Consider the following 72,089-nt stretch of genomic DNA (forward strand, 5'->3'; position numbering starts at 1 on the left):
AGCTCCAGGTTCAGCAAGAGATGCCGTCTCAAGGAAAAGAGGTGGAAAAGTGACAGGACACCAGACATCCTGGGACCTCTGCTCATGTGTGCATGGGGTATCCACATCTGCACATATATGTGCATACACTATACACACACAATGCATACTACCAACACACTCAAGAAAACTGTGAGGGAGCACGTATCTTTTTTTTTTTTTTTTTTTTTTTTTACAAATGAGGAATCAGGCAGGGAGACAACCAAAGCATATGAAAATTTGGAGTTTTCTGGGAGAGCGGGTCGATGAGAAGCAGTTTCCATAGGACACATAAATTTGGTATCCACTGGGCTAGCTTCCTATTGATAGAAAAGAAAATGATCTTATGGTTTTAGTCCATGGATTGTGACCTTCTTGCACTCTAATTAATGATAGGCACAGATATCCTCATGAATGTTTTAGACCGCAGTAACACTGGTGCTTCACTTCTAGTTTTTGAGTCACTGAAATTACACTACCTGACATTATGCTATGAGTAGCCTCTTCTCAGCTTACATGATGTCCTGTCTGCACAGACCCACCATGCAGTCTGACATGAGGTCTTGTCTCCACAAAGCCACAATGCATTCAAACATGAGATCCTATCTCCACAGACCCACCGTGCAGTCTAACATGAGATCCTCCACAGACCCACGGTGCACTCTTACATGAGGTCCTGTCTCCACAGACCCACCGTGCAGTCTGACATGAGGCCCCTTCTCCATAGACTCACCATTTTTACATTAGATCTTTGCAGTCCTGCCATGGAGTTTTACATTAGGTCTTGTCCACATAGTCCTACCCTGCACCTAGAAGTATCTCAGTTGAAAATATACCTCATTTGTCTAACCTCCCAATGAGTAAGCAACACGGTGTATGGCTGGTCAAAGTAACGGTTGGTTTTCAAAGCACTTTACCAATGTGTCTTTTTGCTCATGGTGTCCACAGGAGATGTCACTGCACCCCCATGGGATGATAAGGAAGGTGTGATGGGAAGACTGTGTAGCTGGCAGACAGAGGGTTTCCTAGTGTGTCCTTGTGTTAGTGAGCAACCATCTTGGTTTGAGGCCAGAAGCCTGTGGCCCAGCTGTGGTGGCTAATGCCATCCTGTCCCTGCACCTTCCCTGTGACATCCAGAATCTAACACTTTCCTCAGTACCCTTGGACATGGCCACGTAGAGGTTGGTGTTCCCCAAGAGAGACACCCAGGGTTACATGGTATCACACCTGCGTGGGTGATTCGTGCTACTAGTGAGCAGCACAAGCTAGATAGGTCTGTCACTCTCCCCAATGCTTGAGCCTTGTCTGTCCCTCAGATGAGCTCCTGCCCTCTCCTCTGGAGCTGGGCTGGGTGTCTGAGATGGGCTGGGCTTGTTGGGAGAAGTCTGTCACCCTCCTCTGTTGTAGAGGACTAGGACTTCTCCATCCTGCTGGCTGCGTTAGAAAGTAGGCGTGGGGCTGGGTCAGTCAGTGGCTCGGGCTTGTCTGGCTGTGTAGGTGGAGGCAGGTGCCCATCTGGCATAGTGTGGCTGGTCTGTGTGCTCGTGGTCCTGAACCATGGGTGGGCCAGCCTGAGGACTGTGGGAGAGGGTATAGGAAGCTGTGTCCCCATGTGGTCAATGAGTAGCCAGAACCTAAATCTGAGGACTATTGTGAGGCCAGTAGTCCTCTCCCCATTCACTGTCTTATTTAGATGCTGTTTATCACTCACTTTTCTTTAGACAAGCTAACAGACTGACCCTTTTTTTTCAGAACTCTACACGTGTGCACAACCTTGTACGCATTATGCTTTGCATGATCTGGGGAGTCAAACATGGGTCCTTAGGTTTCGTGGGCAAGTGCCTTAAACACTAACCATCTCTCCAGCCCATCATTCATTTTGTTTTTTTAAAAACAGTTTGAATAACACTTAGCTGAGATACTCTCCCTTCCCTACTCTGTGTGGTAACAGTTACCATTAGGGACGTTGGAGGAGGGAGGAGAAGGAGGCCACAGCCTTGGCAGAATGTCTACACACAGCACTACTTTGTTCATGCACACTCTGAAAGAGTTGGTTTTCCCATCCATTCTCCTCCTCCCTCCTTATCTCCATCTCTCCCCAGGGCTTTCCCCATGCTAAGGCAGGTGATCTACCACTGTGCTATATTTCCAGCCCTCTGTTATTTACGGATAGGGTCTCACTAAGTTGCTTGGGCTGGCCTTGAACTTACTGTGAAGCTTATTGAGACCTTGAACTTGTGATCCTCCTGCCTCGGTCTCCCAAGTAGCTGGGACAGGCCTGTGCCTCCAGACCAGGCTTTGGCTAAGGATTCCTGCATCCACTTGATAATTGGAGCTCATGTTTTGTGGTTAGACTGTCTGACCGGTGAGCCCCATTGATTCTCTTTGCTTACATGCCATACCCAACTTTCTTATATACCTTGTGGGGATTGAGCTCAGCTCCTTACCCTTGCATAGCAAAATCTCTTATATGCAGAGCCATCTCTCCAGCCAGTTCTAATCGTTTCTCAAATGTCCACTCAGTGCAAGAGTCATGTGAGCATTTCCATTCTCCATAACCAAAACTTTTATCACCTAGCCTAAAACCCTGTACCCACTGCATAGTGACTGTGTAGGAATTCTCTTTGACAATAAATTACAGTTAAGCAGAAGACTGAGTCAATGAAACTAAGAACTGTAAACCTTAAGTACAATGCAGTTTCAGACAGGACCCAACAGTCAACCTGTCTCTGCCTCTTGCCAGGCCACCTGACTCATGACCAGCTTAAGCTACTTGTGTTTAGGGATTGTCTCCTTAGTGACATTTTGACATGCTCCGCTCTGGTGGGAGGACGTGTCACAGTGTTTCAAGCCCTCCCCCCCATCTCTCTCTGCAGGGTCAGTGGACCTGGGTGTCTGTCTGCACAAGTCCTTCAGCAATCTGGACCTGTCCCTGAGGGTGGTGGACATGTTCTGGTGCTGTGAACTTCAAGTAGCAGGAGTGGATGCCAAACCCTCCTGGGCTCATGTTCTAGATCAGCAGCTGGTGAGCATGCATCACAGTGCTCGAGCTGTGGGAAATGTGGTGAGATGTCTGGTAGAGTGACACATGCTTGTATTCTGGAGGTGGAGGCAGAAGGATTATGAGTTCCAGGCTAGCCTGGGCTACATAGTGTGGCTCTCAAGAAAAGGTGCCAGGTGTGGTGGTGCACACCTGTAGGCCCAGTACTCAGGAGGCTGAGGTAGGAGGACTACTGTGAGTTTGATGCAAGCTTGAGGCTACAGAGTGAATTTCAGGTCAGCCTGGGCTACAGGGAGACCCTACTTCAAAAAACAAATAAATAAGTAAATGTAGTGAGGCATTCAATGCCTGTGCTTGTACTAAACACTCAGACTCTCTTCTTATCACTACTCTCTGAGTGATTCCATGTGACAGTTATTTCCAAAGTCTTACATTGCCTGTGTGTTCTAAATCATCTAGGATCCTAAGTGCACAGGAAGAAGCGTGCAGGTCATATGTGCATGTCTGAGACTTGAAAACATGGACAGACATTGGAGGGTCTCCCAGAATGAGTCCTACACAGAACACTGTGAGTGATACTAGGGCGGGCTTGTGCTCAGAGCTCACTTAGGATACAGAAGTACACACCTTCAGTCCGCTTTTCTGAGACTCAGGCTGCTGCAAGCTGCCTGCAGTTCCCTGAGTTGAAGTTTCTTCTTCACTCTCCCTGATGGCCTATTTTCCCATGGAAATCATCCACACCAGTGTCATTCTGAGACTTCATGTCCCTGGCCAGGGTGGGAATGGGAAGACAATGGAAGACGAGGTTCAGGAAGCTCTTCCCTGTTGCTGGTCAGGGACCACCCTGTGGAGGAGAAGTTCATGGTGTGAGACCTTCCTGTGAGCCAAGTGCAGGCCGTCAGGACTGAACCTCCCACTGATCCTGAAAAGCCACCCAAATGTGCAGAATCAAACTGAGGGGGTTCCTGGGACCTTGGGCCTCAGGTGTGAAGAGTGGAAGAAAAAAACCAGGATTGTTTTTTGACACAAAATGGCCACCGCCCCGTCTGGCTCCTTTCTCCCTGGCATTCTTTCCAGACTTGTTAGTATTCAAACGCTCCGTCCCAGAGCAGGCTCTGGAAGCAGCCACTTCCCAATGGGCTTCACCTGTGGGGGACGGAGCACGGCTCAGCTTTCTCTGCAGTTTACATGAGCTTGTGAGACATGAGAGAGTGGTCTGGTGTTCGTGGATGCTGAGGAGTTGGTGGCTCAGCTGCGGGTGATGGATCTATCCTCAAGACAGGGCTTGGTGTGCACTGAGCCTGCTTTCCACAGCAGGGGCATGATGCTGGGACTCTAGGATGTAGGAGAAAGGCACAGGGAAGAAGCACAGGCCTCTGAGGCAGCCTCCCGCGCTGTCAGCAGCATTCACACCCGGCCTGCCCTCTGGGATTTAGAGCTCACACCACTGTCAGGATAGATAGGACCCTGGGCTGTCCTTTAGGGAGCATGAGTGGGGTCAAGGGAGCCTCTGCAGTGCACACATTTTTCCTTATAAATGTTCACACCCTCATGCTTAGTAAGTTGCTCTGTCAAGCTTGACAGGAAGCATTTTTTAAAATATATTTTATTTATTTATTTGAGAGAGAAAGTGGGAGAGAGAGAGAGAGAGAGAGAGAGAGAGAGAGAGAGAGAGAGAATGGGTGCACTAGGACCTCCAGCTGCTGCAAACGAACTCCAGATGCATGCATCACCTTGTGCATCTGGCTTTCGTGGGTCCTGGGGAATCTAACTGGGGTCCTTTGGCTTTGCAAGAAAGCACCTTAACCACTAAGCCACCTCTCCAGCCCTGGAGGCATTTTTGACTGTCCTTCAGTTCTCTTGAGAACATTTCAAGTGTGTCCTTAGTAAATGTGAGAGCAGCTGCAGATTGTGTAGACAGGGACTGGGTTCCAAGAAAACTTTATTTACAGACAGGATTTGACAACAAGCTGCCGTTTGGTAAACCTGATACTGAGAGATGCCATCGCCTATCCCCTTTCCCTGTGAACAGTGGGACTTTGCCTGGAGGAGAGGGGAGACACGGGGAGTCTAGATGAGCTTCAGGGCATGGGCAGTGAAAGCAGACCACTCCCTCCAGTATCCCGTGATGGTCAGGGCTTGGACTTCTGAGGGACACTTCTGGTGGACAGCCTGGAGTTGAAGTCAGCTAAGCTGACGACCAAGTGTGGAGTGGAGCAGGCCAGTGCTAAGGTTCTGTTTTGAGGGTTTCCCCCCCGACACCCTCGTTAGGGATTTTCAGTTTTCTGACCCTGATGGCAAGATAAGCTAGCTTTGCATGAACCTCTGGGAGTCAGAGGAGCTGAGGTGGGATGAGAGCTGGGGGAGGACAGTGCTCTCATTGGTAATGGACAGGGGGTTTTGTGGCTTGAGGTAAGGGCTCCCGAGTGTGTCCACGCATACTGAAGACGGTCCTGGCTCCCCTGTACCCACTCTCCTACCACACCAAGCCTGCTGCTTCTCCTCCACCCCCTGGCGGTCAGAAGCAGGAAGGACTTGCAGTGTGAGCTGCCCGGGGAACAGATCTGGAAACCTCCATCCTGTGGGCACCCCCTGGAGAATGATCTGGAAAGGGCTCCATTTTGGCTTCTTTGAGGCTCTGAGGTGCTCCTCTCTCCTATGGTGAGCACATTACTGTTACTTCCTGTGACTTGGCCAACTTCTCTTCCTGGGTTTTTGTCTCCTGTGTCTCATATTCTGCTTACACCTGGAATCAGACCTGCTGCCCGGTGAGCTCAGCAGATGCCATGTATGCACTGGGCTCCACAGAACACCAGCTGGGCCATCGGTTGCAAGTGCACATTTCTCTGTACATGAAGGAAGCACTTGCCTCTGAGCAGTGTCCACTCTATGATGATCTGCTGGGTCAGAGCTGTTGAGGCTGGGTGCCTCACCGTGTGTTGATTAGAACATGGTGTGCTTCGTTATTTGGAATTTAATTTAAAAATTATAAGCTTCCCACGAAGAATGCTTCTTGGGTAGTGACTTCATTTTCACCATAACCTTCAGGAACCATAGTGACCCTATAGCTTGAGCTTCAGCATTTCTACTGTGGAGGGGTAAAGAGGGCACCTCTTCCCAGTAGATCTCAGCCTGGTCTAGAAACAATACACAAAGAGTGACAAGAGGGTGCATTGAGGACAGGTGTGTCCCAGTTGACTGGCTTGGGCCACAGATCTCCAGCCCTCCCTCGCTCAAGATACCCAGGGCCCACCGCAGTGTCATTTTAGGACCGTGCAGATGGATGGCTCCTTAGCCCTTCTCTAAAGTCCCCAGCTCCTCTTCCAGTGACTGTGTGCCTGCAACAGTGGCTGCCTACTCTCAACCGCCCCCTGCTGGCCATGGACTGCTTGCTGTTGAGCATCTTAATGCAGGTTCAAGGTTGCTCTGCTGTGTTCCAGGCTGATGTCTTCACAGACCAGAAAAGGAAGAGGAAAGGACATGAAGTTCAAGGAGACCAGTAACCACACAGCTCTACATGGAAGGCCTGTCCTCTGTGGATGGGGCGAGAATGTGGTGGAACCCTAACACCAACTGGCATCACTTGCCACTTCTATTTTACAGATCAAAAACCAGGGTTTATGGAAACTGCTTGGAAGCACACAGTGGGGCGGGGCGGGGTGCTGGGCATGGATCTCTTGGTCATGGTGTGGGGCTGCCTCCTGCTCCTGGCTCAGCAACCCTGCCTAAAATCCCAGGCACTCATGTGGGCTTAGAGCTTTCTAACTGTTCCAGAACCAAATTCTTGTCCTTTCCTAACTGTCTCACTGAGTCCTCCAAGGGACAGTACAGTATAAGCTGGGGACTGACCATGCTCAGTGGTCGTCTCATGCAACAGCTGGTCCATCTCTGGGTTGTGGATAATGTAGGCTACATAGACATCAGGAGTGCCCTTGCTCTGGCCCTGATCAGCGAGAGCATCACTCCCGGGGCAGTTCAGCACGTTTGCAATGGAAACCCTTGATTACTGAAAAGGCCTCCTGTTAAGAGTTACAATCAAAGCACAAGTTCTGGGTTGAGCCAACTTTGATACAGGAGACAGGCCCGAGGACAGCAGTCATGTTAGATTATACTATTTAACATAAAATTCCCGAGCTGAGAGAGGAAGTGCCTCCCTCATGTGGGCAGAGCTAAGACACTACAGTGGTACAAGTCCTCGGGCTGCCGGCCCAGATGTCTGTTCTACCTCTCACCCACTTTGAAGCCCCTTACTGAAGCCAATCCTGCCAAGCTAGGCACTGCTCCCGGGCCCGGTACTGTCAGTTTCAGACGAGGCCAGGCCTGCAGGGACATGCTGCTTTTGGTCACCTCTATTTGTGCCAGGGATGAGATGTCTTTGTTGACAAAGCCAAAAACTGTCTTGCCTGGCACCAGGAGAGGCAGACTCTGTCCTGTGGTCTCTGAAAGACATACGGCATGGTGGTAACAGCAAAACTCTGTCCAGTTGTGCAGAGCCAGTATCCAAGAGGACCCAGACCTGCCCCTGCCATCCCAACCTATTCTTTTTTTTTTTTTTTTTGCTTTTTTAAAAAATTTTTTATTTATTTATTTGAGAGCGACAGACACAGAGAGAAAGACAGGTAGAGGGAGAGAGAGAGAATGGGCGCGCCAGGGCTTCCAGCCTCTGCAAACGAACTCCAGACGCGTGCGCCCCCTTGTGCATCTGGCTAACGTGGGACCTGGGGAACCGAGCCTCGAACCGAGGTCCTTGGGCTTCACAGGCAAGCGCTTAACCGCTAAGCCATCTCTCCAGCCCCCAGCCTATTCTTGTCACAGGACTGGGTACTGGTGACAGTTAAAAGAGTGGACATGACCTGGGAGAGTGGTGCTAGCCTCCATGCCCTCTGTGGCCAGACTGCCCTACTTAATGACGGGATGGCCGTGGCCTGCCTCATGGTGGGGTCCTGGGCAGAGTGGGCAGGGCTGGCCACCACTTCCCTGATGCGCTGCTGCATTGGCCTGGCATCTGGCCTGTCTATCTCAAGGCCTGCTGGGACACCACTCAGTCAGGAACAGAGCCATTACATGATCCACTGTCTCCACCAAGGGGCCTGAGGCGCTGATGACACCAGGAGACCCCAGGGTCCCACCCTGCCTGCAGCGCCCTCAACCCTGTCACCTGCCGCGATGACAAGGTCCAGCTGGAGCACAGAGAGCTGAGAGGCCGTCACTTCATCCCAGTCCAGCTCGGCCATAGTCACTTGTGTGCTGCCCGCTTCAGTGGCAGCCTCTGGCTCTGTCAGGAGCCTGTTGAGGAGCATGTTGCTATGGAGCTGCTTGAGCCCAGGCTGTGGTAGTCACTGAAGATGTATGCTCTGGAAGCGGGGGGGCGGGCACATCTTACAAATGGCCAGACCCATGAGACCAGCTCCACTGCCCAGCTCAAGAGCAGTCCTGGATGGGAGCAAGGGGGGCCAAGGCCCACAACTGCACCAGGTCCACCCTGCCTGAGTGCCCCAAGATCACATGTTTGTGAGAGTGGTTGGGTTCTCAATGGCCCAGTCTGTGAGGTAGAGGACATTGTCCCACGTGAGCAAGCCTGTGGTGCCACAGGACGCGATGGCTGTGCTCTCAGAGAGTGTGGCTGAGGCTCCCGAAGGCTGTACAGGAAACCGGGCAGGAAGGCGAAGCCGGCCATCAGAGGATGGTGGACGGTCGAGCAGACCAGCATGTCCATGCTGTGGAGCACTGCTCACAATGGAAGGTAACCCGGGTATACTTGGCAACGTGACGATCTCAAGGACCCTGTGCTGAGGAAAAGCAGCCCACCTCAGGTCTGACGCTGTGGTTTCTTCACTGAACGGCCTCCAGAGAGCCCAGTTCCAGAGTTGGATAGTGGGGGAAGGGCACTGCACCTCTCACAGGCTCAGCAAATAGCTCCGCTGGCACTGGGAGGACTTCTCGGCCGTCAAGATCTCTTCCAGTGCCTCACAGTGCGTCCAGAGGCCCTGTGTGCACAGCGTCATGTTGAGGGTGGATAGACAAGATTCAGTCAAGATGGCCATGCTGACCACCATAAGTATCCCAAGATTCTGCCTGTTGCTTCTGCTGATGTGTGAACAAGGTGGATGGCCTTCACCTCGCTCATGGATGCAGGGCATGGAACCCAGGACCATACATGTGCTATGTAAGTGGACTAGTGTTGAGCACCACCCCCCCAGCCCGAGTTTTCACTAGATTTAGGGGAGACTGAATCTACAGTGGGAGAGTAGCTAACATATGAAAAACTTAATGAGAATCAAACAAAATTTAAAATGTGCACGCTGGGGATCAGAGAGGCATGGAACCAAGTTTGGAGGTAGGCAAAGTCCAGGGTAGCAGAGTCCACAGGAGCCACCACTCTTAGGTGGCAGGTGTGCTTATGTGAGCTTACTCCCCTTCCCTGAGCAATCTGCTGTGATGGCTTGAACCAGATTTCCCTCAAAATCTCTTGTGTTCTAAATGCTTGGTTCCCAGTTGGTGGCAATTTGGGAGGAGGAGCCTTGCTGGAAGAGGTGTGTTCTTGGGGGTAGGATTTGGGGTGCTGTAACTGGCTTCCACTTGCCAGAACTCGGCTCACTCTCTTGTTGTTTTCTACTGTGGCAGAGGTGATGTCCAGCCTTTGCTCATGTCATGTCTTCCCTGCTATCATGGATCTTCCCCTTGAGTCTGTAAGCCAAAATAAACAACATCCCTCCCACCGGCTGTTTCTGAGTGGGTGTTCTGTCTCAGCAACAAAAAAGTAACTGTGGTGGTTTGATTCAGGTGTTCCCCATAAACTTAGGTATTCTGAAAGCTAGTTTCCCAGCTGATGGAGATTGAGGAATTAACGCCTCCTGGCAATACTGTATTGTTGGGGGTGGGCTTATGGGTATTATAGCCATTTTCCCTTGCCAGTGTTTGGCACACTCTCCTGTTGATGTGGTCCATCTGTTATTGGCCAGGAGGTTGATGTCCAACCTCTGCTAATGCCATTGTTTTCCCTGACATCACAGAGCTTTCCCTTGAGTCTGTAAGCCAAAATAAACCTTTTTTCCCCCCACAAGCTGCTCTTGGCTGGGTAATTTCTGCCAGCAATGTGAACCTGACTGCAGTATGTTACTGTACAACAGTGCTCCCTAGAGCAGGGTGTGGGTTTCAAGCCACCTTTTCGAGGTACTTCATGAGGCCGCACAGGGCCAGTTTGGCAGCTAACCCAAGTCCCTGTGCTGCTGGGTAATCAAAGAGACTCCATGTTGATAAGACCTGGGAATGGCATAGAAGCAAAGATAATGCATACTAAGCCTGCTGAGGTGTGCCCCTTGTATTCGGGGGGCAGGGTGGTGAAGCTGGCCTACTGCTTGAGGGGAATCCCCTAAACACTGTGTGGAGAGGCTCCCAGGAGTTTTGGGCTCATCTGCTGAAGGCATACTGCACCCTGTCACGAAACTCAAACAGCAGGCCAATGGGGAGAACGACAGGTAAAGTAGCATGGAAGGTACTAGCAGGGAAAAGCTCAGGCTTCCAGCAGGGGACTTAGGATAGGCCAGCTATGGAGCACCAAGAGGAGAACGGGGCCTGGTGGAGCCACAGGGCTGGCAGGATGAGAATGGAAGAATGTCCCTCAGTGAGATGCGGGGACTGTTGGCGTGAAGGAGAGAACCTGTATGACAGGAGAAAGCCCAGAGGGGATTCAGCCATGGCTGAGAGCCCTGCCCTCCCACAGACGGCCAAACCCTGACATCTTACCACCCAGGGAGATTTGGACAGCCCCTGATAGGAAGACCTCTAGAGAGCTGATCAGGTTTCTCATGTGGTTTGGCTCTGGCAGACCTGGCCTGCCATTCACCTTTTTGATGAGCTCTGAGAGAAAGCATTATGAGTAATTCAATGAAGGACGGTGCTTCTCACACACAGGGTGCTGCACTGTCTACAACAAACCACAGTTGGCCTTGTGAATATCCTTGGAAATTCACATGACTGGAGCAAGGACCAATGTTTCAGAAGAGCTGTGTAGAGGCAGTGGGTTACAGCTGAGGAAAACCTGGGCAACTACGACACTAAGGATTCTATTGTGGAGATGGTCTCACTATGTAGCCCAGGTTGGCAACACATGTGTAATCTTGCTGTCTCACCTTCCTGAGCTCTGTAATGATAGATATGTGTAACAATTCCTGATTTAACATTGAATCTTCAGATGCAAGTTCTCTTCTAAGAAGACTTCAACCAAGCAGCACCGCTCTGTAGTGGTTCTAGGGTCCAGCCTAAACCTGAGCACATGAACCAGCTCCTCTTCTAGTGTCCACCCTAAACCTGAGCTCATGAACCAATTCTTCCTTCTATTGTTGACCATGAACCTGAACACATGAACCAGATCCTCCTTCTAATGTGCACCCTGAACCTGAGCTCATGAAACAGCTCCTCCTTCTAGTGTCCACCCTGAATCTCAGCACATGAACCAGATCCTCATTCAAGTGTCCACCCTGAACCAGAGTACATGAACCAATGCCGCCTTCTAGTGTCCACGATGAAACTGAAATCAGGAACCAGCTCCACCTTCTAGTGTTCAACCTGAACCTGAGCACAAGGACCAGTTCCTCCTTCTAGTGTCCACCCTAAACCTGAACTCATGAACAAATTCTTCCTTCTAGTGTCCACCCTAGATCTGAGCTCATGAACCAGCTCCTCCCTCTAGTGTCCAACCTGAACCTGAGCACATGGTCCAGTTCCTATTTCTAGTGTCCACCCTGAACCTGAACACATGAACCAGCTCCTCCTTCTAATGTGCACCCTGAACCTGAGCACATGAAACAGGATCTCCTTCTAGTGTCCACCCTGAACCTCAGCACATGAACCAATTCCTCCTTCTAGTGTCCACCCTGAACATCAGCACATGAACCAGCTCCTTCTTGTGTGCACCGTGACTCTGAGCTCATGAACTAGCTCCTCTTTCTAGTGTCCAACTTGAACCCGGGCACATGGAACAGTTCTTCTCTCTAGTGTCCACACAGAACCTGAGCACATGAATCAGCTCCTCCTTCTAGTGTCCACCCTGCACCTGAGCTCATGAACCAGTTCATACTTCTAGTGTCCACTTGAAATTCAGCACATGAACCAGCTCCTCCTTCTAGTGTCCACTCTGAACCTGAGCTCATGAACCAGCTCCTCCTTCTAGTGTCCACCCTGCACCTGAGCTCATGAACCAGCTCCTCCTTCTAGTGTCCACCCTGAACCTGAGCACATGACCAATTCTTCCTTCTTGTGTCCACTCTAAATCTGAGTTCATGAACCAATTCCCCCTTCTAGTGTCCACCCTGAATTTGAGCACAAGGACCAGTTCCTCCTTCTAGTGTCCACTCTGAATTAGAGCACATGAACCAGTTCCTCCTTCTAGTGTCCACTCTGAACCTGAGCACATGAACCAGCTCCTCCTTGAAGTGTCCAGTCTGAACCTGAGCTCATGAACCAGCTCCTCCTTCTAGTGTCCACCCTGAACCTGAGCTCATGAACCAGCTCCTCCTTCTAGTGTCCACTCTGAACCTGAGCACATGAACCAGCTCCTTCTTCTAGTGTCCACTCTGAACCTGAGCACATGAACCAGTTCCTCCTCCTAGTGTCCACCCTGAACCTGAGCTCACGAATCAGCTCCTCCTTGTAGTGTCCAGTTTGAACCTGAGCTCATGAACCAGCTCCTCCTTCTAGTGTCCAGTATGAACCTGAGCTCATGAACCAGCTCCTCCTTGTAGTGTCCGGTCTGAACCTGAGCTCATGAACCAGCTCCTCCTTCTAGTGTCCACCCTGAACCTGAGCTCATGAACCAGCTCCTCCTTCTAGTGTCCACCCTGAACCTGAGCTCACGAACCAGCTCCTCCTTGTAGTGTCCACCCTAAACCTGAGTGCAAGGACCTGCAACCCTTCCACCATCCCACCAATGCTGGCAATGGGAACAAACCAGTGAGTTGTGAGGAAAGAGTCCCCATGGAGCCAGAACCCAAGTCAGGACCTTGGCCCACCACATATCCCCCACCAACACCCAGGCAGAGGAGGCTGGGGGATGGGTGGGAGCCAAGTCACGAAGCATCAGGGTGGAGGTGCAGGACTCTGGGTGATGCTGCAGTGTGAGCCTCCTGAAGTCAAATGCAGAAGTGACTCCGGGCAGCAGGAGCATCCCTGAGATGGCCCCAGCATGACGCTATGGAGGGGAGTAGCAGAGGTCTGGAGCCAGAGCCAGCAGCAGAGCAAGAGGCAGGGAAATGGACCTGGGGAGAAGCAACTTGCTAGCTAGCTAGGGAGGACCACAGGACCCCCATGCAACCCTTGGGGCTTCCTGGTTAGGGCTCATTGACAAGTCAGCAGATTAGGTTAAGGAGGCTCTTGCCTTTCTGCTTTGCCACCCACATGGATCCTCTAGGTGAATGTGAGTGAGCTGCAAGACAAGTTCTTCCTTCCCTTTCCCTCCAGACCCATTACTTCACTACTTCCTTTTCTCCTTGGACAAGGTCTCACTCATAGTCTCTGCTGGCCTCAAACTCTCACTCTGGCTCAGCACAGAATTCCTCACTGGGTTACTTGAATGAGCTCAGTGACTGGGGAAAAGTCTCCTGCTTTCCACCCATTTGTATGCTGACCCTCTCCTGGTGTGATTCTTTCTCGGGAGGGAACTTCTTTGGCCTTTCAGAGAGCTTATGACCACTGAGAAAGGTCAAGGTGCAGGATGTGGTGTGATCTACCCTTAATCCACAGCCAGGGTCACAGCGGGATTGGACGGCTAGGCCAGGCCAAGTGGTGGTCCTGCCTCTACTCCTCAGGCACATGCACTGCCCAGGCCAAAGCCCACCTCCGTCTAGGACAACAGTGGTCAAGACAGCCTCCTTAATTTGACATTAAATGGCAAGAAGGGTCTGAAAATGGTTCCCAAATGCTAGAAGCCATTCTTGCACCTGTTACCTCTGTGGTTTAGCACATCCCCTTGCTTCCCACCTGGCTCATGCAGACTTCTGCCTATTCAAGGAAACCAAGCAGCCACAGCTGTGTGAGCTGGGGACACCCACAGGGTGCTGACTTGAATGCAGTGGTTCTGTTCTCTGGGCTTGGATGTTTGAGAAGGACACAGGCCACCTGTGGTTCAGCCGGCGGGGGTGGGGGGGGGTATTGTCCTGCCTGTCAGGAGGCTATCGGGGACCATCTCAGAGAGGTTGGGGCTCTCTCACCTTCTGCAAACTATCCAGCAGCAGCTCAGAATCTGAAGACTCCTGTAAGTTCTCTTCTAAGCCCTGTTCCAAGGAGAGAGATGTCTCAGTTAACGGGAACATTACACATGCAGAGGAACATACCCACAAAGAGCTTGAGTGACCTCTGCCCAGCAACCAGGAGCCCGCTTTGCCGTGGCTCCCAGACCTGGGTCACAGTGGCTTCAGAACTGAAATGGACCAGGTACAGCAGCTACCAGGCCTGGCTCTGCCACCTCTGTCGCAGCAGACTCAAGTCCAGCAGTGAGCTCTGGCTCCAGTGCAGAGGCAGGAATGTGACCCATTGCAAAACACTTCATTCTGCCCCCACCTCAGTGTCTTTCTGACCTCAATCTCCTACCAGCCTCCCCGTCCTGCTCCCTGGCTTCCTCCTGGCAGCTTGGTTTCTAGCACAGGCCTTTAAACTTCCTCTTCCCCAGGGTTGTCCTGCCTGTGGGCCACTGCTCAGGTCACAGTGAACAAAAAGCAGCAAAGCAGAGAGCCGCTGTGAAGGACAAGGACCCCCAAGTTCCTAGGCCTGCAGCTGCAGCTACTGAGGACTGAGGAGGTCTGATACCTAAACCTGCCAGGAAGCTATGATGCCACCAGCTGTGGGCATCTGCTGAGGACCACCTAGACATCCTGACCCACACAAGAGCCAAGGGCCCCATATGCCAGAGGCTTGCAGCAGTGGAGGGCACCAGTCGTCTGCTGTTCAGCTTCCCTGCAGCCTCCACACCAAGGGAAAGCAAAGTTGTCAGAGACCATCACTAGACTTTGCCTCCCCAAACTCTCTCTCTACCTGGGAAGGGCAAAAGAACTCCAGCCAGCCAGAGATGGCTTAGCGGTTAAGCGCTTTCCTGTGAAGTCTTAGGACCCGGGATCAAGGCTGGATTCCCCAGGACCCACGTTAGCCAGATGCACAAGGGGGCACATGCGTCTGGAGTTCATTTGCAGTGGCTGGAGGCCCTAGCATGCCCATTCTCTCTCTCTCTCTCTATCACTCTCAAATAAATAAATAAAAATAAACAAAAAATTTAAAAAATAATAACTTCAGCCAGCTGTTTGGCAACACAAGGTTGGTATCATTTATATCCTCCATCTTACTAATCTAAAAAACGATGGCGTGGAGATGCAATCACTGTCCAAGGTCACTCAGTGGTTTGAGGCCCAATTCCAAGCAGGACGCCTGGTCTCCCAGGCAGAGCTCTCAACTACAGCACTCTGCTCCTGCTGGTCACCCTGAGTGACAGGAATAGATGCCAGTGCAGGGACACATTGCGGACACACCTAAGCCAGCACTTAGCAGGGCATGCGAGCAGTCACACTTGATATTTGGACCAGTCTTAGATCTTGAGCCAAACCTAACAGCAACCAATTGAGAGCTAGGCATGTAGTTAACGTTGGGTTAAATACACATATTTCCCCCACTGGAAGTGTCCTGAGGGCTAAACCCTAAAACTAACTGCCCCTCAGCACCATGGGCCAGCCCCTCAAGGCTCTGGGTCCTGACTGGGTGGTCCCTGTGAGCCCAGCGTGAATTATGGAGGCATGCTCCACTAGCGGGTGGGCAGAAGGGCCCGAGTGCCCAACCGCAGGTCCCTCCCGCTTGGCTCTCTTCCTCACCCGCCATAAGCCCGAGTGTCCAGCAACAGAGATGGCTCTATCCGTCTTTCTGGGGGTGCTGGGACATTGAACCCAGGAAGCCATCGCCCGAGTCTGAGGGCTGCTACTGGGATGGGGACACGACAGGGGGTGTGACCTGGTCACACTTTCGGGAGTTCCTGCCATCCAGGGAGTTGACCTCTCAACGGGAGACCGGCTGGGTGACCACCAGGAAAACGTCAGAGAAACGGCTGGGCACGGTCCGCGACCTCGCAGGTCCGGGCCCCTCCTGCTAAGGACGAGGACCCCCAAGTCTCTAGGCCTGCAGCTGCAGCTACCCAGGACTGAGGAGGTCTGATACCTAAGCCTGCCAGGAAGCTATGATGCCACCATCTGTGGGCATCTGTTGAGGACCACCTAGACGCCCTGGCCCACACCAGGCTGCACCCATGGCCCATCGCTGAGCTGCCCCAACCCAGACCCCGCCAGGCCGGACACCCAACCTGCCAAGGTAATGAGCCGCCCCACCCTGACCCCAACGCCTGCCGCGCACCCATTTGCCAGGGGAATAACCCGCCAAGACCCTGATCCCCGCTGGGTAGCCACCTGCCAGGGGAATGAGCCGCTCCAACCACGACTCCGAACCCCGCTGGGCACCCAACTGCCAGGGGCATGAGTGCAGCAGGCACTGTCAGTTAACGGCATGGAAGGTGGCAGAGGAGGAGCGTGGACGCGGCTGGAAAAGCGCGGGAAGCAGCCAGCCCAGGAGGCCATCCAGATCAGTAACCACAGACAAGTGCCACCACGCCGTGTTTTTCTTTCTGTGATTGTGTGAGTTTGCTGAATATGATCTGGTCCAAATCTGTTCACTTTTGTACAAATTTCATTGTATCATTTTGTTACTGTTGAGTAGAATGCCATTGTGTAAAAGCACCACAACTTCGTTATCCATTCATCCAATGCTGGACATGTGGGTTGATTCCAGTTCTTAGCTGTAATGAATTGAGCAGTTATAAACACGGTTGGGCAAATATCTCTGTAGTGATGCATGGAGCATTTAGGATAAATGCCCAATAAGGGAATAACTGGGTCTGTTGGTAGCTCTATGTCCATCCTTTTCAGGAATCTCCATGTTGATTTCCACAGTAGTTGTGCAAGTTTACATTCCCACCAACAGTGGGTGAGGGTTCCTATTTCTCCACATCTTTGCCAACATTTGTTTTCATTTGGTTTTTTAATGTTTGCTGTCCTTTCTGGGGTAAGGTGGGATCTCATAGTTGTTATAATTTGCATTTCCCTAATGGTTAGGGATGTTGAACATTTTCTTAAGTGTGTGTTAGTCATTTGTAATTCTTCTTCTGAGAACTCCCTATTCAGTTCTCTGCCCCACTTTTGGAGTGGGTTGTTTGATTTTTTTTTTTTAATTTTTTGAGTTCTTTATAGGTTCTAGATGTTAGGCTTCTGTCAGTGGTATAACTGGCGAAAATTTTCTCCCATTCAGTGGGTAATCTATTGGCTCTGCTAATGGTATGTTTGTCTGTGCAAAAGCTTTTTAGCTTTATGAAATCTCATTGGTTGAGTGCTTGTTTAATTTCCTGGGCTACTGGAGTTTTGTTCAGGAAGTCTTTTCCCAATCCCGTATGGTGGAGTGTGCCTCCTATTTTTTCTTCTGGTTGTTAAAGAGTTTCAGGTCTTATATTGAGGTCTTTAATCCACTTGGACTTTATTGTGTGTATGGAGAAATGACTGAGTCTAATTTCATTTTTCTACATATGGTCATCCCAATTTACCCAACACCGTTTGATGAAGATGCTGTCTTTTCTCCATTCTACATCATTGGCACCTTTGCCAAAGATCAAGTAGCTGTAGTTACATGACCTAAGGCCTGGGTCTTCAATTGTGTTCCATTGGTCTATGTTTCTTTTTTTATTCCAGTACCATTCTGTTTTTGTTACTATAGCTTTGTAATGTAGCTTTAGATTGGGTATGGTGATACTGCCAGAGGGGTTTTTAAATTAATATTTTATTTATTTATTTGAGAGAGAGAGAGAAAGAGTTAGCGTGAGAGAGAGAGAAAGAGAATGGAAGTGCTAGGGCCTCCAGCCACTGCAAATGGACTCCAGATGCATGGGCCACCTTGCTTACATGGGTCCTAGCCAATCAAACAAGGTTCCTTTGGCTTTGCAGGCAGGCAAATGCCTAAATTGCTAAGCTATCGTCTCCTGCCCCAGAGTTTTTTTTTGTTTTGTTTTGTTTTGTTTTCCTGAGGATAGGTTTGGATATCTGAGGCCTGCTTCCATTCCATATGAATTTTGAGATCATTTTTTCAATTACTGTGAATAATGATGATGGTATTTTTATTGGTATTGCATTAAATTTGTATATTGCTTTTGGTAGAATTGTCATTTTCACAAAATTAATTCTACCCACCCAGGAGCATAGGAGTCTTTCCATCTTCTCAAGTCCTCCTCAGTTTCTTTCTTGAGTTTTGTTTTGTTTCTTTTTCTTTTTTTTCTTACTGTTTTCATTATATAGTTTTTGCACATCCTTGGTTAGTATTATTCTAAGGTATTTAATTTTTTTTGTTGCTATTAAAAGTGGGACAGCCTCACTGCTTTCTTTCTCTGTGTATTTTTTCCTTTGCATATAGAAAAGCTACTAATTTTGTGCATTGATTTTGAATCCTGCCACTTTACTGAAAGAATTAATCACCTTTAGAAGTTTTGAGATGGAGACTTTCAAGTCATTTATACATAGGATCATGTCATCTGCAAATAAGGCTAACTTGATAATTCCTTTCCAATTTAAACCCCTTTTATTTCTTTCTCCTGTCTAATTGTGTTGCAGTTAGGTTTGCATTGCTAACAGGAATCACTCGACCAAGAGCAGCTTGTGGGAAAAAGGTTTATTTTAGCTTACAGACTCAAGGGGAAGCTCCATAATGGCAGGGGGAAATGATGGCATGAGCAGAGGGTGGATGTCACCTCCTGGCCAACAGCAGGTGGACAACAGGAACAGGAGAGTGTGCCAAACATTGACAAGGGGAAACTGGCTATAATGCTCATAAGTCCACCTCCAACAATATACTGCCTTTAAAAGGCATTAATTCCCAAATTCCCCCTAAGCTGGGAAACCAGCATTCAGAACACCTAAATATATGGGATACACCTGAATTAAACCACCACATTCTGCCCCGATCCCCATAAACTGATAACCATACACAATGTAAAATGCAATGCATTCATGCAACTTTAAAAGTCCCCATGCTTTACTGGTCTTGGCAAAGACTTTCTGAATACAACCCCAATTGCTCAGGCAATAAAACCACAGATTAATCACTGGGACCTCATGAAATTACAAAGATTTTGCACTGCAAAGGACACAGTGAAAAAAGCAAAGAGGCAACCTACAGAATGGGAAAAAATCTTCGCCAGCTATACATCTGATAGAGGATTAATATCTAGGATATACAAAGAACTCAAAAAGTTAAATAATAAGGAATCAAACAAGCCAATCAAAAAATGGGCTATGGAGCTAAATAGAGCATTCTCAAAGGAAGAAATATGAATGGCATATAAGCATCTAAAAAAATGTTCTACGTCACTAGTCATCAGGGAAATGTAGATTAAAACTACATTGAGATTCCATCTCACTCCTGTCAGATTGGCCACCATCATGAAAACAAATGATCATAAATGTTGGCAGGGATGTGGAAAAAGAGGAACCCTTCTACACTGCTGGTGGGAATGCAATCTGGTCCAGCCATTGTGGAAATCAGTGTGGAGGTTCCTAAAACAGCTAAAGATTGATCTACCATATGACCCAGCTATAGCACTCCTAGGCATATATCCGAAGGACTCATCTCATTTCCTTAGAAGTACATGCTCAACCATGTTTATTGCTGCTCAATTTATAATAGCTGGGAAATGGAACCAGCCTAGATGTCCCTCAACAGATGAGTGGATAATGAAGATGTGGCACATTTATACAATGGAGTTCTACTCAGCGGTAAAGAAAAATGAAGTTATGAAATTTGCAGAAAAATGGATGGACCTGGAAAGGATTATACGAAGTGAGGTAACCTAGGCCCAGAAAGCCAAGCGCCACATGTTCTCTCTCATATGTGGATCCTAGCTACAGATGATTGGGCTTCTGCGTGAGAAGGAAAATACTTGGTAGCAGAGACCAGTAAGTTAAAAAGGAGACATAAGGGAAGAGAAAGGAAGGGAGGAGGATACTTAATAGGTTGATATTGTATATATGTAAGTACAATGATTGTAATGGGGAGGTAATATGATGGAGAGTGGAATTTCAAAGGGGAAAGTGTGGGGGTGGGGAGGGAGGGAATTACCATGGGATATTCTTTTATAATCATGGAAAATGTTAATAAAAATTTAAAATTTAAAATAAGTCCCCATGCTTTTTATCAATTCTAATGTTAAAACATCCCCATAGTCCAAAGTCTTTTAGCTGAGCCATAACACCAAAAAAAAAAATCCCCCCAAATATCCATAATGGCACAGAATAAACACTCACAGTGCAAAAGATGACATTGGAAGCCGGGCATGGTGGTGTACACCTTTAATCCCAGCCCTCAGTAGGCAGAGGTAGGAGGATTGCCATGAATTTAAGGCCACCCTGAGACTACATAGTGAATTCCAGGTCAGCCTGAGCTAGAGGGAGATTCTACCTCGAAAAACAAAACAAAATGATGACATTGGGCAGAACAAAGAAATATTATTCAACCAATACAATATAAGATTTAAACAGGGAAAACATCAAACTCTGTAGCTCTAAGTCCAACAACTCTAGTCAGTGACAAGTCTCCAAGTCCGATAATTCTATATAGCAACAAGACTCTGGAGTTCCAATTCCACCCCTCCAGCTGGGCTACTCATGGTCCTGGAAAACTTCATCCTGAGCCAGCAGCCTTCCTTAGCAGCCATCTCATAGTCTCGGCATCTCCACTGGGTCTCCCCTGCAACCCACGGTCCATCCTCACAGCTCCATCAGGTCTCCACACAGGCGATCCAGCAAACCTGCTTCACACTGCACATGGCCATTTCCAAAACACAAGACCGCATTGCAAACTCAATGATCCTCTTTCTTGCATTTCTTATATGTTTATATCCACAATACCAGATAGGGTGCTAATTTGTTAATCCAGGAGGGAAGAAGGCAGACTTTGAAGAACAGGACATTCCTTCAGCATTCAGGCCCATTCTTTCTGTTGTCCCAATGCAAGTCAGCTGGCCCAATCTCAATGGTTGTATTCTCTCAATTGCAGATATATGGGCAGAAGTTTTACCCAAAGATTTTCATTTGCTTTTTCCTCTGTGCCATATCCTTCTTCTTCCGCCAGTCCATTTCTATGTAATGCAAGCCTGCACAACTTATCAGAACACAGCTATTACAGCAAGCCTCCTACCCAAACTGCTTCTAGTCCAGTACAGGCAAAGCTCTTTCTCACTCTCATAAGCCAAACCTCACACACCTTAGTTCTTACCACATTAAAGTTTTTCAAATCTGACCAGAATAGTCCATCAAGCTGTACTTACAGCACTGCTAGACGTCTCCTAGGCCAAGGTTTCAAATTCTTCTACATCCCTCTTGAAAATAAGCTTCAAAAGGCTAAAGCCACACAGTCAAGTGTCTAGCAGCAACCCCACTCTCAGTATCACTTTACTGTTTCAGTAAGGTTCACATTGCTGGCAGAAATCACCCAACCAAGAACAGCTTGTGGAGCTGGAGAGATGGCTTAGTGGGTAAGCGCTTGCCTGTGAAGCCTAAGAACCCTGGTTTGAGGCTCAATTACCCAGGACCCACTTTAGCCAGATGCACAAGGGGGCACACACATCTGGAGTTCATTTGCAGTGGCTAGAGGCCCTGGCACACCCATTCTCTCTCTCTCTCTCTCTGTCTATTGCTCTCAAATAAATAAAGAAAAACAAAGAAGAGAAGCTTGTGGTTAAAAAAAAAAAAAAGGTTTATTTTGGCTTATAGACTCAAGGGGAATCTCCATAATGGCAGGAGAAAATATGATGGCATGAGCAGAGGGTGGACATCAGCTCCTGACCAACATCAGGCAGACAACAGGAACAGGAGAGTGTGCCAAACACTGGCAAGGGAAAACTGGATATAATACCCATAAATCCACCCCCAACAATACACTGCCTCCAATAGGCATTAATTCCCAAATCTCCGTCAGCTGGGAACCTAGCATTCACAACACCTAAGTTTCTGGGGGACACCTGAATCAAACAACCACAACCCTCTCCTGCATGTTAGGCAGGCACTCTATTCATTGAACAACATCTCCAGCCTAAAATAAAGTATCTTCTAACAATTAAATTTATAGATCTCAGGATATTTTGCACACCCACATAATCCAAACACAGATCAAGAGACTTGAGCATTTCCCTTTGAGCACTGACAATTCGATTAAGAAACATGATTGCAGAGCCAGGCCTCCATTTAGTATGGTAATTCCCTCTCTCCTCCCACTTTCCCCTTTGCAACTCCACTCTCCATCATACCCCTTCCCCCTCTCAATCAGTCTCTCTTTTATTTTGATGTCATCATCTTTTCTTCCTATTAGGATGGTCTTGTGTAGGTAGTATTAGGCACTGCCAGGTCATGGGTATCCAAGCCATTTTGTGTCTAGAGGAGCACGTTGTAAGGAGTCATATCCTTCCTTTAGCTCTTACATCCTTTCTGCCACCTCTTCCACAATGGACCCTGAGCCTTGGAAGGTGTGATTGAGATATTTCAGTGCTGAGCACTCCTCTGTCTTTTCTTCTCAGCACCATGGTGCCTTCTGAGTCATTCCAATGTCACTGCCATCTGAAAAGAAAAGCTTTTCTAACCAAAAGTGAGAGTAGCATTAATATATGGATATGAACATTAAGAGAAGTGCTTACTAGGCAGTTTGATGAGCATAGTATAAACATTTAGCCAGACAGCAGCAGATGTTACATTCCAAGGGCTCCTGACTACCCCTGCTGTAGGTTTCCAATATCAGGCATGTATTCCTTCCCATGGAATGATCCCCCATTCCAAGTAGAGAGTGGTTGGTTTCCCCAATAGCAGATGTGCCACTATTGCACCCATTGGTTCATTTGGCCTGGCTAGCCAAATATAAGGATTGCAGTGTCCATTGTTGAGTATCTCCACTGGTAATTTCTCTCTCTCCCATTGAACTGCATACAGTGTAGCTTTTTCTGGCTTTCTGTCTGCTGGTCTACATGGAGATTTTCAGCTCAGCTCCACCAGGATTTCTCAGTGAACTTGCAGCCCAAGCATATGGAATCTTTAGCAATAGGGTCTTACCATCTATTCCTAGAGGGAAACCAAGAGCCTCAGCAATAGCCTGTAATATTTTGGGGGCATCAGGGACCTCCCTGGCCACCAACTCAGTGGAAAGTAACCCATCCCTGTATTCCCACATATTCTTTTAAAAAAAATTTATTTATTTGTTTGTAGGCAGAAGGAGATAGAGAAGAGAAAGACAGAGAGAAAATGGGTGGTCCAGGGCCTCCAGCCACTACATCCAGATGTATATGCCACTTTGTGCATCTGGCTCTACATGGGTACTGAGGATAGAACTTGGGTCATTGAGCTTTGCACACAAGTGCCTTAACTACTGAGCCATCTCTCTAGTCCAGATATCCATACATTAATGCTAATATCACTTTTTGTTAGAGAAGCATCTCTTTTCATATCGTGGGGACCACTGAGGTGACTCAAAAGTCACCATAGTGCTGAGAAGAGACAGTGGAGTGTTCAGCACTGAGACATCCCTATCATACCCTCTAAGTTTCAGAGTCCATTGCCAAAGAAGTGGCTGAAAGGATGTAAAAACCAAAGAAAGTTAGGACTGCTTACAATACACTCCTCCAGACATAAAATGACCTTGATATTATTGATATTAATGTCACACTGCCTGACACTACCTACTCAAGACCTTCATAATAGGAGGAAAAGATTATGGCATCAAAATAGAAGAGAGACTAATTGGAAAGAAGAAGGGATTCAATTGAGGGTGGATTTCAGATGAGGTGCAGGGGGGTGTGGGTAGAAATTATCGTGGTTTACTTGTATACTTAACAAAGCCTGCCAATAAAAAAGTTTTTTTAAGTATTATTTAAAGTTAAATGAGGCCATAGAGTTGAGAAGAAGTGACAGAGGAGTGCTCAGCACTGAAACATCTCTATCATACCTTGCAAGGCTCAGGGTCCATTGCAGAAGACATGGTGGAAAGAATGTAAGAGCCAAAGGAAGGTAGGACTCCTTACAACATGTTCCTCTAGACACAAAATGGCCTGGATATCCATGACCTCATAGTGCCTGATACTACCTCCATAAGACTATCATAATAGGAGGAAAAGATGGTGACATCAAAATAAAAGAGAAAGGGAGGGAAAAATGAGGGGGAAGAGAATTATCATAGTTTATTATTTATAATTATGGTAGTTGCCAATAATTTTTAAAATGTCAAATGAGGTGCTGGAGAGATGTCTTAGCTCTTAAGGCACTTGCCTGCAAAGCCTAAGAATCCAGATTTGGTTCCCCAGACCTCACATAAGCTAGATGTACATTGTGGTCTGGAGTTCGTTTGCAGTGGCTGGAAGCCCTGGCAAGCTCATTCTCTCTCTCTCACTCTCTCTCTCTAATAAATAATTAAAAATAAAGTATTTTGAGCTAGGCATGGTGTCACATGCCTTTAATTCCAGCACTCAGGAGGCAGAGTTAGGAGGATTGGCATGAGTTCAAGGCCACCTGAGACTACATAGTGAATTCCATGTCAACCCAGGCTAGAGTGAGACCTTGCTTTGAAAAATCAAACAAAAAATTTTTAAAGTTAAATGACATTTTGAAGTTTGCTTTTCATCTGCTTAACTGAGGCATTTGTCCTTAAAACTAGATTCTGTAGAGAGAATGACTAACTTTAGTGCCAGTCATTCCTACTGGTTAACAGATAAAGATCCAGTACTAGAGGACTCTGCACAGTCCCAGCAAATCCTGAAGAAAATACTGACTCTCTGACTCTGACTCTCTGACTTTCTGAATCCAGGCCAGCCAGGAGAGGACAGCCAGGTTAGTTGAGCCAAGGGAGAAGCTTAGCCCAGAGCAGTCCTTGCCCCACATTGCATGTAGTTTCCTGGAAGCAAACCTCGCAGCCCTATGTCCTAGAATAGACTCAGATTGCTAAGGCCAGGTCACCAGCTAGAGTCACTGTGAGGAGTGTGTCAGAGACCTAGAAGTGCCTGGATGCCTTGGGTAATAGAAAAGTAGCAAGGGCATCAAGGAAGCTGGCTTGGGCAGGTCACCAAGGCTGGGGACAAAAATAACCCTGTGACCAACAGTTACTATGAAGAGCACATAAATCAGGGGATGACCAGGAATCAAGGGCAGGCCTCCAGGGCTCTACCATGTCCCTGAGATAAGAAGACATGTTGGCAGGGAGCATCTTTTGGTGAATAGTTACTGTGATGGATGAAACAGTACCAGGGGAGCCAAGGGTCAAGACATGGTCCTTCAACAGTCAACTCTTCTCTCCAACCCTACTTCCTCACCCTGTTAGCTACTCTTTCCTTTATGAGTCAGGATCTCGTGTATCCCAGGCTGGCCTCAAACTTGCTGTGTGGCTGAGGACAACCTTAAACTTCTGATCATCCTGCCTCCATCTCCTGAGCACATCACCTGAGATTATTGGTGTGTGCCGGCCTGTACAGTTTTCTGTGGTCCAATTTAAGGTCTCATGTATGGTAGGCAAGCACCCTACCAACTGAGCTCCATCTCCAGCACTTACGCATCACTATGACCAAACCAAACAACAGAAACAACTTACAAGAGGACGGGTTTATTTTGGCTGCTAGTTTCTGAGAGCTTTCAGTCTGTCATAGAAGTGAAAGTATGCTGCTGAGAGCAGGGGACACATTCGTCACTCAGCAGGAGCGTGAGGCCAAGGCAACTCCTCCCCAGTTAGCCAGAACCCTACACTTTTGCTTTGACAATCATTATTTTCAAAAATGTTACTTTTCAACACATAATGGAGAGGAGGGTTTGAAGAGGTTGGATCATGGGGACGGAGAGCAGCTGGGTCTCTGGGCTGGAGGGATAGCTTAGCAGTTAAGGCGCTTGCCTGAGAAACCAAAGGACACAGGTTTGAACACCCAGGACCCAAGTAAGCCAGATGCACAAGGGGGTGCATGCTCATTTATGGTGGCTGAAGACCCTGGTGCACCCATTCTCTCTCACTCTCTTAGTGGTTAAGGCATTTGCCTGCAAAGACAAAGGATCACAGTTTGATTCTCCAGGACACACGTAAGCCAGATGCACAAGGAGGATCATGCACCTAGAGTTTGTTTGCAGTGGCTAGAGACCCTGGCATGCCCACTCTCTTTCTCATTCTCTCTCTCTCAAATAAATAAATTAATTAAATATTTTTTTGGTTTATTTTTATTTATTTATTTATTTATTTGAAAGTGACAGACATAGAAAGAGTCAGAGAGAGAGAGAGAATGGGCATGCCAGGGCTTCTAGCCACTGCAGACAAATTCCAGATGCATATGCCCCCTTGTGCATCTGGCTAATGTGGGTCCTGGGGAATCGAGCCTTGAACCAGGGTCCTTAGGCTTCACAGGCAAGCACTTAACTGCTAAGCCATCTCTCCAGCCCTAATTAAATATTTTTACAAATAAATAAAATTTGGAAAATGGCTATTTAGCAAACAGTTAGGAGATTTCAATATTGTAACGATCCTCAGCATAGCCAGGCTAGTATATAGTAACTGAATATCCCACCTCATCTGTCACACATCCAATCCAAGTCCTGGTCTCTCTGGATACTACTATTCCTCCTACTCCCTCCATTCCACCCGCTAGTCTCTTCCTTCACACAATCTTGTAGTAGGAGGTGCTGTAGGGAGGAATTGAGAGAAATAATACCTACAAGGGGGAGTCTTGGGAGTAAGATGAAGCCAGAGATAATTTATAGTTGTAAAATGTGCCTAAAGGCAAGCCACAGATTTGGTCCTGAGCTTCCTACCATCCAAGGCAAAGAAAGCAACACATTATCTACATGATTTCTGAGATGGTTTCTCCTACTAGCAATGTTAATTATTTGCGTAACACAATAGCTAACATTTAGAAGGAACTCTCCAAGAATTTTGTCCACTCTGCTGCCTCCATCTCTCCAACAATCTTCTGGATAGTTCTTGACATGAGAACACTGAGTCTAGGTAACTTGTCCAGGTCATACAGTTAATGAATGGGGGGACTCGGACTTGTCCCTGCTCTGAATACTGTAGGAGTAATGACCCTATAGTTACCACAGTAAGCTCTCAGGATGAATTAACAGCCAATGATAAACATACATGTCAATAAAGAAACACATTATTGTCAAACTGGATGCCCAAAGCATTACATGTAACACAGCTTTAGCTTTTTTTTTTGTGTTTTTTTTTTTTTTTGTTTTTCGAGGTAGGGTCTCACTCTGGTCCAGGCAGGCCTGGAATTAACTCTGTCATCTCAGGGTGGCCTTGAACTCATGGCAATCCTCCTACCTCTGCCTCCTGAGTGCTGGGATTAAAGGCGTGCGCCACCATGCCCGGCAGCTTTAGCTTTTAAATTTTATTTAATTTGTGTGTGTTTGTGTTTGTGTGTGTGTGTGTGTGTGTGTGTGTGTGTGTGTGTGTGTTAAAAGGTGGACAACTTCGACGCCTGTACTCTACCTTCTTCTTTGAAAGAGGTCTCTTGCTGCTACAAATGAACAGTCAGACTGCAAAAGAACATCAGACTGGCTCACCCACAAGCTCCAGATTTTCTTGGCTCAGTCTCCCAATGTCCAGGCATGTGGGAGTCACAGATGGATGAGTCACTTTGCATCTGGCTTTATGTGGGTATTGGGGAATTGAACCCTGACCAGCCAGATCCACAGCTGGATTCTTTCATCTCTGAGCCATCTCCCCATCCCAACTTCAGGGTTTTTTTTATATGTTTTATGTGTGTTTGTATGTGTGCAGATCACACATGTGTGGGAGCATGTGCATGCATGTGGAGGCCAGAGGATAACCTTAAGTGTTATACTTAGGAATTCCATGTAGTTCCTTTGAGACAGGGAGGGTCTCTCCTTAGCACTGAGCTCTCCAATTATGCCAAACTGGCTGACCAGAAAGTTCCAGGGATCCGCCTGTCTCTACCTCCCCGGTGCTGGGATTACAAACATACACCACCACACCCAGCATTTATGCAGGTACTGGGAATTGAACGCAAGTGTTTCTGCCTGCAAAGCAAGCACTTTACATCTGAGCTATCTCCCTAGCCCCCAGTGTTAATTGTTTTTTCTTTTCTGAGGTAGGGTCTCGCTCTATCCCAGGCTGACCTGGAATTCACTACGTAGTCTCAGGCTGGCTTTGAACTCACAACAATCCTCCTACCTCTACTTCCCAAGTGCTGGGATTAAAGGCGTGTGCTACCACACCTGGCTTCCAATGTTATTTTTTTGTATTAAGTTCTTTATTTGTACTTTCCCCTAGCACATTACTAGGAGTCAAAGCACATGGATGTTCTTTTCCAGGGCTATCAATGTGCCTACAACAAATTGAATAGGTCACATTTTAAAACTTTTGTGTTTTCTTTTTTGATAGACTTCAGTTCTTGCACACACTATGAAGGAGTTTCTCATTGTCTATGAGGATTAAAGCAGCTGTTAATTCTAGAAACTTCATCTTTAATTTTAAATCTTTACTTATTTATTTATTTGCAATGAGAAAGAGAGAATGGGCACACTGGGGCCTGTTGCCACTGCAGCCTCCAGGTGTACGAGCCACTTTGTGCGTCTAGTTTTACGTGGGTACTGGGCAATCAAATTCAAACCATCAGACCCTACAAGCTAATGCTTTTAAAACCTTTAACTGCTGAGTCATCTCTTCCGCTCCAAAACTTCACCTTTTTATTTTTATTTTTATTTTATTTATTTAATTTTTTGAGGTTAGGTCTCATTCTAGCACAGGCTGACCTAGATTCATTATGTAGTCTCAGGCTGCCTCAAACTCACAGCGATCCTCCTACCTTTGCCTCCCAGTGCTGGGATTAAAGGCATGCACCACCACGCCCGCCCCAAAACTTTACCTTTAAATAAGCTGCAATTTAAGAAGTTGCAGCTCTGAGGGAAAGAATATTTTCCCTACTTGCAAAAGGACCTTTCCCACAGGAGGCCTGTTAGAAATGTGAAATCAGTAACAGTTCTACCGAAGGAGAGTGTGTGTGACTTATTCACATACTAGTTGCCTTTTGTGTCAAATTGAACAGCAGCATTAAGGGAATGCCCACAAAGCATCTTAAAGGCTAAGGGAGGATTACATTAAAGACTAAACTCTGAGACAGGTTTATGTACCCCGCAGGGCACTTTCCTTGGGCTTAACATCTTTTAGCCTATCTGTAGAGGATATCAGAGGGCAAAGTTTCTGCCACGAAGTAGAATTAAGCAACTCAGTTGAGTTTGTATTTAAGGCAAGGCTAACCTTCATGAAGACAGTTGAAGAACAGTTGCCAGCGTTTTGTCACCTGCCACCTGAAGAGCTGCTGCACTGGACAAGCCTTTGGTGGTCCTCCCACTGTGGTCCCCAAACTAACCTGTAGAGAAAATGTAAGTACACAAATCTACCCATTGATTTGTTCAACAGTGAGGCCAGTTTTTCTTCATAAAATGTAACACAACTAAAAAAATAGGACATTTTGTATTTAAAAGGTGAAAGATTTATATGATCTGAAGAGAAACCAGATTATGACATTTTATATTTAAAAAATGGCTGTTCATCTATAAATTTCATGGGCTCCATTACCAACACTATGTGAGCTCAAAAATAGATATCTGATTAATATTCCTAAAGATGTATTATTCCTGCTAAATAAATACTGTCTAGACTTAGTCATTTTTTGTGAAAGTAAATGGAATTTTTTTAAAGTAAAGTCAATTCAAAATATTTTGTAAGTTTTATTATCTTCAAGTGGAGTAAGCATCTATCTCGGTATACTGTTACTATGCTTTTCCTATTTATATACTTATTTATTGTTTTGTTAAGACAATAATTTTGCTGTGTAGCAGTCCAAGCTGTCCTTGAACTCATGATCATCTTCCTTCAGTTTTCCAGTGTGGAGATTTCAAGCATCTGCCACTACACTCAGCTACACATTAGTATCATTTTAATGGCCCCCATTACTGTAAATAAATATATTTTAAAAGTTGTCATGATGGGCAAGCCATGAATTATCAGAGTTGAAAATTTAAGAACAAAATTGTGGAGCAGTCAATTATAATCATGAAAAGTATAAGTTGATATTTCTTAACTCATTCTTAAAACTAAAATACCTCCAAAAACAAAACAAAACAAACTGTTAAAAAAGGTCAGGCATGGTGGTGTCCACCTTTAATCCTAATTTATGTGTGATGGACTTTGCTTCACAATCTTTTGAAAAAAAGTGGACATAATTTATACAATGCATAGTAGCACATGCATTATATATCAAATCCAAGTGGAAAATAAGTTATGTCATTTCTACTTGCTGAATTATGAAACATGATTAACTCTTTTTTCATTGCAATGTTTGTAAGTGTGCCTAGAACTTGGCATTTCAAGAAGGCATGGACATGTCTAACATCAAAGAGAGGGGGAGAAGTTGCAGGAGAGAAGGGCAGCGCCCGTAACCATCTGTGTTCAGCACACTTCCCTGGGTATGTGCTGAGGAGAGAGACATTCAGAAAAGTGCTAAAGCAAGTGCCTTTGGCAAAAAAAAAAAAAAAAAAAAATGCAGTTTAGAGTCTTTCGCAAGTGCTTTAGTCTCGACTGCCTTTGTACAGTGCTAACTCATCTTCAAGTATGCTGTGCCCAAACACAGGAAAGACTTATATTACTTAAAACCACTAGTTGCCTTCTAAAGTGGACTGCTAGCAACATATTTCAAGCCAGTAGAAAATAAATCCCTAAATTTGTCCTCCATTATTGGTAGAAATAGGTAGAGGAGAGAGAGAGAGAGATGGAAAATTCCACAGTAGAAGGCCCACTGAGGTGATACTCATGGCAGACTCAGGTCAGGGGCTAACTATGCCTCTGCAAAACATAATGGGAGAAGCTGTTTTGGAATTGCTAGGATATCACCTAAAAGAAGGTCAAGAAAATGACAAGAAACCAAAGCCTAAGTGGTTAAAATTATTCAATGATTGCTGGAGAGGTGGCTCAGCAGTTACAGCACTTGCCAGCAAAGCCAAAGGACCCATTTTTCATTCCCCAGGAGCCACATAAAGCCAGATGCACATGTGTCTGGAGTTTGTTTGTAGTGGCTAGCGGCCCTGGCACACACCCATTCTCTATCACTCTCTCAAATAAATAAATAAATGATTTTTAAAAGAATTGCTCAATGGAGAAATACAATGTTTTTATTTATTTATTTTTATTGACAACTTCCATAATTGTAGACAATACCCCATGGTAATTTCCTCCCTCCCCCAACTTCCCGTTTTGCAACTCTACTTCCCATCATATGCCTTCCCCCTCTCAATCAGTTTTTCATTTATTTTAAAGTCATCATATTTTCCCCTATTATGATGGTTTTGTGTAGGTAGTGTTAGGCACTGTGAGGTCATGGACATCCAGGCCATTTTGTCTGGAGGAGCACGTTGTAAGGAGTCCTATCCTTCCTTTGGCTCTTACATTCTTTCTGCCACCTCTTCTGCAATGGACCCTGGGCCTTGGAAGGTGTGATAGCGATGTTTCAGTGCTGAGCACTCCTCTATCACTTCTTCTCAACACCATGGTGTTTTCTGAGTCATCCCAAGGTCACTGCCATCTTAAAAGAGAAGGTTCTCTAACCAAAAGTGAGAGTAGCATTAATATATGGGTATGAACATTAGGAGAAATGCTTACTAGGCAGTTTGGTGATCATAGTATATACATTTAGCCAGACACCAGCAGACATTACACCCCTAGGTTTCATGACTACCTCTGTTGTAGGTTTTCAGTAACAGGGATGTATTCCCTCCCATGGAGCAGGCCCCCAGTCCAATTATAGATGGTTGGTTTCCCTCATAACAGACATGCCACTATTGCACATGTTGGCTCATTTGTCCTGGCTGGCCAAATTTAAGGCTTGCAGTGTCCACTGTTGAATATCTCCAGTGGTTAGAGAAATACAATGCTAAACTCAGTGGTTGTTTTGGTATCCCATTCCTACACCCCCACCAGCCAAGGCCACGGCAAAGTGGGTTGTGTGCATTGTATTGCCTTGAGGGAGTGCTTTCTGGTATGGGGAAAATGGATTGCATTCCAAAGTGCCGGGAGAGAAAGAGAGAGAGAGAAATACCTAAGGGAAGTGAGCCATGGGTAAAGTGACCAGGAGCCACACAAGTGCAAAACTTCACGAAGCCCAGAAGCATGCACACCAGTCTTACAGAAAATGCCACAGTGGGGCTGAAGGTCATGACCTCAATTGCTCAGATTTTAAAAACAATGCAATTTGTCCTATTATAAATGACACTAATACACGTTTGAGTTGCAGATACCTGAAATACATCATTTTGTTTACATGAAATAAATGTGTGAACTAATGTTAGAATTTCTTTGTGCTCTTGGGAAATATATGAGTCAATCATTAGGAACACAGTAAAATAATTTTATGTCAATTTATTCATTTAGCCTCACCTGAGATTATTTCTTTTTGTTTGTTTTCTTGAGGTATGGTCTCACTCTAGCCCAGGCTTACCTGTAGCTCACTGTGTATCTCCAGGCTGGCCTCAAACTCATGGTGATCTCCCCACCTCAGCCTCCCAAATGCTGGTATTAAAGGCATGTGCCACCATGCTTGGCTCACCTCAAAATATTTCAATGAAAAGATAAAGGCACATAAAAAAATTTTAATCAACAAATATTTTGGATGTTATAATTGTTTTAATTTTATTCAATTATATATTTTTTTAATTCTTAAAGGATATAAAACAGAGTTTTCATCCTTTAACCATATATATGAGAAATTAGTTAAAATTAATTTTCCCAGCTTATTTTTTATTTGAGGTAGGGTCTCACTCTAGCCAAGGCTGACCTGGAATTCACTGTGTAATCCCAGGATGGCCTCGAACTCACGGCGATCCTCCTATCTCTGCCTCCCAAGTGCTGGAATTAAAGGCGTGCACCACCATGCCTGGCTCCAGCTTAATTTTTTTCCTGAAACTATTTGATAATGTAATGTCTTTAGGCATCACTGTTGACTTTCCTGTTTTTTAAAAGCATCTTCCCTTTTACTATTTAAAAAGCTGATAACATGCTAAAGGAAGTGTGAATTACATTTGGCATCAATATGCTTTTCAAAACTCATAGGATGCTTACAATATTGAATATGTGAAGATAGGAGGGTTTTTTTCATTAAAGACCTTCAAGGATACCTACCATTTATTTTAATTTAGAAATTTTTAGTTATTATTTTCAGAATTTTAGAAATGTTTAATATCTGTTTCTCAAGTATAAAGACTTGCCAGAGAAAGCAGTATTTCAAAAATCAATTCCTTTTGGGCTGGAGAGATGGCTTAGCGGTTAAAGCGCTTGCCTGTTAACCCAAAGGACTTCGGTTCCAGTCTGCAGGACCCACATAAACCAGATTCACAAGGTGGCGCATGCATCTGGAGTTCATTTGCAGTGGCTGGAAGCCTTAGCGCACCCATTTTCTCTCTCTGTCTCTTTCCCTCTCTCAAATAAATAAAAATAAAAATAATTTAAAAAATTAATTCTTTTTTTTTAAATATTTTATTTATTTATTTATTTATTTGAGAGAGACAGACACAGAGAGAAAGACAGATAGAGGGAGAGAGAGAGAATGGGCGCGCCAGGGCTTCCAGCCTCTGCAAACGAACTCCAGACGCGTGCGCCCCTTTGTGCATCTGGCTAACATGGGACCTGGGGAACCGAGCCTCGAACCGGGGTCCTTAGGCTTCACAGGCAAGTGCTTAACCGCTAAGCCATCTCTCCAGCCCAAAAAATTAATTCTTTTTGATCCTCTGCTTCTGAAAGTGTGTGTGCGGGGGCGAGTAGGCCAGAGCTCCTCCTCCTTTCCCCACCTCCCAGTTCCCTGGTCCCAGCACCCCTGCCGCTGGCGTGGGACTGCCGGGACCCTGCTTGTGTGCTGTGGAAGCGGCCTTTGGCATCAGGTTCCTGGTTAAATGGCCCCTGGATCCTGCAAAAAGGTAGCAAGACCAGAGGAGATAAATTACCCATTATATTTCAGCTAAGGCCCAGGTGAAACCACAGAGAAAGTGCAGAGACGAGCAAGAGTGCTGCTTCCATGGTGAGCCTGACAATCAGTGCCAGGGTGAAGGAGACAGACCCTGAGGATACTCAACACATACCAAAGGAGAAATCCAGAAGCTTCTAAGAGCTCATCACTGAAGCAGACTTAAAACACACCCACCAAGGCTCAAAGAACTTTGTGGAAGAGGGAGCAGAAAAATTGTAAAAACCACAGGTGAGGACTTCATACCCAGAGGCATTGCCTTCCCCCAATGCTGCCTGCTGCTCCCACAAGGCATAACAGCCCCATGGGGAATACCAGCAACCCCACTGAGGAGGACCTCCTGTAGAATGCAGGACAAGAGGAAGGAAAACATAGTGCCAACACATGATGTATCCATACAAAGTATGTTCTTAATAAGTAAATAAAAACATACAAAACTAATTCCTTTAAACATATGTGTAAACCCAGGATACTACATCATACATGCAGTATTTATGGAATATATGGGTTTATAATGCTCCAATCTAGGGTGCATGGACTCAAATTACACTGACTTTAATGAACAATTGTATTTCAACCAATGGAGACAAAGATAATCAAGTCACACCGGGTGCTGCACCAGGCAAGCATTCAATAAAATCTTGCTGATTTAGCAAGGGCTTTAGTTCATGAAGTGAACTGCATGTCTCACTACTATTGCCCTAATCAGTTGAGACAGAATTAGCACTAGCTAAATCGTCTGTGTGCTGCAGGAGGGGTTTGTTGAGGGTAAGAGTCTGAAGGCAGAGATTAAGGTGTCCTCATCCCTCTAATGTGCTGGGCATCCAGGATTAGAACTCTGGGTCAGGGAAATCCAGCCAACTGCAGAGCTCAGCACCACCCGCTCCCTGCTTCAGGATTACCAGACACGCTCTGCCCTGAACACTGACACCCCTCTCAGTGCCTTGCTTAAGAGCCTCTGCTCCAGCAAAGTGACCTCCGCACAGAACTTGTCAACGTGTGTCCGCAACAGAAAACTGTACTCTGAAAATGTGAAAATGACCTTTTTTTTTTTTTTAAGTAGGGTTTCATTCTAGTCCAGGCTGACCTGGAATTCACTATGTAGTCTCCGGGTGGCCTCACTCACAAGTTGATCATGGGACTTGTCACCTCCAACACAGGATAAAGGCAACATGAGACCTACATAAATTTGGAGTTTCCAGTGTTTTCCTGGCTGATGAGGGGAAAGATCTGATCAACCTTTGGATTATTTCTTTGAAAGTGTTCTGGATGGTTTGGGTTTGAAATATAATTTGATTTAGGGCAGTGCAACCATCCTGTGTGAGTACACACCATTATGCTTTTGGAAAAATCTATAGGCTAAATACTGAGTGAGCCCCAATATGTACTATGGAGTTTTGGTGACAATGATGTTAATGTAGTTTCGTTGATTGTAACAAAATACACTCTAGACAGAATATTGACATTATTGTGTGTATGGAGGAGAACAAATGAGAACTCTGTGCTCTCCACTCAACTTGTTGTGAACATAAAATTTCTTTAGAAAACCATATATATATATATATATATATATATATACGCACACACACACACACACACAAATAATAACTGGGATAACATAAAATAAGGAGTTACTTTTCTTTATTAAAAACATTGAGGTGGATGGAGGGATGCCTTAGTGGTTAAGGCTCTTGCTTACAAAGCCTAAGGACTCAGGTTTGACTCTCCAGTACCCACATAAGCCAAATGCACAAGGTGGTGCATGCATCTGGAGTTTGTTTGCATTGGCTGGAGGTTCTGGTGCACCCATCTCTTACTGTTTCTCTCTCTCTCTCTCTCTCTTTCTCCCTCTCTCTCTCTCAAATAAGTAAATAAGATATTTTTAAAAACAAACCATTAGGACCAGGCATAGTGTTTCATGACTTCAATCCCAGCATTGGGAGGCAGAGGTAGGAGGATAACTGTGAGTTCAAGGCCAACCTGAGACTACACAGTGAATTCCAGGTCAGCCTGGGCTAGAGTGAGACCCTACCTTGAAAAACCAAATTAAAAAAAAAAAGTATCAGGACCAGTAGATATGATAGTGAAAAGTGTATAAGGACTTACTCAGCATGTGGAGATGATAAGAAATTATGGAAGCCATGAGGCTCTCAGAACTAGAACACTGCAGTTATCAGTGGCTCACTGTTCTTTCCCTAGACTTCATAATGTAGAGATGGGACATTTCTGTAGACATGAGGGATGCTGTGCATTTAAGCAAAAAGTTAGGGCTGGAGAGATGGCTTAGTGGTCAAGGTGCTTGCCTGTGAAGCCTAGGGGCCCAGGTTCAATTCCCCAGAACCATGTAGGCCACATACACATGTGTCTGTCTGTCTGTCTCTTTCTTTCTCTCTCTCTCTCTCTCTGTCTGTCTAGTAAATACATGAAATAAAATATTTACAAAGGCCTTTTAAAGCAAAAATTTAGTGTATTGGCTAAGAAACAATAAATCACCACATTAGAAACATAACAAAAATTATAGGAAAAAGAAGGAAAGTCCAAGCAGAGGACCGTGGTCAAGAGCAGATAGGAATGCTCTACCTCTCCTGCACTCTCCGGGGCAGGAGCTCTTCATACTCTCTTCTCTCTCCTTCTTGTAATCTAATAAATCTCCCCATAAACCTTAACAAAAGAACAGATGAGGGGTGCAGGGATGTCGCTCAGAGGAGAGCACTTGCCTAGCTTGAGAGAAGGCCTGAGTTTGATCTCCAACGTTAAAAAAATAAGAACTGCTTGGCATGGTGATGTACGCCGTTAGTCCCAGCATTTGGGAGGCTGAAGTAGGAAGATTGCAGTGAGTTCGAGGCCAGCCTGGGCTAGAGTGAAACCTGCCTGGAAAACCAAACAAACAAAGAAAAGAAGTGAGATTATATAAATTAAGTAAGTCTTATCTCTGTGGCCTCCTTTCATTTTGTGTGTGTGTGTTGGTGTACAATGTGTGTTGTGTTTGTATGACATGTGTATATGTGTGTGTGTTCATGTATGTGAGTGTGTGTGTGTGTATGCCATAATGTACATGTGGAGGTCAGAGGACAACTTGTGGGTCTCCATTCTCACCTTCCACCTACAGCAAGGCAGGATCTCTCCTGGAGAGGAAGGTGACTGTGCCTGGACACTCACAAGGAACCCATTCGATGTCAAGCTGTGGGCAGTGTCCTCCCCAGAGCTGAAAGACCCAGCCTGACTTACTTGTCAGTGTGCTCATTATAGTTTGAAGGCACCTGGCAGATATTTTCATTCAATTCCTTACTGTGTCATGTCTAAACTCTCTCTGAGGCCATAATGACAGAGGAATGCACAATGGTCTTACAGGAATACAGTGAAGCTAACTGGAAAAAAAGGACTTGAAAATAATTAGTGAGTGTTCAAAGCCAATGTTAGGTGACCCATGTACTTGAATTTTCCATTTGATCAGGCATAGAGCTGAAAAAGAAATTAATGAGTGGTTGCATATTTAAATGCTATTATATTTTTAGTTTTGGATCATATGGATGAATTAATGACTTTAAAAATTAAATCAAATTACACACAAGAAAGGAAAAGTTTAAAAACGGAAAGAAGGATCCCTACAATGAAAAGTAGGACATTTCCTTTGTGTCTTTTCTTTTTGATGGTTCTGGAGATTGAACCTAGGGCCTCACACATACCAAGCAAGTGTCTCATCATTGATCAATAGTGCTGGCCCAAACATTTCCTTACTTATTAGCTTTTTCCAGATTTATTTTGAGGTAGGGTCTCACTGTAGCTCAGGCTGCCCTGGAATTCACTCTGTAGTGCCTGGCTGGCCACAAACTCATGGAGATCCTCCTACCTCAGCCTCTCAAGTGCTGCGATTAAAGGCATGTACCACCACACCTTGAAGGATATAACTAATAAAAAGATGTAAGGCACATATTATCCTTTAACAATAAGTCCTTTTTATGATTAATAGGTTCTGAAGATAAAATATGCCAACACATATTTACGTAAGCATGAATATAATTTGGTCACTTGTTCTAATTAAATGTTCTCATGCAGTTAGTTTGTATCTGGCCTAATTAGATATATTTTTAGCATTAAGAAGATTCTCTCTCCTCATTTTCTGTTTTAATCTTATCAACTATATAGGAATATTCTTCCAAAGACTGAACATACAGGCATTTGTAAGATCTGGAACTGAAAGACTCAAAATACCTTGCAAGTAAAGGAGTTGGTATTCTCGGAATCTTGAAGGACTAGTTTACTTTGACTCTTAGCTTTGATGTGCTAGGCATGACCTGTGGACCACAGCTAATTTCAGGGCGTGTTTAGAAAACAGCTGTACAGATGCAACCGGAGGTGCTTTTGGCAACATATTTGTGGACCTGGAAGCTTGCTCTAGTTTTCCTGAGTGTTATAAACATACAAACACTGTGTTCAAGGAGAATTCAGGTAGGTTATTTGTTAACGTAGCTGTCTTTGTCTTTTTAGAGCTCCATCAGTTAAAAGATGACCCACCCAATGATGGCTGTGAACCCTGTATTGACCGCATCAGTGCAGCAAGGCATCCCACTAGTCCCCTCACCATTTGGGCCTCCAATTCTGGACAGGTATTTCTCGCCAATCTAGGTCCAGTCAGAGAAAATAGACCATTATTAAAGTTTGGAGCGATATTAACCCCAGTGTCACTCTATCGTGTAATGCTATCTTAACAAAAGAACCATGATGCAATAATTCATGACACTCTGCTGGCCTTTGAGATTTATGTTGGTTTGTTTGACCTCACTCATCAGATGACCAGCATGTGTTTAGAATATGACAGGCGAAGCCGGGCGTGATGGCACACACCTTTAATCCCAGCACGAGGGAGGCAGAGGTAGGAGGATCACCATGAGTTCAGGTCAGCCTGGGCTAGACCAAGACCCTGCCTCGGGGTGTGGGGGCGGGGGGAGGCATATGACAAGCATTGTCAGGTACAAGTATGATTACATTAGTTTCTCACTGTACTTTTTTTTTTTTTTTAATTTTGAGGTACAGTCTCACTCTAGCCCAGGCTGGCCTGGAATTCACTATGTAGTCTCAAGGTGGCCTTGAACTCACAGCAACCCTCCTACCTCTGCCTCCCAAGTGCTGGGATTAAAGGCGTGTGCCACCATGCCTGGATTGTACTTCTTTTTTTTTAATTTTTAATTTTTATTTATCTGAGAGAAAGAAAGAGGCTGAGGGAGATACATAGAATGGACACACCAGGTCCTCCAGCCACTGCAAACAAACTCCAGATTCATGCATCACCCTGTGCATCTGGTGTAAGTGGGTCCTAGAGAATCAAACCTGGGTCCTTTGGCTTTGCAGGCAAGCACCTTAACCACTAAGCCATGTCTCCAGCCCTCACTCTACTTCTTAAACCATGAAACTTCAAGACATTTGCACTGCCATTTGGACAGAGATAGTGCATGGCAATTAAAAATGCTAATGCTGAAGGAGATCAGTTACTTGGGTATTGCTGAATTTCTCTTGGCTCACAGTTTCAGAAGATTCACTTCATCATGTTTATGTCATGGCAGGACAGAAAGCAGAAAAAGAAGATGCTGGCCTTCAGCTCATCTTCTTTTTTCTCTTTTATTTCATCAGTCTCCTCAGTCAGTGGGATGGTTCTACCCATATTCAGAGTCTACCCTTCTCAGTTAATCCTTTGGACATGCCCTCATAGTCAAGCACAGAAGTGCGCTTCAGTCTCAGAGATGATTCCAAACCCAGCCAAGCTGACAGTGTGGAGGAACCATCACACCAAGCCATGACACTGTACAACTCCATTCAGAGCCTACCTACGTTATGTCTTTTTGTTTTTTCCTAGAGATGTTCTGTCTTCCACTATAGCTCCAGCTGACCCAAGACAGTTTTGTGTTCCTTCCCAATTTGGATCCTCTGTTCTGCCGAATGCCACTATCCCGAGTATGCTGTCCAGCCGTTTCTACTCAGGTATGAGCCGCAGAAAACTGACTGTCCTCTGTGGAACAATGTCAACAGATGGCAGCATCTAGCATGTCGCTGACTGCTGAATACTGGAGGCAGATTTCGATGGTGGTTCGTCTTCTGTAGTGTCTGCAGTTGGTGTCTAAGTTTGGATCACGGTGTCGCCACCATGAGCGAGTGTCCATTGTGTAACGCCTCTAAGCGTCAATTTACTCAGAGTGAAGAACTACAGCATTGCTCTTTGTCTTATCTTCCATGTGAGGAACTGATAAATTTAGGAAGATATTTAATTGAAGAGTTAATGTGGCTTGAAGCAGTTGACATATGGCCCTGGGGTTGGGCATAGAGATAAGGGGCAGAGCAACTGCTTAGCATATTTGGGGACCTGGGTTCTATCACCAGCACCCTGAAACCAAAATCTGCATTGTCTGATAGGTCATAGTAAAAATTTGACTTTTATTTTGAGTAAATAAGTTTTGGAGATCTCTTACACAGCATAGCAGTCAAAATTTATCACAATGCACTATATATTTGAAAATTGCTAATAGAATTTTAAATGCTTGCACCACAAAGTGTTAAATTCTTGACATAGTAGGTATGTTAATTAGCTTAATTTTATAATTATGCAAAGTATACATATATCGGAACATCACATTATTCATATTGTAATATATACAATTAAATAAAGACAAGAGAAGATAAATCATCTTTTTGCTTCTGGAGAAAAATAGGAAAAATGTCACCAATCACAGACCAACAGTCCAAGAGCAGAACCAGATATTATCTGGGTTTATCATTATCCTTGTTGATCATCTTTAGCCTAAGATATTGAGCAGCAGTGATTTGATACCATTTCCAACATCATGCCTGACATGTGAGGCTTCACAGATTGCATTTTTTTATGAGAGAGGGAAAGAGAAAGGGAGAATTGGCATGACAGGGCCTCTAGGCACTGCAGTTAAACTCCAGATGCGTGCACTACCTCGTGCGCATGGGCCACCTTGTGCATCTGGCTTACATGGGTTCTGAGGAGTCAAACCTGGGTCCTCATACTTCACAGGCAAGCACCTTACCCACTGGGAAATCTCTCCAGCCCTCATAGATTCTAGTTAAATGATTTTATTTTGTTATTTTCAAATGCATGCTTTTAATTTGTTTGTGGGATGGGATGGTGGTTTTCTTTCTCTATTTTTCAAGGTTGGGGCATTTTGCCACCTGAATCCATAAAGGCAATGACCAGAAGGAATGAGATGATTAAAAGACATCATACTGCCAGGTAAGTTACCAATGTTGTCTGTTTATTTCCTATTCATTTATTGCCCATTTATACAATGAAATGGTTATATAAAAATACAAGGGAAGAGAACAAATAGATTGTATTCTGGTTACTTAACATATTTCATGTACATTGCAAAAAGATAAAAGGCACACAGATTGCTTAACAATGAAAACAAGATTAAAAATCATATACAGAGCTGGGCATAGTAATGCATGCTTTTAAATCCCAGCACTCAGGAGGCACAGGTAGGAGAATTGGTATGAGTTTGAGGCAAGCCTTAGACTACAGCGTGAGTTCTGGGCTAGAGTGAGATCTCAAACAAATAAAAATAAAAATAAAAAACCATATATCGAAGCTAAGATTGGTAGAAGTCTACATATTGTAATAGTTTTTCATTGTCCCATAATCAAGATGCCTAGCTGTGACTTCTCTGAAACTCATATTGGCATTTCTATCTCAAATGACTTCAGTTCTACCTGTAGATAGAAGTGAAGTTTACCACCTTCACTTCAGAATATGTCAGTTGAGTCCAGATGACCTCACACTAACTGACTAGTGATCTTCTAGCTGTAGAGACAGGAGAAAGAAAAGCACAGCAGCGATGCTTAGGGTTTGGCCCCAGGGAAGTAGGAGGTGTGGTATGATTTTTATCATCACAGAATGGTAAGGGCTCCCTGTGATAACCACTGAGCACAATAAAGTACATAGAAGGACTATCAAGCCACCCCCTCCCCAGCCATGTATACCAATTTACTGTCATTGATACTGCTACTAACTAATTGTTTCTTGGGTTCCACTGAGATTGTGTGAAGTTTCCTGAGACATCTCTTTCCAGTATGTTAGTTTCTTTGAGGTTTAATTCCTTCAAGGAACAGCCTAGTGCTCCTCATCCTAGCCCTGGTTAAATGTGCCCTGTATGTTACAGATAACTTCTCTTGGTCTTGTGCTTCCATTGTGAGATTCAGCTCAACCTTGTAGCCTCAGATCTTCCTCCAAAGTCTCCTGCCCCCTGGCTTTAAGGGAGAGTCCTTTTGCCATCAGACAAACTTCAGATAAACAGGAAGAGCAGAGGTGCTACCTTAGGGAAGGCAACAGCCTATTAAAATTTTATTTCTAATGATTTTCATAGGTTGTATAAAATGTGTTATTTTTAGAGCAGAAATGAAAATGTATACTATATATCAGCAAAGGAGAATGGAAAGAGCTAAACCCAAGGAATTCACTGGCCTAGGAGCACCATTCCTGTATGGGTCCAGTGGCCCAGATGGTCCAACAGCCTACCACGGCAGGAGTGTACTACCTGCCAGTGACCTGAATTTGCACAGAAGCACTCTTGGGAACCTTCAAGGAAACTCAATTCTGGTGGCAACAGAGCCACACTTTACAGAAAGCTGGGGGCAGAAATATCACCCACTCAGAAGTACAGGGAATCAGAAACATGTAGACCAAGTGACTGAGAGTTACAAAAGTCAAGCAGAAGAAAAACTCTCACATATAATTCCCTACGAAGACCCAGATGATTATGCCAAAGATCCAGAGAGAGAAGTCTGTGATGATCAGAAGTCAAGGGGAAACAATGAAAAGCCAACCACGGCTCTCGCCAACCCCTGTGGAGACCTTCAGCCCACTCACAGAGGATCCTCTTCTCTGGAGGACAAGGCCTGGGATGGTGGAAAGAAGTCTTCAGAACAGGGGTATGGAACCTGTGATGACAAGAATGTAATTTGCCAAGCACTTTCCCAACCATCTCTGCCAGGTTGGTATTTGGGGTCAAGGGCAGATCCTTAATAGCCACAGGGTGTCCAGTCCTTACTCTGTTATGAAGGGAGACACCATGCTTCTCTTTAACCTCTATTTAGCTCATTCCTTCCTTCCTCCTTTGGTGTGTATGTGTGTACATATGCTCATACATGTAGGTACAGGTACATGTGTATGTTTACGTGTGGATAGCAGATGACAACTTTGGGTATGATGCCATCTCAGAAATGTCATCCACCTCCTTTGAGCCAGTGCCTCTCACTGGCCTGTAGCTCATCAAGCAGTCAATACTGGATGGCCAGTAAGTCCAAGGGGATCCTTGGTCTCCACTTCCCCAGTGCTGAGATATAGTCATGTCCCACCATGCTCAGCCTTTTCACATGAGCACTGGAGATCAAACTCACCTCTCACGTTTGCAAGTACTTTACCAGCTGTTCAATCTCCTCAGCCTCCTCCCTCCCTCCTTCCTGTCCTTTTTTGGCTCCATTGTCTTAATCCTGTTTAAAGTAACTTTTTTTTTTGCAGGATAGAGGTCTTTATTTATTTATTTTTTTAACATTTCGTAATTTTTATTTTAGTGAGAGACAGACACACAGAGAAAGTATAGGTGTGCCAGGGCCTCCTGCCACTGCAAATATATTCCAGATGCATGTGCCACTTTGTGCATTGGATTTATGTGGGTCCTGGAGAACTGAACTAGGCTGTCAGCCTTTACAAGCAAGTGTCTTTAACCACTGAACCATCTCTCCAGCCCATAGTTTAAAAACTTTTTTATTTATAATTTTCATACATATACATAATATATTTTGATCATTATGCCCTCCTATTACTTTCTTTTGTCTCTCTTCGCCTCCTCCTTCCACTGAGCCCCTTCTTCTTTTGAGCTAGTCCCTCTTCTATTTTAATATCTTTTTTTTTTTTTTTTTTTTTGGTTTTTGGTTTTTCAAGGTAGGGTTTCGCTCTAGCCCAGGCTAAACCGGAATTCACTAGGTAGTCTCAGGGTGGCCTCGAACTCATGGCAGTCCTCCTACCTCTGCCTCCCAAGTTCTGGGTTTAAAGTCATGCACCACCATGCCAGGGTCTTTTTTTTTTTTTTTTTTTGTGCCCTTCACCATCATGCATGAGGACATGTTGATAGGCCCAATATAGTGCAGGAAATGAAAGCTTCTGTGAGGTCATGTTTGCAATGGCCACACTTCATGTCCAGAAGACATCATTCTAAAGCACTCTTCCCCATTTGTCTCTTACAGTCTTTTCAACACTCCTTCAGAGGTGTTTCCTGAGCATTGGAGGGTATAGTAATGACTTATTCAATGCTGAGCACTCACCTGTCATGTCTTCTTAGCACTTTGATGAGCTTGAGTCACCTCAGTTAAAATGACCCCTTCTTGAAGTCATTTTACTATATCAGTTCTAATAATATTAGAAATACTTGTGTCACCTGGATGTGGTGGCACATGCCTTCAATACCAGCACTCAGGCAGCAGAGGTAGGTGGAGCACTGTGAGTTCCAGGCAAGCTTAGAACTACAGAGTCAGTTCTAGCAGCTTGGGCTACAGTGAGACTCTATCTCAAAACAGACAGACAGTGTGTCTTTATATCATTGTATAAATACCATTTGACATAGGCTAAGAAGTTAAGTAAGAAGAAGTATGAGGAAACTCACAAATTTTTAAATTAAAATCTTAATTAAATGTGTTGTGAATGTGTTTAATACAAAATAAAGGTCTTTTTGCTTTTAATTATGAATTCTATCTCTACTATATTTAAGTGTAAAAAAAATAGACAATTGAAATCAGAAAAAGTATAAACTTTCACTGTTCATGATTATTGTGATAACATCTGATCTAAGTGTTACAGCAAAAACAAAAATGCATGCTGAATAGTTCACCTAGAATTTCTTTAGAAAACTATTTTAAAACACGGAGATTTGGATTGTGCCTTATCTAGACAACAACCCACTCTTGCCTTATACAGCGTCTGCTGTCTAGATGATAAGGCTAAATTCTTTTTTATTATTTTTGTTTATTTTTATTTATTTATTTGCGAGCTACAGACAGAGAAAAAGAGGGAGAGAGAGAGAGATTGGGCGCACCAGGGCCTCCGGCCACTGCAAACAAACTCCAGACACGTGCGCCCCCTTGTGCATCTGGCTAGCGTGGGTTCTGGGGAATCGAGCCGTGAACTGTCATCCTTAGACTTCACAGGCGAGCGCTTAACCACTAAGCCATCTCTCCAGCCCAAGGCTAAATAAATCCTTAGCTCACCTTCAGAGCACGACAGTCACAGAAGGCCACACGGTGTCAGTAATAATGTGGAAAACAAAATCCGCGGTAACCCCAGAGGAAAGCCCAGAACTTCTTTGTTTACTTACAACAGTGCTATCACTAAGGGTCTTTTCAGAGGAGGGAAGATCAGCAAAGTCATCTCTCAGTGACAGTACATTTCTTTTATTTGTAAGCAGAGAGAGGGAGAGAGGGAAAGAGAGAGAGAGAAATGGGTGTGCCAGGGTTTCTTGCTGCTGCATGTGAACTCCAGATGCATGTGCTACTTTGTGCATCTAGCAGAACATTTTAAGCAAGTACCTTTAACCACTGAGCCACCTCACTAGCCTGAGACTACATGTCTTTTGGAGAGTTTATAAAGTGATCTGTATAAAGGGTCAGAGTGGTGACAGGATATTAGGAAATTTACATAACTAAGCATAAATCTGTGTTCCAACCTGCCTCCTTTTCCTGGAATTTTATACCACAAAAATAATAATTTCCTTCCCATTTTAAAAGGAACATGTGCACTGGGTACAACTGGGGAAAGCCATCCCTTAGATGAAGATATTCAGAAATGGACCATAGACGATGTGCATAACTTCATTAGGAGCCTTCCAGGCTGTTCAGACTATGCCCAGGTAACTTCATATTCTCACAAAATTAAGGCATTTTGAAATGTATTTCTTGCATAATGAATTTTGTTAAACTTGCATAATACCCCTGGAGAGGATTCTTACTGATTTCCCCCTTTTTATATTTTATATTTTTATTTGTGTGGGGTTGTTTTTTTTTTTTTTTGAGGTAGGGTCGCACTCTAGCCCAGGCTGACCTAGAACTCACTCTGTAGTCCCAGACTGGACTCATAGAGATCCCCCTACCTCTGCCTCCCAAGCGCTTGGATTAAAAGAATATTCCACCATGCCTGGAAAATCTCCCCCTTTTATGCCATTGTTTATAAAGAGATGAGTGCCTCTGATTGGTGGGCATGGGTCACATGCCTACATTGTGCGGGAAGACTGGGCAAGCTAATGTCCGGCTTTAGTCTCTGTCCTGTCAGAAGTCTGAGCAGTCTTGACTGTAATTCTCTCAAATATTGAAGGAGGTTTGGAGACTAAACATGCAAAAAGAATGAGAAATGTTTGTTTGTTGCTTTGCCTACCAGTACATGTAGCAAACATTTTTGGAGTGTACATCTCTGTATCAGAAATTTTAGGCTTCTCATCCTAAATAATGGGAATATATGCTTTGTTCTAAAAGAGGATGAGAAAGACTAGAAATGTAGCTGAGTTGGTAGAATGTTTGCCTAGCATGTATGAAGCCCTGGTTTCAAACCCCAGCGTTGATAAAATCAAGTATGGAGGTGCACACCTGTTACCCTATACACAGGAAGTACAGGCAGAAAGATCCAAAGTTCATGGTCATCCTTGACTACATAGTTAGTTGAAGGCAAGTTTGGGCTACATAAGACCCTATCTCAAAAAAAACAAACAATTAAACCAGGCAAGACAGCACACGCCTTTAGTCCCAGCACTTGGGTAGTCAGAGGTAGGAGGATCGCTGTGAGTTGAAGGCCACCCTGAGATTACATAGTGAATTTAAGGTTAGCCTGGGCTAGAGTGAGACCTTACCTTGAAACAACAACAACAACAACAACAAAAAAAAACCCAAACAATTAAAAACCCCATGTCCCATAGCCTTGCAATAATGTTACATGTATTTTAAATTTATAATATTAAATGTCCTTTTGTGGTAGACAGAAGTCATATAACCACCAATGCCCCAAACCTGTTTGACTCATCACCTGCCACCAACAGGATACAAGTAGCCCAAGAAGTGGATTGTCCATTATTTCTAGATGTTTCTCAGGTGTGTTTTGGTGGAGCACGTTTTGAAGCCTCCTTCCAGGCTACTGCAGGGTCAGCTGTTCCGCTGTGCACTCCCACCGCTATGCCTGAGAAGTAACTGCACAGGAATGGGGAGAACGCCCTGTTTCGGCTGCCACATTCCGGATGCAGAGCTGCTCACAGCTTTCACAAGGACCCTTATCAAGTGCCCCACCTACTTGTATTCATAATCCTGGTCTTTAACAGGCTGAAGCAAGTCCCGGGACTAGCTAGAGTGCATCCTCTGTTTTCGCCCCGTCCTCTTTCCCCTAACTCTGCCATATATGCCTGCTCAGCAAAGCCCTATGCAGATGTATAAAGTCTTAAACAGATGTAGGATTAGGTGTGATGGCACACACCTGGAATATCCACATTTAGAGGCTAAGATCATGAGTTCAAGGCCAGCCTTGTCTGCATAACAAGACCCTGTCTCAAAAAAATAAATAACATGATATATTGTCTCAATTTATGGAAGTTGCCAATAAAAGTTTAAAAATAAATAACTGAAAAAATATTCAAGGCATATGATAAGGAGTTAATTCTTTAAATATATCTTATGAGTACTATACTACTTTATACTTTTTCAAATTTTGTGTAGTTTGTTGCTATGAAGTACTCCCTAGGAGAGAAATTTAATCAAATAGAAACAACAAAAGAAATAATGAGATATACTGAGAGGGTTGGTGTTTCAGCTGCTTAAGGACAGTCAGGAAACTGTTTAACACATTTTGTTTATTCTAGGTAAATGTTTATCTAGTTCAAGGAACTTGGTGGATAAAAGATTCTGTCTCTAAAAATAACTGAAAGTACTGAGACTATGTACACATTTATATCACTGAAATGGCCCAGACTCCTCTGATGACAAAGTGCACACCTGAGCCACGGGAATGTATTGTGACCTTGCTTTGGCCTCTGTTACAGCCACAGGACTGAGGGATGGTTCCTCATCCATGTGAATCCCTAACTGATCTGAAAGCTGAGCCATGCTCATTCCCATGTGATTCATTGTCCTCAGTATAGAGCAATTATCACTGGAAGAAGTTTTATTTATTTATTCATTCATTTAAGAGAGAGACAGAAGGACATAGAGAAAGAATAGTCACACCAGGGCCTCTAGCCACTGCAAACAAACTCCAGATTCATGCACTACCTTGTGCATCTGGCTTACATGGGTCCTGGAAAATCGAACCTGAGATCTCAGGCTTTGCAGGCAAGTGTCTTAACTGCTAAGCCATCTCTCTGGCCCCTCATTGGAAGAAATTTAATCTGATGTGGTGGTGCATGCCTATAATTCTGGAAGCAGGTATGTTGCAGTCCGGCATTGCTTGTAGAAATCAGCCAACCAAGAGCAGCTTCTGGGAAAAAGAGATTTATTTTGACTTACAGGCTCGAGGGGAAGCTCCACGATGGCAGGGGAAAACGATGGCATGAGCAGAGGGTGGACATCACCCCCTGGCCAACAGAAGGTGGACCACAGCAACAGGAGGGTGTGCCAAACACTGGCATGGGGAAACTGGCTATAAAGCCCATCAGCCCACCCCCAACAATACACCCCATCCAGGAAGCATTAATTCCCAAATCTCCATCAGCTGGGAACCTAGCATTCACAACACCTAAGTTTATGGGGGGCACCTGAATCAAACCACCACAAGGTGGAACAGGAATTCAAGGTCATAAGGTTGTCCTCATCTACATAGAGAGTAGGAGGCCAGCCAGGGCTGTAGCAGACCCTGTCTCAGTAAATAAAACAATAAAATAAAATGAGAGGAGGGATTTGCAATCACATACATGTTTTCCAAGTAATTTTCCTTACACACAACATAATACTTAGCTTCAAAACCCCGAAATCTGAGGTGGGCAGAGGCTTCAGATAGAAGCAAGGAGGCTCATGAGGAAACACAGAAAGCTTGCAAGGCAGGTGGAAGTGGGAGATTATGAAATGCTGGTCCCAGCCATCAGTCCAGTTTTTCCTTACTTTTCTCTCTGCCTAGAAACTTTGTCCACCAGCAAGCTTCCAAGCTTTCAGAAGAAAGGAAGGCATTGTGCCACTCACTGCAGTCAGAACAAAGGGGACCTGCTAGAAAGAGCCCATGATGCCAATGACAAGTCCTCATACTTTCCTTTCTTCTTCTTTTTTTTCACCCCTGAGCTCTCTCACTCTAGCTCAGGCTGACCTAGAACTCACTCTGTAGTCCCAGGCTTGCCTTGAACTCACAGCGACCCTCCTACCTCTGCCTTTCGGGTGCTGACATTAAAGACCCCTTCTTCTGTCCACATGAGATCATGTTTGTCTGTAACGCCTTTTACCCACATCCCTTTATCAAAGTATTTGCCCACTCCCTGACTATGACATGAAACGTAAACCCTGATGAGACACAAATCCACACCTAGTTACCCCAGATAGGGTACAGGCAACAGACCAAAGAATGACTGCAACTGCACCCGTTTTGGCGAACCAGTGTGTTCAATGGAGTTACTTACAGTGCACAAGGAGGTGCAACCGCCAGGAACGTGAGCATCCAAGGCAGCAGGAACACCAAGAAGTGTCATCCAGCATGAACAACAACCTCACCTTAGCTGCTTAAATGGGGCTTTCTGTAATGGGATTTCTCCACAGATGCTCTTCCCTCGGGCTCAGGGTGAGGTGCTACTTACAGAGAATGGAGACCCAGAGTAACAATAACACCAGGAAATCTCATCCCAGCATGGCTAGTAACCTCTCTATAGCTTTCCTCTTCTTTTTCTTCTTCTTCTTTCTCTTCCTCTTCTCCTCTTCCTCCTCCTCCTTCCCCTTCTTCTTATTCTTCTTTTGTTTTTTGTTTGTTTTTGTTGCTTTTTCGATTTTGGTTTTTCAAGGTAGGGTCTCACGCTATCCCAGGCTGACCTGGAATTCACTATGTAGTCTCAGGGTGGCCTCGAACTCATGACGATCCTCCTACCTCTGTCTCTCAAGCACTGGGATTAGAGAAGTGCACCACCACACTTGGCACCTCTGTATAGCTTCTTAAAAGGATCTCTGTCCCTTGACCTTTCATCCTCTATATCCTTTATCTTCCCCTTAGTCCCTTAAATTCCCTGCAGCATCACACAGAGATGGCACAGGGGGCGCCTGAGGTCTCAAGTGAGGGCCTGGCAGCGTTCCCCTCCTCTCACCCTTCCTTCCATGGGGAGACGTCGATGGACCCAGTCTTGAGAGTTTCTTGTAAGTTGACCTAGCTGTTTTTGGTAAAGCTGGCAGTAGTTGTTTACTGCTTTCAATAAACAGGAATTTGCTCTACAACACTGATTTATCCATCGTGTTATTCCACATCTATCGTATGTCACTACATCAGGAATATGTTAATAAAACATAGATGCTGCCTTCAAATAAGTTTATCAGATTGGGAGTCCTACATTTAACTAAAGCATACTCCAAGATTTATTAAAGAGCATAATGGTAGACAAGCCAGAAGCTGAAAATCAGATTTACACAGTTCTGTGTCTTAAGCAGTCTTAATGTTTCCTCCATAAATGCATAAGGAACAGAAGACATTTGGACAAGTTATACTAGTTACTTTTTTCATTGCTGGGACAAAATACTTAACAAAGCCAGGCATGTTGGCACATGACTTTAATCCCAGTACTCAGGAGGCCAAGGTAGGAGGATCACCTAGAGTTCAAGGGCAGCCTGAGACTACATAGTGAATTCCAGGTCAGCCTGGGCTAGAGAGAAACCCTACCTCGAAGGAAAAAAAAAAAAAAAAAAACTTAACAAAATGAGTTTAAGGCTTTATTGACTCGTACAGTTTGAGGTTATACAAGAGCTTAAGGTGGGCAGAGGCTTCAGATAGAAGCAAGGAGGCTCATGAGGAAACACAGAAAGCTTGCAAGGCAGGTGGACCCACAAACAAGAAATCATGATGAATGCTGGTGCCAACTCTCTCCTGATACAGTTCAGAAACCAATCCAAGGAATGGTGCCACCCACAGTTGAGGTTCCCACTTCAACCCATCTAATGAAGATAATTCCTCAGGGGCATGCCCAAGGCTGGTTTCCTAGGTGATTCTAGGTCCTGTCAAGTTGACAATCAATATAAACCATCACATAAGGCTAATTTTTTTTGTGTGTGTGTTTCTTAAGATATTTAAAGATCATGCAATTGATGGAGAAACTTTGCCATTACTCACAGAGGAGCACCTCCGAGGCACCCTGGGACTGAAGCTAGGCCCAGCACTCAAAATACAGGCACAGGTATGGTGACTTCACATGAAGTAGCATGTACGAAGCATAGGAACATGGAAAGAAATGCTTTTATTCCTACTGTTGTGCTGTGACTCATGATTAACTCTTTGTTGAGCTTTTCTCTCGTGATTAGGAACATGATAGAAGTGAGGAACTTTAAGACATTGGAAGGGGATGGTACACATTCCTAGGTGTGGCAGGGAAGGAAGGCAATAAGCTGGGGTCTACTGGTAAATGTTTAGCAATTATGTCTCATTTATAAAAGAAATGAGCCGGGCGTGGTGGCATACGCCTTTAATCCCAGCACTTGGGAGGCAGAGGTAGGAGGATCGCCGTGAGTTCGAGGCCACCCTGAGACTACATAGTTAATTCCAGATCAGCCTGGACCAGAGTGAGACCCTACCTCGAAAAACCAAAAAAAAAAAAAAAAAAAGAAATGAACCTTAGCCAAGCATGGTGGCACATACCTTTAATCCCAGCACTAGGGAGGAAGAGGTAGGATGATCACTGTGAGTTCAAGGTCATCCTGAGACTACAGAGTGAGTTCCAGATCAGCCTGGGACTAGAGTGAGACCCTGTGTTATTTGCCAATTTCTGTAGTGTCAGTGACTCCCATGAACAGAAAATTGCTAATGCCATTGAATGCACAATTGGGAAGAAACACACAGCCATCTCGGATTAAACAGACACATTGTACCTCACACACAAACAACCCCAAGAGCATAGTTAACAATAAGTAAATGTTATTGAATAAATGAGGCTAAAAATGAGAATAATGAGCTTCAGGCAGTTATTACTTTCATTTGCAACACAGTTTGTTTAATTTTCAGCTGCAATGACTGTGTGTTTAACAACTAGCTTACCAATGTCCCACAAAAGCAATCATTTGTGCTCGAGAACTTAATGCTCCAGCACTAAGGCCCCACATGGTGTTTCTGCATTTCCAGGCGATGGCCTCTGACCCCTCTGCAATTGCCCCTGTCCATGCAGAGTTAGTTCTTTTTAGGCATAATGCACGTTAGGTCACTCTTCAGCTCAAAACCCTGCGGTAGCTCCCCAGTTCCTTCAGAGTCAAAGCCAGACCTCGGTTTCCCATCTGTCCTCAGTCCTTCTGCGTCTACTCCTTTGTTCCATGTTGCTCCTGGAAAGCTACACACATACACTATGCTAGGGCATTTCCGTGGCTGTGCTCTCTGGAATGTTCTCCCCTAATGTACTCGTTCTTTTTGTTTGCGTATTTGTTTTTCAAGGTAGGGTTTCACTCTAGCCCAGGCTGACCTGGAATTCACCATGTAGTCTCAGCATGGCCTCAAACTCTCAGCGAACCTCCTACCTGTGCCTCCTGTTTGCCGGGATTAAAGGTGTATGCCACCATGCTCTGCTTAATGTCCTCATTTTTTTTTTTTTGCTCCCTTACCTTCATCTGTGTGGTTGTTGTGTTTTTAAATATTTTTATAAAATAAAAATAAAGTTATTTGTATTATTTATCTGCAAGGAGAGAGAGAGAGAGTATGGGCATCCCAAGACCATTTAGTGCTGTAAATGAACTCCAGATGCATGCACCACTTTGTGGATTTGGCTTTACAAGAGTTCTCAGAAGTTGAACCCAGGCCAGTAGGCTTTGCAAGCAAGTGCCTTTAACCTCTGAGCCAGCTTCCCAATCCTATTTGCTGAAATTTTTGAGTTCCTGTCTAAATAGTTTGTCCTCCATAGTTTGACTGAGTTATTATACCAGGTGCCATCTGTGATCGGGCAGGAGAGGGCTCCCACAGAAGCTGGGGAACATCCGCTTGATGATAGTTGTTAATCAAGAGGACAGTCATCCAGTCCTCGGAGCTGGGAACTTAAGTAGCAGAATTAGAGTTCCAGAAAGTCCACATGCAACAATTCACTGCTGAATAAGAGAGAGTGACCCCCTGCTGATGAACATGGCCAAGCAGAAGAAAGCCTCCAGGATAGAAACTCAGAAGGGGTTTGGGATTGGGCATACAAGAAAGGAGTGAGAAAAAAGTATTGGGGCTTGAGAACTCATATATATTATCAGAATGGAGGCAGCTTTTCTTAAATTAAATTATTTATTTCATCATTTGCAAGCAGAGAGAGAAAGAGAGAAGAGAGATAAACAGATAGAGAGAGAGGACATACCAGGGCCTGGAACCACTACAAACAAATTCCAGATGCCTGAGCCAATTTGTGCATCAGGCTTTATGTGGGTACTGGGGAACGGAACCCAGGTCGTTAAGGCTTTGATGGCAAGTACCTTAACTGCTGAGCCATCTCTCTAGTCTTGGAAGCAGCTTTTTTGTTGTTGTCGTCATTGTTTGTTTGTTTATTTATTTGAGAGTGACAGAGAGAGAAAGAGGCAGAGAGAGATAGAGAGAGAGAATGGGTGCACCAGGGCCTCCAGCCACTGCAAATTCCAGATGCATACACCACCTTGCGCATCTGGCTTACGTGGGTCCTGGGGAATCAAGCCTTGAACGGGTGTCCTTAGGCTTCACAGGCAAGCGCTCAACTGCAGAGCCATCTTTCCAGCCCTGGAGGCAGCTTTTGATTTGAGCTGTGACAATGTGGCCTGGGTTCCATCAAGGATCAACGTTAATGTAGTACTGGTGATCAGAACTCCAGTGCTGCAGCCTAATGGCTACTATAAAGAGCAGCCTCACGTATGTCTCACTGGTGACCAATTATGTCCCGAAATTTGTCCTGAAGAGTTCGGGCTTCAGCCAGAGAGAGACGGGTTGGCTGTTAGTGGAGGTGCCGAGGAATACCTATGGGAACTCTGTGAGACCACTGGAGTGGTGGGGTGTACCTAGACTGAAAGAACCATGAGGACTGGTGCACAGCAGAACCAGGAGGAGGAATGGGAACTCAGAGCCACCCTGATACCCAGTTTTAACAGCTGCAAACACCACATGACTCAGAGAGATGGAGAAAGACCTTCACAGTTAAGAATTGTGAGTCCCTTTCCCCACACACTCATCTATACAGGAGCATCCCTGCCATCTTTGGCTAATGCGGATTATGGAAAGAACTCACAGACTTAATTACTGTAATTCTTTTGTCTTCAAAGGTATCCCAGCATGTAGGAAGTATGTTCTACAAGAAAACTCCTTCACTTCCAACCCAGACCAGACAAGCATTTAGTCAACCAGCAGATACCTCTCCTCTTGTGAATTTTAATTCCTGGAGTGATCCGTTGAGCATTCCTTGTTCCCAGGATATAATGATTTCTAAAGTAATTGAACAAGATAACATCAGAAATTAAAACCCTCGAGAAGCAAGAATAGCCTTCACAATTTTCCAGAATCACAGATAGCACCCAGGACTGGATGGAGCTTCCCAGATGGCGGGTCAGAGGGACAGAAGGCTCCTGGAGCCGTCTTGGAAAAGGCCTCACCAAACCAGCTTCCTGCCAAGGCACCAAAGAGCTAGAGAATCGTCCTTTGAAGAAAATTCTAATAAGAGAGAATTTGCACACATCAAGAAAGTTTCGGGGCCTGGAGAGATGGCTTAGCACTTAAGGCACTTGCCTACAAAGCCTAAAAACCCAGATTCAATTCCCCAGGATCCACATAAAGCCAGATGTACAAGGTGGCTCATGTGTCTGGAGTTCATTTGCAGTGGCTGGATGCCCTGGCACACCCATTCTCTCATCTCTCTTCTATCTCGCTCTGCTTGCAAATAAATAAATAAATAAATAAATAAATAAATAAATAAATAAATAAATAAAGACTACAGTTGGGTGTATCTGTGAGGAAATTTCTGAAGACGCTAACAGCTAAAACTAAAAATAAAATAAAATAAAATAAATAGGGGTCCTTATTTCTCTTCACTTGTTTCCCAGCCCCTACCCCAATGGAGTGTAACGTGAGACGAAGAGGAAGGGAAGAGGCATGCTACAGGGAGAAGGGCATTCACCTTTCCTCAAGGCAGGCAGCCTTTAGCCCCCCAAGGTGACAGTGCTGAGTTTGGCTGCATTACCCAGCACAGGGTATTTCATTTCTAAAATGAAATGTGGTGTGACTAAAAATGACTAGAGGACTCATTATCTGTCAGGGACATGAAAGTCAGTCCTCAGATTTCACAGAAGACTTATCTATGCACAGCAGGTTTGAACTGGCAAAACGGGAGGAGGTAATTAAGGTGACTTTCAGTTTGCTTTAATCCTTCCAATTTAATGTCTGATAGAACAACTCTGAAAGGACACGTAAGAAAATGATAATTTGCTCAAGAAGGGGATTAGCTGAAGCGACATGACTTCTTAGAAATACATGCTCTTGGGGGGAGGGGGTGCTGAAGAGATGTTTAGTGGTTAAGGCACCTGCCTGCAGAGCCAAAGGATCCAGGCTCGATTCCTCAGTACCCGCATAAACCAGATACACAAAGTGGCAACAGGCGTCTGGAGTTCATTTGAAGTGGCTAGAAGCCCTGGCATGCCCATTCTCTCTCTCTCTTTCTCTCTCTCTCTAATAATAAATAATAAAAAATAAATAGTTAAAGGAAGACATTCTCTCAGACATCTTGAATTTTAGCTATGAGTTTCTACATTACAAATTCATATTTAAAATTTAAAGCATGTGTTTCTTTTTTCTTTTTTTTTTTTTCAAGGTAGGGTTTCACTGCAGCCCAGGCTGATCTAGAATTCACTATGTAGCCTGAGGCTGGCCTTACCTTAAACTCACAGCCATCCTCCTACTTCTCTGCCTCCTAGCATTCTTGACCTTGTGTAACCCCTCTCCTTGAGTGTGGCTGGACTACTGGATCTTTCTAAAGAAGGGCACACTGAAAACATGGTGGGGTTTCACTCTGGTGGCACCTATCTGATACTATCGAGCACACTGGTGTGCTCGCTCTTAGATAAGTGATTTTCTGTGTTTCAACTTGGCAGCCTGTGGAAAGCCCCACACAAGCAAACTTGGCAATGGACCGTCTGTAACCTGCCAACAGCCACATGCTATTTAGGTATGGGAAGGAGCCATTGGTCTGGCCCACAGCCTGATGCCCACTCAGGAGACAGACCTTGACCCAGAGGCTACATGGCTCCCATACTCCTGACCCACAGAGACTGGATTGCAAATACATCATGCTTTCAGCTGCTGCATTTGGAAGAACTCTGCTTTACAGCATGGAGAACCGAAACAAACAAGCAAATTGCATTTAATAAACACAAGTAGCATGGTATCTTCATTTGCTTTTTAAAAAACATTTGATTTATTTTGAGCCAGAAAGAGAGAGAGAGAGAAAGGCAGATAGAAAATGGGCACACCAGGGTCTCTAGCCTCCGCAAACAAACTCCAGATGCATGCACCACCTTGTGCATCTGGCTGTAAGTGGGTACTGGGGAATTGTACTTGGGTCCTCTGGCTTATCTCTCCAGCCCCCCCCCCACCATTTTTTTTCAAGGTAGAGTCTCATTCTAGCCCAGGCTGACCTCAGACTCACTCTGTAGTCCCAGGCTGGCCTCAAATTCAGTGATCTTTCTACCTCCGACTCCCAAATGCTGGGATTAAAGTCTTTGCCACCATGCCTGGCTCTCATTTGCTTTTTTTTATTTTTATTTTTATTTTTTAAATTTTTTATTTATTTGAGAGCGACAGACACAGAGAGAAAGACAGATAGAGGGAGAGAGAGAGAATGGGCGCGCCAGGGCTTCCAGCCTCTGCAAACGAACTCCAGACGCGTGCGCCCCCTTGTGCAGCTGGCTAACGTGGGACCTGGGGAACCGAGCCTCGAACCGGGGTCCTTAGGCTTCACAGGCAAGTGCTTAACCGCTAAGCCATCTCTCCAGCCCTCTCATTTGCTTTTTGATCTAAATGGCACACTTTCAAATTCCTTTACTCACAATTCATGTGGATTTATTTGAACTTCTTTTTAGTATTTTTTTAAAAATATTTTACTTAGCCAGGCATGGTGGCGCACGCTTAATCCCAGCACTCAGGAGGCAGAGGTAGGAGGATCGCTGAGAGTTCGAGGCCAACCTGAGACTACATAGTGAATTCCAGGTCAGCCTGGACCACAGTGAGACCCTACCTCGAAAAACCAAAAGAAAAATTACTTATTTAAGAGAGAAAGGGACAGAGAGAAAATGGCCACGCCAGGGCCTCTAGCCACTGCAAATAAACCCCAGACACATGTGCCACCTTGTGCATCTGGCTTTAAATGGATTCTGGGGAATCAAAGCTGAGAGCTTTAGCTTTGCAGGCAAGCCCCTTAAGGACTAAGCCATCTCTCCAGCCCCTCTCCATATATATATTTTATTTATTTGACAGAGAAAGAGAGAGAGAATGGGCACGCCAGGGCCTCCAGCCACTGCAAATGAACCCCAGATGCATGCGCCCCCTTGTGCCGGTGGTTAACGTGGGTCCTGGGGAATCGAACCTGGGTCTTTTGGCTTTGCAGACAAACGTCTTAACTGCCATCCCTCCAGCCCCCTCTTTTTCTTTTTCTTTTTTTTTTTTTTTTGAGGTAGGGTCTCACTAGCCAAGACTGACCTGTAATTCGCTGTGTAGACTTAGGGTGGCCTCGAACTCATAGCAATCCTTCTACTTCTGCCTCCCAAGTTCTAGGATTAAAGGCATACACCACCAGGCCCAGCTCTTGGTTTGTTTGTTTTGTTTTTGAGAGGGGTGTTTTTTAATCTTTTGCATTTTCACCATCTAGAGAGTAGGGTGTTTTTTTTCTAACATACTATATATACTATCAAATATATGATTGAACTGCTGGTTTACCCTTTTAGTTCCTTTGTGGAAAGATCAGCAGAAGGTAAAATAATCCCCACAATTTTCAAATTTTCATTAATTTTGTTTAAGATGGCAATAAGCTGACAAATGTTAGAATTTTAAAAATATTTTTATTTATTTGCAAGGACAGAGCGAGAGGAGTGCACCAGGGCCTCCTGCCACTGCATCACTGTGAATTTGGCTTTACATGGGCACTGGGGAATCGACCCCTGGCCTTTAGGCTTTAAAAGCAAGCACCTTGACCTCTGAACAATCTCTCCAGCCCAAGTGTTAGAATTTTTAAAAATATTTTTATTTGTTTATTTGCAAGCAGAGAGAGAGGGAGAGAGAGAGAAGAAACAGAAATAGGCATGCCAGGGCCTCCAGCCACTGCAAACAAACTCTGGATGCATGCACTGCTTTGTGCATCTGACTTTACATGGGTCTTGGGGAACTGAACCTGGATCCTTTGGCTTTGCAGGCAAATGCCATCTCTGCAGCCTGATTTTTTTTTTTTTTTTTTTTTTTTTTTTTTTTGGTTTTTCGAGGTAGGGTCTCACTCTGGTCCAGGCTGACCTGGAATTAACTCTGTCATCTCAGGGTGACCTTGAACTCATGGCAATCCTCCTACCTCTGCCTCCCGAGTGCTGGGATTAAAGGCGTGCGCCACCACGCCCGGCTCTGATTTTTTTTTTTTTTTTTGAGATAAGATCTTACTCTAGCCCAGGCTGACAAAGTCACTCTGTAGTCTTAGGCTGGCCTTGAACTCACAGTGAGTTCTGCCTCTGCCTCCTGTGTGCTAGGATTAAAAGGCTTATGCCACCTCACCCTGCCCAAGTGTTAGAATTTTTAGTAAAAATAACTGGAAGCTGGATATGGTGCACATGCTTTAATTCCAGCACTCTGAAGGCAAAAGCAGGACCACTGTGAGTTTGAAGCCAGCTGGGACTACAGAGTGAGTTCCAGGTCAGCCTGGGCTAGAGTGAGACCCTACCTTGAAATAAGCAACAACAACAACAAAAAAAAAAAAAAACCTTGAAAAAATACCCCACTCTTTCCCCTTTTTGTTCTTCTAAGCCTCAGTGTACAGAACTACTTGGGCATGTGACCTTCCACAAGCTGGATTTGCCATCTTTCAGAAGTTCCATGAAATGCCCACTGGAAGTGAGCAAATGGTGTGGTGGGGGTAAAAACCAAAGCATAATTAATACTTTCGGTAGTAATAAAGATCATGAAATTCAACCCATGATGATTTTTAAATTTCTTCTTACTGCTAAATGAGTCAGTAGAATTGGGAAGTGATTGATATGAACAGATGTGTGTGTCCCAACATTGCTCTGAAGAAAACATCCTAATATGTGAGCCTTCCAGGGATCATTACCAGAAAAAGCACTGTGCTTAAATTTAGACTCACATGTAAAACAAAGAACAAGTAAGCCGGGTGTGGTGGCACATGTCTTTAATCCCAGCACTCAGGAGGCAGAGGTAGAAGGATGGCTGAGAGTTTGAGGCCACCCTGAGACTACATAGTGAATTCCAGGTCAGCCTGGACCACAGTGAGACCCTACCTCGAAAAAAAAAAGAAGAAGAAGAAGAAGACAGTAATAGAGGCTGTCCCCAGTTCCTAGGACTCTTTATTTCAAAAGAAGACTAGGAAAGCTGTCAGTAAAGTGCTTGCCTTGCAGGTTTGAGGACTAAGATCCCCAGAACCCATGTAACAAGGGCAGGTGTGGTGGCATGCAACTCTAATCCCAGTGGTAGGAAGGCAGAGATAGGAGGACCCCTGGGACTTGCTGGCTAGCCAGCCAAAACCACCTGGCAAGTCCCAGGTCCAATGAGAGACTCTGTCTCATAAAAGGTGGATGGTGTTCCCAAGAACCAACACTCAAGGTTGTCCTCTGGCCTACCCATATGCACATGCACACACACACGCACACACACACACACACAGAGAGAGAGAGAGAGAGAGAGAGAGAGAGAGAAGTTGCTTATCCATACAACATTGTATTCTTTCCAGGTTAAAAACTTCTGGGTACATTTTAACTAAACAAACACTTCGGTAACAGATAACTGAAAGGTGAACATTTTAATGCAAGCACTTATAACTATAGACTTTCCTAGTAGAACTGCCTTACCTATGCCATAAAGGTTCGGGTAACTTTTGCTTTCATTTTTGTTTGATGCTAGGAACTTCAAAATAAATGCTATGCATTTATTTGTGAGGGGAGAGAGAGAACTGGCATGCCAGGGCTTCTTGCACACGTGCATTTGGCCCTACATGGGTAGTAAGGAATCGAACCCAGGCCAGCAGGCTTTGTAAGCAAGTGCCTTAAATCAATGAGCCATCGTCCTGGCCCTCTTTCTAGAAACTTTTAAATTTTCTTCCAGATTTCTTCAATGACCGGTTATTTAAGAATGTATTATTCAGTTTCAGTTCTTGTGTAGTTCCTAGATTCTCTTGTTAATTTCTGGTTTTATTCCCTTGTGATCTGATGAGATACAAGAAATAATTTGATTCTTTCATATTTGTTAAGACTTGTGTCTTAACAATTCCATGAGCTGCTGAGAAAAGTATGTATTCTGCATTTATTGGTTATAATGTTTGGTGTTTGGTATAGTTAACTCTTAAATTTCATTGTTGATTTTAGTCTAGATTAAACATCTAAAGATGAAAGAGGAGGCTGGAGAGATGGCTTAGTGGTTAAGCGCTTGCCTGTGAAGCCTAAGGACCCTGGTTCGAGGCTCGGTTCCCCAGGTCCCACGTTAGCCAGATGCACAAGGGGGCGCATGCGTCTGGAGTTCGTTTGCAGAGGCTGGAAGCCCTGGCGCGCCCATTCTCTCTCTCTCCGTCTATCTGTCTTTCTCTCTGTGTTTGTAGCTCTCAAATAAATAAATTAATTTAAAAAAATTCTTTAAAAAAAAAAAACGATGAAAGAGGGGCATTGAAGTAAACCTGTTATCGTATCAGGACCTATGTGAACTTTTACATCCATGGGTGTTTATTTGAGGGAAACTAGGAGCACAAACATTCAGTACACACACACACACACACACACACACACACACACACACATGTAAAACTGTAAAGATATCTTCTTGGTGAATTGCTCTTTTTACTAATATGTAGTAGTCTTCTTCCTTTGTCAGGTTTTTTTGTTTGTTTGTTTTGTTTTTTGAGGTAGGGTCTCACTCTAGCCCATGCTGACTTGGAATTCACTATGTATTCTCAGGGTGGCCTTGAACTCATGGCAATCCCCATATCTCTACCTCCTGAGTGCTGGGATTAAAGGTATGTACCACTACACCTGGCTGACCTCATTTTTTTCAATCCAGTCAGCCAATCTACATCTGTTTATTAGTGAGTTTATGCCATTTACATTTAAGGTTATTATTGAAAGATGTATACTAAACCTCAAATTTTTAAAAAATGTTTTTATTAACAACTTCCATAATCATGGACAATAAACCATAATCCCCTCCCCTCCCCTTCACAAGTCCACCAGCCATCATATCCCCACCATCTTTCAATTAGTCTCTCTTTTATTTTGGTGTCATCATCTTTTCCTCTTATTATGAAGGTCTACTGAAGATAGTGCTAGGCACTATGAGGTCATGGATATTGAGGCCAATTTCTGTCTGAACAATTGAATTATAAGCAGTCTTATCCTTCCTTTGGCTCTTACATTCCTTCTGCCTCCTCATCCACAATGGACCTTGAGTTTTGGAAGGTATGATAGAGATGTTTGTTTCAGTGCTGAGCACTCCTCAGTCACTTGTTCTCAGCACCATGGTGCCTTTTGGGTCATCCCACTAATCAACACCATCTGAAAAGAGAAGCTTCTCTAATTGACAGTAGCATCAGTATATGGGTATGCACTTTTTTAAAAGTACATATAGGGCAGTTTGGTGAACTTAATGTGCCCATTTAGCCAAGCAAGAGTAGGCATTACATTCCTAGGACTCATACCTCCTCCACTATAGGTATGTTTTTTGTTTGTTTGTTTGTTTGTTTGTTTTGTTTTGTTTTTGTTTTTGTTTTCTTGAGGTAAAGTCTCACTCTATCCAAGGCTGACCTAGAATTTACTATGTACTCTCAGGGTGGCCTTGAACTCACAGCAATCCTCCTACCTTTGCCTCCCCAATGCTGGGATTAAAGGCATGTACCATCACACCTGACTTCACTACAGGCTTTGGATTAAGTTTTCACTACCAGGCATTCCCTCCCATGGAGCAGGCCTCCAGTCCAATTAGACAGCAGTTGGTTTCCCCTATAACAGACATGCCACTATTGCACTGTTCAGTCATTTGGCTGGCCAAATGTAAGGTTTACAGTGTCCAGTGTTGTTTATCATTGATGATGACTCCTCTTTTCACAGGCCTGCATGCAGCATAGCTGTTTCCAGATTTCTGTCAGCTGGTGTACACGGAGGATTCCAGCTCAGCCCCAGCTTGGTTCTTCAGTGACCTTGAAGCCAAAGCATGTGGAGTCTTCAGTAATAGGGTCTTACCATTTATTTCTGGTGGGAAAACAAAAGCTTCTGCAGTGGTCTGTAATGTTGTGGGGGCATCAGGGACCTCCCTGGCAAACAAGTCATTGAAAGATGCCATTCCTGGCACTGAAATTTTTCCAATAACAATCTATGGCTTCTGGGTGTATCATTATCCAAAAAATATATGTTTCCATATGGCTTATTCATAACATCTTAAATTTTGATTACCCCTTCCCACCCCTCTTTTACTCAGTCTCTTTCTGTGACCTCACTTAAGCCACTGGATACCCAGTAATCTGTCCATCTACCTAAATAGATGAAATACCATCTCCTTAAGTCCTCCCCTCTTCTTCCTCCCTTATAACTCCTTTCTAGCTTACTTGCCCCTGTTAATGATTTTTTACTCCAACTCATATATAAGTATAAACATTTTTAGCTAGGTCCACATATGAAAGAGAACATGCAACATTTGGCTTTCTGGCCTGAGTTACCTCAGTAAGTATAATCCTTTCCAGATTCATCCATTTCCCCGCAAATTTCATAATTTCACTTTTATTTAGTGTGGAATAGAACTTCATTATACATTCATTAGTTGAGGGACATCTAGGCTGGTTCCATTTCCTAGCTATTGTGAATAGAGCAGCAATAAACATGGTTGAAGCTGGGCGTATGGCGCACACTTTCAATCCCAGCACTTTGGGAGGCAGAGGTAGGAGGATCACTAAGAGTTTGAGGCCACCCTGAGACTACATAGTGAATTCCAGGTCAGCCTGGGCTAGAGTGAGACCCCACTTTGAAAAACCAAAGAAAAAAAAAACATACCCATGGTTGAGCAAGTATCTCTAAGGCAGTAAGAGGAGTCCTTAGGATGTATGCCTAGGAGTGCTATAGGTAGGTCGTAATGTAAACTTATTTTTAGCTGTCTCAGGAATCTCCAGACTGACTTCTACAATGGCTACACCATATTACCTTCTACCAAGACTGTAGAAGGGTTCCTCTTATCCTGCATCCTCACCAGCATTTATTGTCACTTGTTTTCTTGACTATAGCCATTCTGATAGAAGTGGGATGAAATCTCAAAGTAGTTTTAATTTGCATTTCCCTAATGGCTAAGGGTGCAGGACATTTTTTAGATGTTTATAAGCCATCTGTATTTCCTCTTTTGAGAAATCTTTATTTAGTTCCATAGCCCATTTTTATTGGGTTGTTGGATTTCTTATTGTTTAGCTTTTTTTGAGTTCTTTGTATATCCTGGATATTAATCCTCTGTCAGCTGGCAAACATTTTCTCCTATTCTGTAGGTTGCCTCTTTGCTCTATTCCCAGTGTCCTTTGCAGTATAAAAGCTTTTTGATTTCATGAGGTCCCAGTGGTTGATTGGTGGTTTTATTTCCTGAGCAACTGGGTTTGTATTCAGAAAATGGTTGTCTATGCCAATATGTTGAAATGTTCCCCTATTTTTTCCTGTAGCAGTTTCAGAGTTCCAAGTCTGGTATTAAAGTCTTTTATCAATTTGAACTTAATTTTTGTGCATGGAGAGAGATAGGGATCTATTTTCATCATTCTACATATAGATATCCAGTTTTTCCAGAAATATTTGTTAAAGAGGCTGTCTTTTCTCCAAGGAGTATTTTTGACATTTTTGTCAAAAGTCAGAGAGCTGAAGCTGCCTGGATTTACATCTGGGTCCTCTATTTTGTTCTATTGATCTATATGTCTGTCTTTGTGCCAGTACCATGCTGTTTTTCTTACAAGGCTCTGTAGTATAGCTTAAAATCAGGTATGGTGATACTGCCAACCTTATTTTTATTGCTCAAAGTTGTTTTAACTATTTGAAGGTTTTTTGTGCATCCAAATATATTTAGGATTTTTTTTTTCAATTTCCATGAAGAATGCTATTAGAATTTTGATGGGGATTGCATTGAATGTGTAGATTGCTTTGGTAAGATTGACATTTTCACAGTATTGATTCTTCCAATCCAAGAACATGGGACATCTTTCCATTTTGAAGTGTCTTCTGCAATTTCTCTCTTGAGCACTTTAAAGTTTTCATTGCAGAGACCCTTCATTTCCTTGGTTAGGTTTATTCCAAGGTACTTTAATTTTTTTTTTTTTTTGAGGCAATCATTAATGGGAGTGATTCCCTGATTTCATCCTCAGCCCATTTGCCATTAATGTATAAGAAGGTTACTGATTTCTGTGTGCTTATTTTGGATCCTGCTATGTTGCTAAAAGTATTTATCAGCTCTAACAGTTTGCTGGTAGAGTCTTTATGTATAGAATTCTTTATTATAGAATCATATCATCTGCAAATAATGATAATTTAATCTCTTCCTTTATAATTTGGATCCATTTTGTGTGTGTCTCTTGCCTTATTGCTATAGCTGAGACTTCCAATACTATCTTAAATAAAAGTGGGGACAGTAGATATCCTTGTCTTGTTCCTGAATTTAGCGGAGAAGCTTCAAGGTTTTCCCCACTTAGTATTAGATTGGCTGGAGAGAGAGAGTTAGAGAGAGAGGCAGAGAGACAGAGAGAGAATCGGTGCACCAGGGACTCCAGCCACTTCAATCAAACTCCAGATGTGTGAGCCACTTTGTGCACATGTGTGACCTTGCACACTTATGTCACTTCTTTTGTCTGATTTATGTAGGACCTGGAGAGTTGAACATGGTCCTTTGGCTTTGCAGACAAGTTCCTTAACTGCTAAACCATCTCTCTAGCCAAGGAGATTTTTTTTTAGAACTGCTTAGATCTCCATACTTGCTGTAGGTCTATTTAAATGATTTATCACATCTTGATTTAATTTTGGTACGTCATATAAGTTCCTTTGTAACTTGTGTCATTATGCTTTTTTCATCTCTAATTTTATTGTGTCTCTTCTCTCTTTCTTTGAGTCAGATTTGCTAAAGGTTTATCAATCTTGTCTATCCTTTCAAAGAACCAACTCTTGGTTTCATTGATTCTTTGTATAGATTTTTTTGTTTCTATTTCATTAATTTCTGCCCTAATCTTTATTATTTCTTCTCATCTACTGACTTTTCATGTGCCTTGTTATCTTTTTTACAAGGCCCTAAGGTGAAGCATTAAGTTGTTTACTTGTGACCTTTGTAATTTCTTAACATAGGTACTCAAAGCTTTAAGTTTCCTTCTTAGGAGCAGGGAAAAAGCCCCACATGGGGCGGCAGTGGTGTTCAGGGTGGAAATGGCCGATTGGAAAGTAGATGAACAGAAGTCATCTCCTGGGAGGAGTCCTGTAAGAATGTACCAGTGTTGATCCCAAAGAAGAGAAGCCTAAAGAGTCGAATCAATGCCCACACATTTGAATAGCTGTCATTTTGGTAGTGGAAGAGTATTTGACTTGTGTGCCTTATAGAAAGATTATATAATGGAATTGAGTGCAGTCATGCACTCATACACTTCATACTGACTTTCTATGAAACACATAAACTGGGAAGTGTATTCGTGGAAGAATCATGAGTGCCATGCAAGTACATATAGTACAAAGCAGGGTAGACAACAGATTTTTTTTTTGAGGAAACAGGAAGACCAGGAACAGTGACATGGAAGTAGGGAATGGAGTTGGGCCTGCAAGTTGGCTAGATGAGCTGGAATATGTATACATTTTCTGCTGGAGATGCAAGCTTTCATACAATTTCGTTGAACAAACAAGAAAGGATCTGAGAGGGAGAAGTGAACCAATGCCAGCTGGGGGTGAAAGGGAAGTGATGCAGAAGTCTGAGTGTCCTGGATGTGCACATTGGAGAAACAAAGCAACAGGAAACTGCTGATAGGACATCTTCCTGTGCCCACGCGCAGCCAAGAAGTACCACTCAGCCGGTAAAATCCTCATCTTCCGCCAGTTCTCCCGAGGCTGCGAGGAGACTCCATCCTCAACCCAGTGATAAACTCAATCCAAAAGCAACTAACCCCTTGGGGGAACAATCGAGAGCCTCTTCTGCATTTGCAGCTATTTTCTCTAAAGGAGGCAGTCCTTGTGACTGGTACATGGATCAGTAAGACACAGCCTGCAGTGGGAACGCCCTCCCGAAACTCTCCCATTTGATCCTCTTCATGTCACTTTAGCTGAGGGTCTGAGAGAGACAAAGCACCCTTATACCTTTGTGTCCAAGGAAGGCTTTAGAGAATTACTTTTAGTCAGAGGTGCTTGTGAAAAAGCTGTACCTTTGCTACCAAGACTGATCCCTGTGCTAAAGGCTGTGCTGGTCCATCCAGATGATGATGTGTTTGAAAGAGGACTTGGTGCACTGGTACAGTTAAGTTTGGTTGTTGGTCCTGATCTGAATGACCACTTGAAGCATCTACTTACAAGTCTTTCCAAGAGGCTAATGGACAAGAAATTCAAAGAGCCGATCACCAGTGCATTACAAAAGCTGGAGCAGCATGACGGGAGTGGAAGCCTTATCATTATCAAACCCAAAATACCTACATATTGCTCCAATGGCTGTTGAATAAGTAGCTAATAAAAGTCATCTCTCTTCCTGTGTACAGCAGATCTCCATGGAACCTTTACTCAGTTCAGTTTGCTGTGAATCACAGCCACCATTCATTATTTACTAGGTGAAAAGAGTATGTGCAATGCAGCTGAAGATAAAGCTTGTTTCTCAAGAAAGGACAGCTGGTAATGGCAAGTTATTAAAATAGTTTCCATAGCAGGTCCAATTTTCTGAGCTTTTTTCTCATTTATATAATTTGTTACTGAATTTATAAGATCACCTGTTTTTGTATTTATTTCATACTGCATTTTTATTTATAACACCTTTGACAATCATTTTATAGTTTTGTACTTACCTTATAGATTGTTTAGGGGCTCTTTCTTGGTGTTTTGTTTATCAAGACTTAAGAAGTATACAGAGTGAATACACAGCTCTGCATTCACCTTAATTATGATTTGTAAATAGGTGTTTTATGAGCCAGGCATGGTGGTGCACGCCTTTAATCCCAGCACTCAGGAGGCAGAAGTAGGAGGATCACCAGGAGTTCAAAGCCACCCTGAGACTACATAGTGAATTGGAATAGGTCAGCCTGAACTACAGTGAGACCTTACCTCGAAAAAAACAAAAGAAAAAAAAAAGGTGTTTTGTGATTTCAAATATTTGGGAACATTTCTTTCCAGAGAAGACCAATTTGTTATATGCATGCCATTTTGATTATAAGTATTTTATTTATTACAAATTGTTAAAACTAACTAAATTTAGGTATTAATTATATTGAAGTAAATGTTACTTTTGCATTTCATAGCCTGAAAATACTGATGTATCTATGAAGATATTCAGAAATTAAAATATTTAATACTTCTATGTATTGGCAAAAAAAAATCCCTCTTAGGCCTGCCTTCATTGTGCCTTTGGTATGCCTTATTATCATTATCATTTGATTCTATGAGTTTTTTTATTTCTTCAATGACCCATTCATCAATCAGTAGTGCACTGTTTAGTTTCCATGATTTTGTGTCTGTTCTATAGTTGTTCTTATTGTTGATTCGTGGTTTAATAGTGTTGTAATCAGGTAGGGTACAGGAATTATTTCAGTTTTCATGTATTTGTTAAGATTTGCTTTGTGACCTAATATATGGCTTATTTTAGAGAATATTCCATGTGGTGCTGAGAAGAATGTGTATTCTACATATTTGGATGGAATGTTCTGCAGATATCTGTTAGGTCCATTTGTTCTATGACATCATTTAGTCCAGATGTCTCTCTGTTTATTTTATTTTATTTTATTTTATTTGCCTGAATGACCTGTCAATTGATGAGAGTGGGGTATTGAAATCACCCACTACAATTGTGCTTGGTGTTATCTGTGACCTTAAGTTTAATACTGTTTGTTTAATGAGATTAGGAGCACCCATGTTAGGTGCATACATGTTTAAAATTATAATGTCTTTCTGTTGAGTTGTTCCTTAAACCAAGATAAAATGACCTTCTTTATCTTTTCTAACTAAAGTTGGTTCAGAGTCTATCCTGTTATATATTAGGATAGCAACACCTGCTTGTTTTCTAGGCCCATTTACTTGAAATACCATTTTCCATCCTTTCACCTTAAGCTAGTGTTTTTCTTTTATGGAAAGGTGAGTTTCTTTAAGGCAACAAACAAAAGGATCCTATTTTTTAAGATTTATCTATTTTTTTATGTATTAGAGACAGAGAGAGGGAGAGAGAAAGAGAGAGAGAGAATAGGTGCTCCAGAGCCTCTAGCCACCGCAAATGAACTCCAGACTCATGTGCCACCATGTGCATCTGGCTTACGTGGGACCTGAAGAATCAAACCTGGGTCTTCAGGCTTCACAAACATGTGCCTTAACCGCTAAGCCATCTCTCCAGCCCAGAATCCTGCTTTTTGATCCAGTCTGCAAGCCTGTGTCTTTTGGTGGGGGCATTGAGACCACTGACACTAAGAGTTGTTATTGGGCTGTAGAGATGGCTGCACATGTCCACTAGGTGGTGCAAGCATCTGAAGCTCAGTTGCAGTGTTTGAGGCCCTGGTATGCCAATTCTCTCTCTCTCTCTCTCTCTCTCTCTCAATCTCTCTCTCTCTCTCATAAAAAAGTTATTATTGAAAGGTATGTATTTATTCTTGCCATTCTTGTTCTTTGGTAATGCTTTCTGTTTGCCCTTTATTCTATTGTATTAACTATTATTTGACTATAGTTTATTTTTTTCCTGTTTCATGTGTGTGCTTTCCTTTTTCTTCAGTGTGAAGGATCCCTTCAAGTATTTTCTGTAGAGCTGGCTTAGTGGTCATATATTCCTTTAGCCTGTTTTTGTTGAGGAACCTTCTTACTTCCCATCAATTTGGGTGGATAGCTTTGCTAGATAATGTAATCTTGGTTGACAGTTGTTATCTTTCAGAACTTGGAATAATTTTGGTTGGCAGTTGTTATATTTAAGAGCTTGGAATATATCACTCCAAGCCTTTCTAGCTTTTACAGTTTGTGTTGAGTGTCTGCTGTTATCCTGGTGGGCTTGCCTTTATAAGTGACTTGATGCTTCTCTATAACTGCTTTCAATATATTTTCTTTGGTTTGTGTGTTTTGTAGTTTAATTATAATATGGAAGTGAGAGGTTCTTTCCTGATTTTGTCTGTTTAGCATTCTAAAGGCTTCCTGTATATGTATTGGCATCTATTGGGAGGAAATTTTCTTCTATGATTTTGTTGAAAATATCTACAATGCCTTTGGAGTAAAAATTTTCTCCTTCTACTATACCCTAAATTCTTTTTTTTTTTAAATTTTTTTTTGTTTATTTTTATTTATTTATTTGAGAGCAATGAAGAGGCAGATAGAATGGGCATGCCAGGCCACGAGCCACTGCCAATGAACTCCAGATGCATGAACATTGTGCATCTAGCTTACATGGGTCCTGGGGAGTCGAGCCTCGAACTGGGGTCCTTAGGCTTCACAGGCAAGCACTTAACCGCTAAGCCATCTCTCCAGCCCCCTAAATTCTTATATTTGACATTTTAGTAGTTTCCCAAATGTCTTAAAATTCCCATTTATACCTTCCAATTGGTTTGTATTTCTCTTTGTTGGACTGTATTATGTCTGCTACCTGATTGTCTAGTTTAGATATTGTGTTCTCTCCTTCATCCATTTTATTAGTGAGATGTTCTACAGAGTTTTTTATTTGACTTACTGTGTTTTTTATTTCTAGTATTTCTGACTGGTTTTTCTTCAGTCTTTCTATTTTCTTTTCATGTCTTGTATTGACCTCCTTATTTCATTAAGTTGGTTTCCTGTGTTCTCCTTCAGGACTTTGTTTTCTCTTTGATTCCTTTGATTTCTTTGAGCATAATTGTAATCATTCTTCTGAAATCTTTGTCAGGCATGTCATCTAAATCAGTCTCACAGGGGTAATTTCTGATTGATTTATTTTTTCAATTTTTTAAATATTTTATTTATTTGAGAGACAGAAAGAAAAGGAGGCAGATAGAAAGAGAGAATGGGCACACCAGTGCCTCCAGCCATTGCAAATGTACTCCAGATGCCTGTGCCACCTTGTGCATATGGCTTACTTGGGTACTGGGAATAGAACCTGGGTCCTAAGACTTTGCAGGCAAGCACCTTAACCACTAAGTCATCTCTCCAGCCAGATTTATAATTTTTTTAATTTAATTTTTATTTGTTTATTTACTTTTTTAGAGAGACAGAGACAGAGAGAGAATTAGCACCCCAGAGCTTCAGCCACTGAAATCGAACTCAGACGCTGACCTGTGGGCTCAGCAAGGCTGGCTGGGTCGGTGGGTTTGCTGTTCTGATCACCTGTGCTGGCTGCTAGGTGGCTGATCTCCCTTCCCCAGGTCTCCAGTGGTTGCTTACACTGGCAGTTGTGGGAGGGGGGCTGGAGAAGGCATCTGAAGTTGTACCAGAGCTGTGGACATGGTCCCTATGACCCTCTCCCTCGTGAGCTGCTCAGCTGGTCCCTGCTGTCTTCTCCTTCAGGTTTTTGACTTTACAAGAAGGCTGGTGTAAGTGGAGAGCCCCCTCCCCACCTGGGTTCTGCTCGTGTAGCTCTTCCCAAAGACCAGGACCGGACTGGTGCCATGGTAGGGGCCAATTCTGGCTGGTTGCCTGCTTGCTAGAAGTTCTGAGTCTCTCCTGTTTCTCTGCTGTGGTTGATAACTCCTTATACACTTCACTTTTTGGTAGAAAAGTGTATTGTGGTGTTTTTACTAATTATTTCTCCCCATGCTTTAGCTGCTTTGGCGTGGCTTTTATGCCAACATCTTAACCAGAAGTCTAAACCTCTAATTATTTTTTATTTATTTATGAGGGGAGAAGGGAGGAATGGATGAACCAGGGCCACCAGCCACTGAAAACAAACTCCAGATGTATGTGCCACCTTGTGCATCTGGTTTACGTGGTACTGGGAAATCAAACCTGGGTCCTTAGGCTTCACAGGCAAACACCTTAACCACTAAGCCATCTCTCAAGTCCTAAACCTCAAATTTTAAAAAAAAAAAAATTATTTACTTGAGAGAGAGCAGAAGAAAGTATGGGAGCCCCAGGAGCTCTTGATGCTACAAACTCCAGGTACATTCACTAGTTTTTGTTCCTGGCTTTACTTAAGTAAATGTAAATAGGGAATTGAAGCCTGGCTGTCAAGCTTTGCAAGCAAATGCCTTTAACCACTGAGCCATCTCCCCAGCCTTAAACCTGAAATTGTAGGGGTTGTTTCTCTGGTTTGTTCTTTTCTTTCTCCTCTATTGGTACCAGGAATTTGCTGGTTTACTGTGTTGAACATGATCCATTCCTTACTCTCTCTCTTCTTTACTCACCAATTCCTCTTGTGAAATCCCTTCTTTCCTGTGCGTTTCTGGTTGAAACTGGTTTTCTTCCCACACTGTGTAGAGG

The 72,089-nt window shown here is 44.0% G+C and overlaps 1 protein-coding gene and 2 pseudogenes across 1 annotated transcript; 2 read left to right on the top strand and 1 right to left on the bottom strand.

The window, feature by feature from the left end:
• Nucleotides 1-5,998: 5,998 nt before the first annotated feature.
• Nucleotides 5,999-15,954, bottom strand: LOC101617971 (annotated as a pseudogene).
• A 22,679-nt stretch (nucleotides 15,955-38,633) lies between these two features.
• Nucleotides 38,634-54,773, top strand: Samd7 (sterile alpha motif domain containing 7). Its single transcript, XM_045161227.1, has 7 exons — nucleotides 38,634-38,734; nucleotides 39,979-40,103; nucleotides 41,295-41,373; nucleotides 42,531-43,132; nucleotides 45,918-46,039; nucleotides 51,404-51,514; nucleotides 54,579-54,773. Exons 1-7 carry the CDS (start codon nucleotides 38,634-38,636, stop codon nucleotides 54,771-54,773), a joined length of 1,335 nt encoding a protein of 444 aa, XP_045017162.1.
• Nucleotides 54,774-66,444: 11,671 nt separating this feature from the next.
• Nucleotides 66,445-67,188, top strand: LOC101617667 (annotated as a pseudogene).
• Nucleotides 67,189-72,089: the final 4,901 nt, after the last annotated feature.

The sequence above is a fragment of the Jaculus jaculus genome, chromosome 11 (assembly GCF_020740685.1).
Source record: "Jaculus jaculus isolate mJacJac1 chromosome 11, mJacJac1.mat.Y.cur, whole genome shotgun sequence".
Lineage (NCBI taxonomy): Eukaryota > Metazoa > Chordata > Mammalia > Rodentia > Dipodidae > Jaculus > Jaculus jaculus.

Excerpts from the sequence above, each read along its gene's own strand:
- Samd7 (XM_045161227.1), top strand. The coding sequence starts at position 38,634 with ATGACCCACCCAATGATGGCTGTGAACCCTGTATTGACCGCATCAGTG. Across the intron at positions 41,374-42,530 it reads AAAAGACATCATACTGCCAG|AGCAGAAATGAAAATGTATA; the intron begins GTAAGTTACCAA and ends TGTTATTTTTAG. Across the intron at positions 43,133-45,917 it reads TTCCCAACCATCTCTGCCAG|GAACATGTGCACTGGGTACA; the intron begins GTTGGTATTTGG and ends CCATTTTAAAAG.